This window comes from Camelus ferus, chromosome 13, assembly GCF_009834535.1.
Source record: "Camelus ferus isolate YT-003-E chromosome 13, BCGSAC_Cfer_1.0, whole genome shotgun sequence".
NCBI lineage: Eukaryota > Metazoa > Chordata > Mammalia > Artiodactyla > Camelidae > Camelus > Camelus ferus.
Window position 1 is genome coordinate 21,405,733 of NC_045708.1, and position 70,334 is coordinate 21,476,066.

Consider the following 70,334-nt stretch of genomic DNA (forward strand, 5'->3'; position numbering starts at 1 on the left):
GGGCTGGGCCCTGGCAAGGGAACACTGTGGTGGCTGCAGGCCCCACTGACCACAGTCCCACCCACCGTCTGTGGGGAAAGGAGCAAGACTGTGATGGCCCCAACGGGATGCCTGTGGGCATGCTCCCCACATCTGCTCCCCACCAGTCCTGGCTCCTGGAGGAAGTCCCAGGCTTGGGACAGAATTCCTGGCTCTGCGCCATCCACAGGAGAGAGGCTGGGAGGGACTGCTGTCTGTGGGCCGAGGGCTCCTGCCAGGAATGAAAGCAGAAAACTGCAAGGGAAAACCTGATACCTAGAAGAGGGGAAAATCCTCCCCCAGTGGGGCCACATGCCCAAATAGCGGCTGTGCCAACAGTGGGGGGATTTGGAGGGCGGCAGGCAGAGAGGCCTCTGAGTGGGAGTGGGCCCAGAGTCTGTTCCAGCCCGCACTGTAGCAAGTTTGTGGCCAAGCTAGACAGGGTCCAGAGGCCAAACCAGTGGGCTGGGACCCCAACCTGAAACCCCAAAGAGCACCTGGGGCAACAAATGGGTTTCCTCCTGGAGGAAGGAAGATTCAGGAACCATGGGGGTCAGACAGGCTTGAATCAAGTCCCAGAGAGTCTACTTGCTTCTGCAAGTAATTTTCTGCTCTCTGAGCCTCCCCTTACCCAACCTGTACAATGGGCATAGTCCTACCTCCCAAAGTGGTTGTGGGGAATAAATGAGGTTAGCACTCTGAGGACAAGGCTTAGCTCATAGTAAGCATGGATATATGCTAGCTACTTATAGATTTATATTTATAAATTACTATTTATAGTTATACATAAACTATAATAATATGTATTCACTTATATTTTATACTTATTATTTGTATGGTTATATTATTTATATTATTTATTACCACTGAAAGGCTATGGGAACAAGATACGTTCTGTGTGGCCTGGATGCTTTCATTCTTTCCCACATTCATTAATACTCATGTCTATCAAGGCCCCAGGAAGCCCAGTTGAGCTCATTCTGGAAGTTCATTCATAACTCACACCCCTTCTGGCGGGTACCTTAGAAAGGACGGAGATGACGTCGCTGTTAGGATGCTGGGGTCCCACGTGCAGTCCCCGTGGACAATGTGCCTCTGCGTGCCCAAGGTTCAGGGAGGGAAAGACTTGCCATCACATGGGGCCTGAGTGAGGAGCCTCACACCCAGGTCTGGGCACAGCAAGCGGCCACCCTCTAGACTGTCCCCCTGCAGACCCCACACACCCCGTCACTGAGTAGGGCAGCCGCTCACACCTCACACAGGGTGGGGACAGACAGAAAAGAGCCACTTCAGGCCCTGGAACCTGAGAGGAAGATGGGAGGGGACACATCCTGACCTGTTAGCAGGTTTTCGATGAGGGAGGAAAGGATCGTTCTTGATGTGGAGGAGATGCGGCTCCTGGACCCAAACGCCGATGACGATGCCTCTTGAGCTCTCGGGCAACCTCGCCCTGGGCTCGGCACTTACACCCGGTCTTGTTTCCACCTCCACGCCTCAGCGAGGTGGGAACTGTTCTCCCCATTTCCTGGGTGAGCACACTTGAGACCCAGGGGGGAAGTCATGTGTCTGAAGTCACACAGCACAAGGACTCACCCCAGCTTTTGGATTGCGGAGGTGACTTAGAGCCCCCGACCCTAGCACCTCTACTTCGGGATCTCTAATACCCACCCCTCAAGCTGCAGTTATTTTGAGATTGAAGACACTTATATCCTGATTTAGGGACAGAAGACTTGACCATTGCCCACAGGAACAAGAGAGGGTGGGAGAACAGGAAGATGCCTCCTGGGGGTGTTCCTACTCAGTCCCAACCCTTCCCTATCATCCAGGTCTGAGCTGCCACCCCTAGTCCAGCAAAGCCCCTGGACTGGCCCTGGGAGACCAGAGGTGGCTCCCGCCCAGGCCCTTTGCCGGGCATCTCGGAGCGAGTGATTCAAGTGGGAGGTAACAACCATCTCAGAGGAGACCCACATCCCCGGTCTCCCCTGGAGAGTGGTCGCTGCCTTTCTTGGGAGCCTCTGTGTGCAGGAGGGAGGGGGTGGTTTAAAGGGATTAGGTTAGGTGCTACTGAGTGTGACCAGTGACGGAACTAGCCCAGCTCACAGTAAGGGCTGCTGAACCCCATCCCCCTGAAACCACCAGCCTGGCCACCCCATTCCTGGGCCGATGGTGCCATCCTGTGGCCAGATTCCGCCATAGCAACCCCAGGGGATTTCCACTCTTCCACAATCGTTTACTAACTCCAAGGTCCAAGGCAGTCCTTGAGATTTTCTTGACCAGAGTCAGGGGGAAATGGAAACTGGGTCACCCAGGTGGTAACAAAAGGTGAGTGGGAATATTAGAAAATTAGTTTTCCAACAGGTCTGAGCAAAAACCAGACTGTACAGCACCTAGAATGTTCAACCACTTAGACTTTTATCTTGGAGCTAATAGGGAGCCAGAGAAGGTTCTTGAGTGGGGTTGTTACCTGATCATTGTGCACCATAGGACCATTACTCCAGTGTCAGTGTGCAGTAGACTAAAGAACAAAGCAGGAAAGCCAGTTAACCTGCTATGGTCCCAACCTGTGGAGAAAGGACTAAAACCCCCTTTCATCCTCGTGAGTCTGAACCTCAGAGATGAAGTTTTGGAAAAAGCCCTGACTTTGAAGCCAGAGATTCCAGGGTTCAAATCCCAGCCCTGCCACTTATGGGCTGGGTGACACTTTATATCTGGCAGCTTTGGTTTCTCCGTTTGTGAAGCAAATCTACTAAAAGGATCGCTAAGAAGTTTGAATTAGAAATTAGGTGTAGATGACCAAGCACCTAGTGGATGATCAAAAAAAGGTAACTCAGTCGGTGACCTAAATCTGATTCCGACCCCAAATACACAAAGGTTGCCAAGCCCCCAGTGAGCAGAGCTGTCCCCTCCCTAGGTCAACATACCCGGATTATGGCCGATCCCCGTCCCCCAGCGCAGCAGCTCAGAGGGGAGGGGGTCCACACTCAGGTAGCAGGAAGTCTCTGAGCAGCTCCTGCCTCTTCTTGTATTAACTGCATTTGCATCTGGAACAGATGGGGTGTTGGGACCCCCCCTCCCTGACATTTTTCACAGTGCATTGGTTCTGGAGAAAATCATGTAATTAAAACAGGAGAAATGCAAAACAATCCCCTGAGCCGACTTTGCCATCTTCCGTCCCTTGTAAATCCATTAATGAACTGTAATTACAAAGACAAACCCCTTATTGAAACCTGGTAACCAATTCACCGTGGGGGCCAGGAGACTCCCATTGTCCTCCAAGACCAGAGGAAAGAAAGAGAAAAAAATCCTAATTAGTTTACTCCTGTTTATCTCTACAAAAATCAGAAAAAACAAAAATATCCGTTACAAGGGAACTTGCCTTCTGCCAATAGACTGCAGCTGCCCTGGGGAGATGCTGCTTTTCCTTCTCTCTGGGACTCGTTTATAACCCTCTGTTAATGAAACTGAAAGCAGAGAGAGACGTGGGAATGACGTGGAGAGGGTGGGCCGCGTGAGGACCTGGAGTCGCTGTGGGCAGAACTGAGATGAGTTAGCGGCAGGAGTTGGGGTTTGAAAGACCCTGAGATGCCATCCCCTGCCTCCCTTGGAGCCTGACAACGTTGTCCTTTAAGAGCGAGTTCCCCACCCCCATGCCAGGAAAAATGATGGTGTCCCGGGGAACTGTCCCAGCAGGGTTTCCACGCCCTCCCTGCCCCTACCTGTGGAGGATAGGGGTCGGTTCTGCCCACCCTGCACCCAGGCCTGGCATCTAACAGCCCTTCCTTCTCCTTGAAGAATCACTGCTCAGTATTCTCAGTCCTGGGTGGTCTCGTGCAGCTGACTCCACCCACCATCCAGGGCAGAGCCCGCAAGCCCGGCCAGTTACAGCCTTGCATCACCGTGGCCACCGTGATCGGTCAAGGGTGAGCACAGGACCCATCAGAGCTCACGGGACTGAATTCAGGGAAAGTTCCTACACTTGGAGGTGGCAGGGTATCAGTCTGAAGTGTGGGACCTTCTGGAGGAAAGGGCCTGCCTGGGCCTGAGGGCATGGTGGTGGAGACCAGAGTCAAGAGTAAAGAGAGACGGAGGCCTGAAGGCATCGCTGAGCCCAGCCCCCTCCCCCAGCACCTTCAGTCCCAGGACCCCCTCAACTCCCTTCTTAGGCTTAAGCTGGTTGCTGTGGCGTTTCTGTCACTTGCAACCAGAAGCCCTAACTCCCCTCGTTCTGACCCTCGGTGTCTGTGGGCCAGTCTTCGGGGGACTGACCTCCCTGCTTCTCCCACCAGCTGTCCCACACTCTCCCTCCCGCCATGGAAGTCCTCAGGCAGGAACACTGGGCACAGGAAGCAGCCCTCCCCCTGCAAAACGGCTGCGTCCTGAGCACACACCCCTCCGCGTGTTGCTTTCATGCGAAGTCCTGAGGCCCAGCCCCAGAGGCCTCAGACCCCCAGCCCAGCGGGGCCTCGGGTCCAGCAGTTCTAAGTCTCTGAGCTGGGCCCTGCCGCAGCCTTCGCCCCGCGGGCCCCTCCCTCCCACTGGGCTCTGATCGTTCTCCACGTGCAGCACCTTCTCCAGCCCCAGCCGGCCTGGTGGGACGCTTACACCCTGCCTGGCTCCCACCAGCCCCCTCCTTTGGGGTCCAATTTGGCCCCCTCTGCCCACCGAGATCCCGCCCCAGGCTCCTCCAGGGCCAGGTCCACCACCTGCCATACTGTGAGCCTGCTGACTGCCCAGGCAGGTAACAGGGGGGACAGAGACCACTGGGATCTTCTAAGCGCCTACTGTGTGCCCTGGGCTTGACATTAATATCACAGGCAGCAGAACTAAGTACGGCCTGTTCCTAAGCAAGGCCTCAGCACTGGCTAAACCGAGGAGTCGGTTCCTCCACCGACTCGGACAAGTCCCATCACAGCGAAGACACATGACACTAATGCTGCCTCCTGGGGTCACTGGAAGTATTCGTCGGGACCTTCAGTGCCTCCAATGCTGGTAACTCCTTCTGTGATCAGACTCCTTTCCCAGGTACTAAGGATGTACTGACTCGCTGTGTACATGCTGGTCTGTTTATTTTGAAACCTTGAAGGAATGTACCCTGATTTGTTTAATGTTCTTTGTTCTGGCAAGACATACAGCTGTGCCGAAAATCATGCTTCTCCGGAGCAGTTCCTCAGTTAGCTGAGAGACTGTCTCCCGGGCTATAGACCTCAGTTTGGCTCAAAAAAATCTCTTTTCTACTCCTATGACAGATGGTTTATTGATTATTTCGTCAACACCCTAATTCCTCTGTCTGCTGTCACAGCCGGAGTCTCGGTGTACCTCTCTGTCTAATGTCTGTCTGCTCCACCAGACTGTCAGCACCATGACCAGCAGACATTTTCCATTTTGTCCCTAGTGCCTGGTGTATGCTTTGGCCTTTTGCGATGCTTAATAAATGTGGAAAGATGGAGGAAAGGGAGGAAAGAAGATAAGGAGAGAGGAAAGGAGGAGGGAAGGAGGGAGGAATAGACCAGAACTGTCCTTACAGCCCTGACTCTCAGCTCCCTTCCCTCCCCTCTAGCCATATGCCCCTTTTCAGCTCTCCCTCCCTTCCCACACACTCCACTTTCCAGATTTTCCCTGCAGGGCTTCCCCCACCACAAGTTTAGCCCTCTTGCTACTTGCAAATCCACCTCTTCCGCCTCCTCCAGGGAGCCCTTTGGGGCTGACCACACCCTTGCCACGCCCCCTGACTGTCCAGGCACCTCAGCATGATCACTGCCAGAAGGGCACTGTTTCCTGCTGAGGAAGCTGAGGTCAGAGGGTGAAAGAGTTTGTTCAAGGCAAGGGGGCCACGGGGAACTCACACCAGGGCTGTGTGACTCCAAAGACAGGGCTGCTCCCCCCCTCTGCTATCACCTCTCCGTGGACCTTTCCTGGAAACTCGAGGTCTGATGCTTGGTCCCTGCCAGGCCAGACAGTTGCTGCTGGGTCAAACAATCCCGTCTGACTTCATCAGAGAAGCGTCAACAGCTTCTGGTCTTTGAGGACACACCGTGTGCTTCTTGGGAGATTTCTCTCCATTGACTTCTTGTTTTTGGCCATCTCTCCAGCTAACAGATGAAGAACTAAGGCCCACAGGGAGGTGGGATGACCTGTCCAGGTTCACACAGAAATAAGTGAAGCTGGAATGTCAGCCCATGAACACACGGACCTCTGTCTATTTTGTTGTCCCCTCTATTGCCCAGAAGGACTGTGTGGTATGAACATTTGCAGCATGACTGAGTGATGGAGCCGGCTGCTGTCCCTGGAAGCCTGCAGACTCATATACCCTCCTCGCCTTGCCTCCTGAGCCCTGGCGATCAGGCTGGCACCACCCGAAGCAGAGAGAAGGCTGTCTAGTATTGGCCTCCTGGTGGGGCTGGGGGTGGGCACCTATTAACAAGTCACAGGAGCAGAAGGCTTGCAGAGAGCCATGGTGCACACTCTGGGGTGGCATCCCAGCAGGTAACAGGTGCCCCAGGTGGCACAGCCACTGGAGGCCAGGTGGCCACAGCATCTCGAAGGACATCAGTACCAGATGGGAGCCAGAGAAGTGTGTAGGAATCTGACAGGTTTGGGTGTACCCCTGCGGCCAGGAAACCACCCTGCAGTGGGCACCAGTGATGCACTAGCTCCACTTTGGATGTAAAATGTGGGTGGGTGATGTGCTGAGTGCTTTCCATTCATTACTCACTCACACCCTGCAACCCTCTGTGGGTCGGGGCTGGTAGTTCTCCTCCAAGGATGTAGCCTGGGGGATGCAGGTGGAAAGGCAAGCTCCCAGGCAGCTGAGGAGCTAGAAGTCAGGGTGGTCTGAAAGCTGAGAACCAGGACACAAAGGTCCCCACGTAGGTGGGAGGACACAGACATGAGAGGACAGCCAAGTCAGGGCTTTTGCCTTCCCTGAAATAGAAACTGACTGGACCGTGTTTAACTTTGCTGCAGTTTCCTGGGTGTCTCATGTGTGGCCAGGCAGGGAGTGTGGCCAGGCCCAAGCAGGCGGACCAGTGAATGACCCCATGTGGTAGATTAAAAACGGCCATGAATTCCTTGTCACTCTCCCTCCATGCAGAGGTGAAGTTTATCTCCTCATTGCTTGAATTTGAGCAGGCTGATAACCGCTTTGACAAACAAAATGTGCTGAAAGTCATGCAGTGCCAATTTGGGGTCTCAGACCCAAGAATCTTCTGGAAGCCCTGAGCTGCCATGTAAATAGTCCACTTCCTCCTGCTGGAGAGTGCATGTGGAGAAAGTAAGGCTCTGGTACTCCTTGGGTAAAGAGAGCGAGAGCGAAAAGCAAAGAGAGACAGAGACCCAAATAAATAAAATGCAAAAAAAAATAAAAAGAAAGAAAGAAAAGGAATATATGTACATATATGGAGACTGAAACATTATGCTGTGCACCAGAAATTGCAGCAACAGTGTAAATGGATGTAAATAAATAAAAAGCCAAAGACAGAGACCTCACCTGGCAGCTGTCTTTACCGAGGCTGCAGTCACGTGAGCGAGTGGTGCCAGATGTTTCAGCCTGACTGAGACCCAAACCACGGCAGCCCCAGCCAGTACCACATGGAGCAGAAGAAACACCCAACTGAGCCCAGTAAACCACAGAATCACACAAGAAGAGGTGGCTGTTTTAAGCCACTAAGTTTTGGGGTGATTTGTTACGCAGCAGTAGATAACTGAAACAGACTAGAAAGCCATCAGCAACCTAGCAAATGCTGCTTTTCTCTTTCCTGAGGACAGAAGCCCCCATCTCAGCCTTCCAGCACAGCCGGAATAAGAGAGAGACCACACAACTCTAGCACCTGCAGCCAGGTAACGAAGGTCTCCGTGTCCAAATTCCCAGAAGAGAGAGGCTGATTGGCCCAGCTTGGGTCACATGACCCCACTAACCAATCAGCTGAGTCCAGGAGGCAGGGTGACCCTGCACCAACAGGTATGTACTGCCACGCCGCCCCCGTGTGCTGGGGGAGGGGAGTGGGGATAATCTTAGAAGACAGGAAGTGTGGGCTGAGCCATGGCCACAGGGGCGGTGACAAGGAGCCTCCAGGGACAGCAGAAATAAATCCTTGCCCAGGGCCGTAACAGACAAAGGACTCGGCAAAAGGTGTGTGTGGTGATGGCGGGGTCCCAGGTGGTAGTGTGACGTTCACATTACTCTTATGAGGTTGAGCTGTTGTACTGATGTGGCTCCGGTGCTGCTGGTGGTGTTATTTACCTCCTTGAACTGCCTCTAAGGGAGATCTTTCAGGATGATCTGAGCTTCTTATAAAAACCTTTTACATGCCTTCAAGTGTGAATTGAGTACTAATGCTAAAAATGCCCCATTAAACAAGAATGGGTTCAGAAAATCACCCAAGCTCCCCTTCTGGGAGGTGAGGGATTGAGACTCCAGAGGGGCCCAGGACAGGGTCCGGGGGTCATGGAGGCCAAAGACTTCCCTTGTGCTGTTCCCAAGGCGGGGGCTGCAGCTGTCTGTGTTGGGGGCTGAGGCTCCCTACACAGAAGGAAGCAACAGAGAGGACTCCAAGGGGGTGTGGGGACGGGCAGGGGAAGGAGGGCCAGCCCAGGCTCAGGCCAGGACCCTGAGTCTCACAGGCACATGCACACACACACACACACACACACACTCACCCCAGGGGCTTCTGGTACAAACTAAACTCTTTCTCTCTTCCTCCAGCTGGGATGAGGGTGAAAGAGCGTTCTGCTCAACTGAGGTCCCTTAAAGGACAGGACTGTGTCTGTCCCATCGGCCACCATCTCCCCACTGCCTGACGCAGGGCACATCCTCTGTTTGTTGTCTGCATGGATGGATGGATGGATGGATGGATGGATGGATGGATGGATGAGGGGATGGTTCTATCTGGTGTCTTCGCCCTTCTTCTCTGAAGCCTTTTTCTTTTGATGTCTTGCCGTCTTAGATTCAAGCCTTGTCTCTCCAACAAGTTCTCTCATCACTCAAATGCTCGGCTTTCCCATCTGTAAAATGGGGATGACTCAAGACTGTTCTGGGTAAGGTCACTGGGAGGATGAAATGAGGCGGCGTCAGTGAATTTGTCATTGAAAAAGCAGGACAAATGGGAGCCGGTTTGGAAGTCGTGGCTGTCACCCCTGTTACCACCACTGTGGCTGTCCTGCAATCGGTCCCTTCACCTGCCACCCCCACCAATCCATCTTCCTGCTCCCTAAATAATCACGCTGCCTCTGGCCTCTTTTAGTGCTTAATCACATTTAATTGTTTTTCAAAAGGGAACAGAGAAACAAGAAAAGTGATTCACAGCACTCGCAGTCAAGAAAGGGTGGACTAAAAAAATAGGAATATATTAAGCTTTTGATTAAAAAAAAAAGCAAACGCCATCCCTCTCACTCTCACCCCCGTGTTCTCCCTCATGCACACGCGTCCCTGCTCCCAGACACACGCCTGCCCTCAGGCACACACACACATGCTCCCAAACACACACACACTCCCAGCACACGCACTCAAACACACACTCCCCCCAGGCTCGCAGGACGGTGGGTGAGGGAGGGGCCTGGTGCCATCCCAGGCCCCCACCTCCCAACCCACCATTGCTGAAATGGCAAAGCTAGACTAAACTCGGGCTCTCGGGGACACAGGCAGGACTCTGTAACCTGCGCTTGGGGCGAGGAGATGGAGAGGCCGTGGGGGACAGGTGGCCTTAGACAATTCTGTTCTCCAGGATGGCCAGCCGCTTACTCACAGCTTCCAGTGGACCAGGAGTTAAGGAGAGGGGCAGGTTGACCAGAGCAGAGCAGTGATGGGGGTGGCACCTGCAGTTGGGACCCCCCAAGACTTTCTCTCACTCCCCTCTATAGCGTGTGTTCACCCCAACATCAAAATTTATCCATCCACAGCCCTCACAATGGTGACCTCCAAAAATAAGCAGGCAGTCACAGCGAGCCCAGAAAGCCCAGCCCCACCCAGTTGCAGGTTCAAGCCTGCTGGGTCCCCCACCTGGTCCCGCCTGAGCCAGGGTAGCTGTTTGGGACCTAGCCCCATTTGAGTGGAGACTGGTGGGGTTCATGTCACCGAGAGCCTGGGAAATGGGGAACCCATGGGCGCCATGTCCTGAGCACATCCGGGACTCTGTGTGTATCCCGTGTCTAGGTCTTGGCTTCTGCCTCAGTTTCTCTGTTTACGCCCGAGGAGCCTCTGCTTTAGCAGGGGCAGTACCAAAGCTGGTGCCAGCCTGCCGGGCCAGGCTCCAGCCTGTCTTCAGCAGGAGGCAGGCAAAGAGGAACCCACCCCAACCCCACCAGCCAGGGGCGCACAGCTCTGTCCTCTCCCCACAGTGCCCTCCCCCAGCCCATCCTCCTGCCCCTCCCCCCACCCCGCAGCGTCCTCTGGGAAAGGATATGCTTCCTGGTCAGGGCCTGCAGCAGCCCCTCCACTTTGGTCTGGAATTTCACGAGGGACTCGCAGGCACACGGGTCTTCCTCTGGGGTGGACAGAAGTGGGAGAAGAGAAAGGTGATGGTGAGTGGTTGCCTGGGAGGTGGGAGAGGCTGGGTAGTCACTGCCGAGGGCCAGGACTAGGGAGTCTTGGGGAAGGATGGGGCCTGGGAGATGTAAGAAGGCAGAGAGACACATAGAGTTTTTGAGACAGAGCTCCCAGGAGTGATGGAGGGGGCAACCCCTGAACGTCTTTCTGCCTCAAAGCCCTGACAAAGAACACCAACAGCAGCATCCCCACGCTGACCACCTACCACGTGCAGGACACTGTTCCCGGGGGCCTCTGTGTCATCTTGGTGACTCCTCACCCCGACTCTTTGGGTTTTAAGTCATTAACCCCACTTTACAAATGAAGACCTCGAGAAGTAACAGAACCTGCCCATGGTTCACAGCTAGTTAGTGTCAGAGCAAACATGCAAACTCTGGAATTCATGCTCTTTATCACTGGGGACCAGTAATGAGGTCACCAGCGAGGATCAGGGGAGGTAGCAAGTTTCAAATCCTGGCTCCTCCCATTATTAAGTTATTCCATCTCTTTGGCCTTGGTTTTCCTGTCTGTAAAATGGGGATAATAACATTCCTACCAAATAGGACGGAATGATTTAATATTTGGAGAGCTCTGAGAACAGTGCCGCTTGTGTAAGAGCATCCAATATATGCTCGCTGGTCATGAAAGTCGGACCGGCCAGCCCTCCTCCAGGTTCTGCCCACTCTTGGTGCCGCCCCAGCTCCTGTTTTCCCCACCCACATCCAGTTCCAGGATGGCTCCCCACACGCACACACCCAACCCAGAGCCCCACCTGCCCTCCCATCAACACCCTTTCTGGCCTCACTCACCCACACAGATCTTCTTCTGCAACTTCTTGCCAATCTGGTTGATGGTCTTGAAGTCAGCCGTATAGAAATAGTGCTCGGCCACGGGTTCCGAGGCGATTTCCCTCAGCTCGTCCTCCACGGCATTGCCCACACCCACGGCAAACATCTTAAAGCCTGCCAAGAGGAACAAGCTGAGTAACGGTAGCCATGGAGACAGGCTGCCAGGCTGAGCCTCCTGGAGAACACCCAGGCAATCCACACCAGACACCTCCTGGTGGCAGATGCTAGAATTGCAGGCACAATGACTGGGGGGAAAAGACATCAAGGAAATCAACGTTTACTGAGGTTCTACTGTATGTCAGACCTGTCCTAACCCCCTGCACCGGGAACTTTGTGATCTCATGTAACCCACATAACCATCCCTCTGGTGGTTATTATTATCCTCATTTAATAGGTGATAAAACTGAGACTCAGGCTTGTCCCAAAGTGGGGCTGCCTGCCAACAGTTGCTGTGTTCTTGGGAACATTTAACTGGAAAAGTTCCAAGCCTCACCTACTAAAGGGCCATCAGAACAAGCCACTTACTTTTCTGGGGCCTCAGTGTTCTCATCAATACAAGAAAGAGTTGGACAAACCAACCACTCCTCATTCACACTGAACCTGGGCTTAGGGCACTAATCAGGACAGACACTAAGATAAACTATAGTTGAGCTGTTCTACGTGTACCCCTGGCCATCGGTGGTGTTCAGGGTCCAGGCAGTACCTACCGAGATCCTTGGCTTTCTTGGCAGCATCATTAATGTAGTCCTGGCTCCGGCCGTCAGTGAAGACGATGCCCACCTTCTGGGCACCAGGCCTGGCCCCGCTGGACACGGTGAAGGAATTGTCAATGAGGTACTTGAGGGCAGCCCCAGTCATGGTGCCCTTCTCCATGTAGGACATGTTCCGCACCGCTGCCTTGATGTCCTTCTTGGTGTGGAAGCGGCCCAGCGGGAACTCCTGGCGCACGGAGCTCGAGTACTGCACCAGCCCCACCTGGGCCAGCTTGTCCGACACGTCCAGCGTGTCCACGATCTGGTTGATGAACTTCTTCACCAGCTCAAAGTTCTCCGGCCGCACACTCTTGGATCCATCAATGAGGAAGACCAGGTCCGTAGCGGAACTGCCACCGCCACTGCCACCGCTGCAGACTGGGGAGGGCGGGGAGGCGGGGAGACAACGTGGAAGGACGTGATCACCCATCCCAGCCACTGGCTAGGTACCCACCTCACCCAAGATCTGTACGGAGGATCATCCCCAAAACTCCCTCCATGAAGCCCCGTTTTACAGCATTGAAATCTGAAGCTCTAAAAGCTGCTCAATCACACAGCTCAGAGGTAGTGGCACCAAGTTTTGAACTCAGGATTACGTCACTCCTTCCACCATACTAAACCCACCACCCTCTGGGACAAAAAGAGGAACAGTAGTCAGGAGAGAACTTTGTGCAGACACCAAACTCTAGAAAGCCTCTATCTATCGCCATTGCAGATTGGTCCAGAGGCAAAGTGCAGGGAGGCTCCCGTGGGCTTCCTGGGTCCTGGCCAAGGCCCTACCCCCTTCCCCACCCTCCCTGAGCTGGACTGTTTCTAACCCACTGACCATTGCAGGTCTTGCCATCACTGTTCAGGGTGAAGCCCTCGCGGCAGGCGCAGGTGTAGGAGCCTGGGGAGCTGAGACACACCTGCTCGCAGTCGTGGTCCCCCGTGGCACACAGGTCTGACACCACTGTGGGGACAAGGGGAGACTCAGAATCTCACGGTCACAGGATCTCGGGCATCTCAGCCAGGATGGCCCCTCCCATGTTCAGGGCAACTGAGGCCCCCAACAGGGTGGGGTCCAGGCCCCAGACGCTCAGCCTAGGGCCAGAATCACTGCAGCAGGGCTCACACCCCTGGAGAAGTTGCTGATAATAAACTAAAACTTCCTGCTAAAGGGGTCTAGGCCACGGGGGCGGGACCTTTCATCCCCTGTCCTCACTGCTGTATTCCAAGTGTCCAGAGCGGTGCATGAAGCAGTGAACACAGCACAGGGAAGGCGCTCAGCAGGTATTTGTAAAATACCACTGGGCATTATTTCCTTGAATCCTCACAATTAGATTCATGCTCGTCTTAGACCCATTTTATAAATGCGGAAAGGTCCGTACCCTGCCCCTGCCCCTGTTCTTCTGGAGACTGCAACTTCTGACTAGTCCCGTCCCAAAGACCTCCCACAGGCCCACCTCTTATTTGTAAAAGGCTCTGAACTTTCTCCTGCTCAATGCCCAGGCCTCTCGGACCCTCCCACACCGCTTAAGGCTCCGGCACCCCAGCTCCTCACCCTCCCTCCACATCCAAATAGCATAGGCTTTTTTAGGCCCTCCCCTTACTGGTTTCCTTCCTACCAGGACATTACCACAAAAAGGGCCCTAGGTGTCGCCTCTCCCCGACTCCCTTAACTCCGGGCTGGGACTCGCCCGCAGATCAGGCCGCGCCGAACCCTGGCCCCGCCCCGGGCGCTGGTTCTACCTCAATCTGGCCAAGGCTCCACCTCCAACCTTGCCGCAAACACACTTAGGCCCTGCCACCAGCCGTGGCCCCGCCCCCGGTGTTGGCTCCATCTCAGTCCCCACCCTGTATAGGCCACAGCCCCGCCCAGGCCCTGCCCCGCTGACACTCTAAGCCCCGCCCCCAGCTCTGCCAAGCCCCGTCCCTGCCCTGGCCCCTCCCAGACGCCGGAGGGTACCCACTGTCCTCCACCCGCCTTCCGCCATCGCCACCCCCAGCCTGATCCATCCCCCGCCCCGCGCACAGCAGAAGGCCTCCTGGAACTTCTTGGACAGCTTCTCGATGACGCTGTAGCTCTCCACGTAGTCGATGTGCTCGTCCTGAGGCTCGCTGGCGATCTGCTGCAGCGTGGCCTTGTCCACGCGGCCCACGCCGATGGCGAACAGCTCGATGCCGCTGGCCCGGGCCCGCGCAGACACGTCCCGCACGCTGTCCTGGGGCCTCCCGTCCGTCACGACGATGACCACCTGCGACACGCGGGGCGCATGTGAGGCCGGGGCCTCCCACCCCGCACTGGGTGGTGGGGGGCGCTTGGCCCTCCAGTAAGACCCCGGGACGGTTGGCAGAGGAGGAGTTTGCCCCGGAGAGACGGAGTGGCTTGTCCCAGTCTTACGGCTACCTGGTGTCAGGTGTATCTCCCCGCCAGGGTTTCGCCCCAGGGAGTAGAACCTGGGTAGCAGAAGAGGAGACAGAGCTCCTCTGACTGAGAGAGAGACGTGGCTGACTAGGGCCTCTGGATTTCTCCTCCCTCGGGCAGGCTGTTCTGTGACCATCTGAGGACAGGGCCTTGTCTCCCGCATCTGACTGGGACCCTTGACGGCAGGGCGAAACCTGTGCGCCCAACACCATGCAGTTCTACCCTTTGACCACCAGAGGGAGGCAGAGGCTAAGGAATGGCACTTCCTCCCATGAGGCAGGTGGTTCCCGCACAGCCACCCAAGGAGTGAAGAAAGATGTCACGTTTCCTCCCTCCATTCTTCCCTCCATACTACCTGCCCTTTTCTAAAAGCAAAACACTTCCCTTCCCACAAGGCTCCTGTGCTTTATACCCTGGATGGGGGGACAGGAGGGGATCCTGGCGTTGAGCCTGGCCCTCACCATCCTCTATCCTGAGCCTGCCCTGAAGTCAGGTCCTCGCAGCTCTGCTGGAGCCTGGAACTCCATCCAGCCCCCGCTGGCTGCTTTTCTGCTTCTGACCTGGGTCTGCTTCTGATTCCTGCTCCCCACGCCTGGCCTGGGTGCCTGACTCCCTGTCTCGGTTACCTGTAGTATAGTGGTTAAGGCAGGTCTGGGCTGGAAATACGGCTCCAAGAGTCGCAGCTCACCTTCCTGAGCCTCCCTTCCTTCATCTGGAGAAAGGGGTTGTGGCGAGGTCCGCGTGAGATGATGCATGGTAAGAAGCCCGGAAGGGGCAGCTATTATTTTTGTATCATTACTCTTGCCCCCTTAGGAGTGATCTTGCACAATCTCATGCCCTCCAGAGGCCTAGGCCCCTGGCACTGAAAACAGAGCCATGACTATTCACTGCCATGAGCTGCCATATTCCTGTGGTCCCCACTGTTCCTCTTCCATCCCTCCTTGGGACTTTCCATCCACCTTGCAGGAGCCTCCCACAGGTGAATGCCAGGCTGGACACCTAACGTCTGGTGCCAGCTCCCTCAGACCCTCTGTCTCACCAGCTGGAGGAACTCCCCTCATTTGCCCAGCCCAGGCCACTGGCCCGATCAGGAGTGAAATGGTTAACTCTGGAGATACCACAATTACAGATGTCACCACCATCCCTTCACTACCTCTCCATTAGGCTCACTGGGGACCACCACATCCTTTTATCACGACCAACCTCAGATCAGACCTTGTCAATGTTCCCCATCAAATGGGCCCTGCAGGCTGCCTGATACATCATTTCTTTGAGGGCTGTGATGGCTGAGATCATGTGCTATTATTGTCTGTGAGTCCTTCCATCACTTGTTAGTTGGGCAAGTTGCTTCAATACCTTATGCTTCAGTTTTCTCTTCTGTAAAATGGGAATCCCACCTCTGTGCAGGATCATATCATTCAACACTCAAGTGTCAGGCATGCACTGCCTGCCAAAGAGTTGGGTGTGGAGGGGGATAGGAAAGAGTACTGCCCTAGGCTGCGGGCCTGGGCAGGGAAATGGGAACTGCTCAGGCTGTGATGCAGAGGGGCAGGAGCTCAGTGTGAGGACTGCTGACCAGGACAGGGAGAGGGCACCTGAGCAGGCTCCAGGCCCTGGGCTGAATCCTGAAAAATTACCATGGGGGTACAAGACCTGTGGAAACTGCTCAGCACTCTGCCTGGAGGCCTCCCAGACTGTGCAACTTGGGGAGCATATCTTGGTTCTCCTGAGTCCTCGCCCTCCAAGGGTTATTAAATAAAGACATCACTAATGCCTACGTGGGCATTATGAGGTGCTAGGTGCTGTTCTGAGCCCTCTATGCCCGTGAACTCATTTGATCCTCGTAACAGACCTTGAGAAGGTGTAGTTACTCCCATTTTGTGGGTGGGGAAATTGAGGCACGTGAGATGAAGTTAACTGCCCAGGGTGGTACAGCTGGTGTGGTGAAGCAGGGGCCTTGACCCCAGACAAGCTGGTGGCAGTGTCCACACCCTTAACCATCACATAAGCATCTGGACTGTCTCTGCCTTAGGGGAGCTCAGGATGGCTGGGGAGCCAAGGTCAACTCAACTGAAAGAATCAAGGGCTACCCAGAGACCTTAGGCTCCTGGGTCAGAGGGTGGGGGACCATGAGTTCGAGTCCCAGCTCGGCCAGTCACCTTAGTTAGGTTGCTCCCCAACTATCAAATGGTCGCCTGGGAGGGGTGTCGTAAGAATTAACATGCAAGCAGGCAGAGCTCTTAGCCCACAATGGGAGCCTACAAACAGCGGATCCCAGCAGGGCGGGGCCCTACCTTGCTGATGTCAGGGGACCTGGGGCGACCGCCTTCAGCTTCGCTTAAGGCCTTGGTGATGGCGAACTGGATGGCCAGACCCGTCATGGTGCCAGTGGACAGCGGCTGGATGCGGCGCACGGCCTGCAGCAGCGCGGCCTTGGAGCTGTGGGCCCGCAGAGGGAACTCCTGCTTCACGGAGCTGGCGTAGTTGACCACGCCCACGCGGGTGGCATTGGGCCCCACATCCAGCGACTCGATGACCTGGGACAGGAACACCTTCACCTTCTCAAACTCCACAGGCCGCACGCTGCGTGAGCTGTCGACAACAAGCACCAGATCCGTGGGCCGGGTCCGGCAGAGGTGCCCTGGGAGGGGGCGGTGGGGGGGTGAAGGCAAAGAATAGAGGGCAAAGGTCAGGAGACTGGATGGAGGCAAGGGAGCAAAGCACCCAGGGCCACGCAGGTCTCGCCCCGAGGCCTCAGGCAGGGTAGGCGGGAAGTGAGCCAGGCTGGCTGGTCCTATTGTCAGTGCGGAAGATGCTTGGCCAAGCAACTTGCCAGAGGCCCCCCGGCTCAACCCCATGGGAAAGACAGAGGCTTGAATGGTGCCTTCACCTCTCTGAGCCTCAGTTTCCCATCTGTACAATGAGCAGATGATCACTTTTTTACTGGATCCTTTGAGGACAAGCAAAAGTGCTTTCAGGGTGTTAGCACAGAGCTGGGCACATGGGGTGTCAGGGCAGCAAAGGAGATGACATAGCCTCACTTCTCAGGTTTCAGCCCAGAGGGGCTGCCATAAATGAGGGGCAGCTCCTTCCCCTCGCTGAGCAGGAGGGCACTGAGTGTGGGCCCGAGGGCAGGCACAGCCTTGAAGGTCAATGCCGCACCCATCAACATGGCCTCTTTCATCTGAGCATCAAAGCGAATCACCAGAGTGAACCCAGCTGGCCCGGCAGAGCCTGCCAGCTGGTGTCCAAGAGCAGGAAAAAGGGCGGGGGTTCCTGGTGGCCACCTTGGCAGCCTGATTAAGTGGGCACCCTAGACACACCCGCAAGGAGAGATGTCTTTCCAGACAGCCGGGGAGCCAGCACCAAGTGCTGGGCAGTGCCTGGAGCTGGAGGGAGGCAAAGAGGGGTCTGAATCCCAGCTCAGCCACTCAACGGCCCTGGGCAGGTCATTGAATCTTTGAAGCTTCCCTGTTCTTTCTGGTCGGGAGAATAGGCTTAATGCTTGATGTTATCACTAACCCGGACCTGCAGCTGGGGGGAGGCTCAGTACAGAGGCCCACCCTCTCCGCCCAACACTGAGTCGCTCCCAAGTCGGGGATGCAGAAGGAATCAGGAGAGGCAAGGTGTGCGAGACTGCCCCAGCCCCCAGCCACAATGCCCTAGGCCCTGGCATCAGAGTTCCTCAGGGGACCTCAGAAACCAGCCTGCAACTGGTTCCCTGTCCCCACTAGCTGAGGTTACAAATGGGTAAACTGAGGCCCAGAGAGGGCAAGGGAAGTGGCCACACCATAGAGCAGTGGATTAGGAGCCAAGAGGCTCTAAGACTTTCTCATTCTGTGATCTTAGACAGGTCCTCCCCTCTGCAACCTCAGTTTCCCCATCTGTACAGGAGGACTTGGGCATTCTAGGCTGAAACTCTACGGGTGGTACAGCTTGTAGGGAGCCCAATCCGGGACGTGCTGGGAGGGCTAGCCAAAGAGGGGGATGTCATCTTGTCTCCCCCCTCCCAGATCTGCACTCATCAGAGAGCTGTGAGCTGAGCCCTGGGCCTGGTACTGCTCCAGACATCAGCGGGCTCCCCAGACAGCTTCTGCCCTCAGCCACCCAGAAGGCCATGGTCCCTGAGGGCAGCCCAGGAGCTGTGAAGCCACTCAGGCCCCAGACAGAACAGACTGAGGTTCACCCCTGCCCTGGCCCTTGTGAATGTCACAATCTCTGTCTGCTCCTGGGCCAGCCTGCAGACCACCCCTGCCTCCCAGTGCCTCTCCCCATCCTGGGTTCCATTAAGCCTCTGTCTGTCTCAGTGCCCAGGGTCCCCCAACTCACATGGGCCTCCTCACCTCTGGACAAGGGGGCGAGGCCAAGTACGCGTGGGGCCTGGAACAGCAGCAGCAGGAAGCCGCAGAGCACGAGGCTGGGGCCCCAGGTCACCCTCATGGTTCCAGCAGTGCGGGCGGCAGCAGCACAGTTGTAGGGGGCAGAGGGGTCCAGGTCTTATCAACCTCACTGCCCGCCCAGCCTCCCAGCCAAGCGGCACCCCACGGACATGGGGGCGGACCCCTTGGGGGCGGGGCCAGGCTGAATGGAGGTGTGTGTGCGGGAGAGGGAGGGAGCCGCCTGGCCTGGGCCCCGGAGGCCCCTCCAGCCACAAGGGCTCCTTTGCCTACAGAAGCTGCAGCCCGAATCCAGGAAATCTCAGGTGGGTGGAGGGTGGCTCCAATGGGGCCCCAAGCCTACACTAACCCGAAACCACCACTCCAAGCCCAGGGAAACCTGAGTCCAGCGGCCTGGCGCCCCAGCCCTGCCCCGCACCCTCATCCCACACTCAGACCCTTCTCACACCTCCGGTTCCAACCCCAGGTTCCTCAATGAACTCACTTCCCCGTGTCCAGCCTCGGCTGTCCGCTGCCTCTCCACATATACCCTTCTCCCCAGCCGCACCTGGGCCTCAGAGGCCCCCTCAAGCCCTTGCCCACAAAGAACCATCTGCCCCAAATGCCCGTTCCTCCCGCTTACCCTCCGCCTAACAATCTTTCAAGGTCACATTGGATCGAACATGTACACGAGCCCTCAGCAAGGGCAAGGCAGTGGAGCAGACGGTTGAAAGCGTAGACCCAGGACCCAGTGACGTGGGTTTGCTCTCTACGGCCTGTGTGACTATGGGCAGGTTACTCCACCTCTCTGTGCCTCAGACTGCCCAGGATTGATTGGAGGAGCCAACTTCTATGAACAATCTCGTTTAATTCCCTTGACAACCCTGTGAGGCAATGACTGGTATTACTCTCATCTCCCAGATGAGGAACTGAAAAACAGAATTGTGAAATAACTTGTCTAAAGTCACACAGCTAAGAAGTGTCAAGGCCAGGAGAGGGCCCCAGGCTGGTGCTCTCAGTCACCCTGCTTATGCGGGTGGAGGGGTCTTCTCCATGCTCTTCTCTCCCCCAGCTCCCCTGGGTTAGAACCCTCACCCTGTGCTTCTGAGCATTGTCTGACTCAACCACTAGTGGGTAAGCATCCAATTGATTCGCCTCTGCGACGGGGCCCAGCCCAGGGTCTGCACAGAGGAGGCAAAAACAAAGGCTTGTAAATAAAGAAACAGGAATGGTCCCCACCATTGCATCTGGGTCCAGTGGTTGATGGGATAGAGTGGAAAGTGTGTGGGGTTGGCCACCTGAGAGACCCAGGGGAGCCAGTTTCAAACCCACTTCTGCTGCTCACCAGCTATGTGACCTGGAGCTGGTGACTTAGCCTCCCTGAGCTTCGGCTTGTCACCATGCGAGATGGCAAGGGAACGGTAGCTCTTGGCTTGCCTGCCTCACTGTGAGGAGGCAATGAGAGGCTGGAAGTGAAGATGGAGGTCAGAGAATGATCACCATTCTGGGGGTATAACCATTAATAACTTAAGACCAGTGCACTTCACTCTGTATAAATAATACCTCAATAGAAGGAAATATATAGATATTTTTTAAAAAGTGATTGCCAGGCACAGGAGACCCATTGCTGAAGATTGTCACAATCTTCAGCGATGATGATGGTAACCATCCCTTCCACAAGGGACTCGGCAGTCTCTGGCTCCTTTGTTCCCCCAACTAACCTGTGATGTCAGCAGAGCCAACAATATTAGCCCATTTGTCAGATGAGGAAACTGAGGCCCAGAGAGGTTCATGACCTGCCTGAAGCCACCCAGCCAGCTGAGGGGCAGAGCCAAGCTCGGAACTCAAGTCTCATTCCCCTTTGCCCCTGTTTTAGAGAACAAGGAAGTTAAAAGCATTTCCTTCTGACTTTTCCAATTTTATTTTCATTTATTTATTCACAGCCCTCCCCAATTCCCAAAACCAGCTGAAGCTGCTGATTTATTTTCTCGCTACGACTTGTAAATCGAACTCTCTTCCCCAAGAGATGCCGCAGCGCATGGTCATTGTGGCCCTCCCATATCACTTCCCCAAATTGTGTTATGAATGTGTTACCTGCCCACCCCCACCACCCCCTGCCCCCTGCCCCAGAGGATGTCTGCTCCCTCCAAGCAGGGGTCTTGCCTGTCTCCATCACCAGTGAACCCCTCAGACCTGGTGTGGTGCCTGGCACAGGGTATCGGGGGAGCAAATGAAGAAATGAATGAAAAGAAGGAACTAATGACAAACTGGGTCTATTTCCATGGTAATTAACAAAGGTCAGACTAGGGTGGGCGATGGCGATGGGTGGCGAGAGAGGCACAGGGCTCCCCACCCCCGCCCCCAACCCCGCACTGAAGGTGGATGAGCAGAGCGTGAGCTGGAGTCTCCTCGCCCACCGCCCCCTCCCCGACAGACAGGGCTGTGCCAGAGCCCAGGGTACAGAGCCCTCTTGGCCGGGGCAGCAGGGGGGCCCGTGAAACAGCTCTTTCAGCTCCATCTCTGAATAGCAGTTCTATGGGCTCCTCAGAACACAAGTGCCTTTTCTGTGTCACTTCGCTCATTAGTGGAGCCACACAAATATGCTACAGGTAAGTTTGCAGGAACAGAGGTGGGCTCCCCCAGAAAGGGCAGCTTTCACATTCCATAGCGGGGCAAGGGCTTGGGGGAGTGCAGGGGGGGAGACCTGGAAGTTCAGTATATACATTGAGGAAAGAAAATAAATATTTGTGTTTTTAAAATGTGAAACATTTTTTCCCCAGGAATCAAAATCGGGAACAGTGTGGCCCGTTTTGGCCAAGGAGAAAAAAATGCATCAATGGGCCTTCATCGAGGCTGCTCCCTAGTTAGACAGGCAGCCGTGAAGGGCTCCCCCTGTTCCCTCTCCTTTTTTCACAAACCTCAGGTTTCCAGGAACTTAAGGCCTTTAGTGTTTTATCCAAGAGAGTTATGATCAAGTGAGAGGCCCCTGGGCAGAGTGCGGGTCGGGGGAAAGCTCACAGGACTTCCCCTCCTGTGCTCCAAGCTCAGTTCTTTTCCTAAAGAGCAAACCTGGGTACCTCTCAGTGCAGCGTGGTCCAGGGCCACCTGGCTCCTTCGTCCTTCCAATCATCATCCCAGTTTGCTGGATCCACATATACTTTTACTATCTTTTGATAAATCTTTCTCATTAATTAACTTTAAACCAACTCACTTTTGGAAAAAAAATTTTCCCCCTCTTAATAAATAACAGCCATGAAATCACTGGCTTGATGTACAGTTAACCTGTTTATTCCAATATGCTTTCAAATAGATTCAAAACTAGTTAAATTTAACTTTTTCATCCACACACACATCACCAAAAAATTACCTTGCATTTTGCCGTTGGCGCACATGCCAGACACAGGGTTCCTATGAAGTGAAACAATTTTGGAATCAAACAGAGCTGGGTTTGAGCCCCTGTTCTGTCTCCTGCCAGCTGTGTTGACATCAGGTGACTCCCTTTGTTTTTCTGTTCTTTGATTTCACGTCTGTAATGTTGCGATCTCAGTGCCAATGTCAGTGTTTACTATTTACACAGTGCCTTCTTGTATTAGTCAGTATGGAAAAGGCTACGTTACAGTAACAAGCAAGCCCTCAGATCACAGTGGCTCAACACAAGGGTTTGTTTCTCTCTTGTAACACAGTCCAGGGCTAGACGAGCCCTCCCCAAAGCTGCCTCCAACTTGCTAGCCCATAATTTCCAAGGTCTTTGTCTCCAGCTACATAGACAAAAGAGAGACAAGGAGCACCCATCACCTGACTCTGCCTAGGGATGGAGTGATTCAAGGAGGGGGATGTGGGTATTTAGTGAGCAGGACACACGCTGTCACCCTCCCCAAGCCAAAACAGCTTCTGCTGGCCTTATACTACCTCTACTTGAAAATTCAAAATTAGCTGAGCATATAAGGCCCTTGAGACCCTGTTTCTTGCCACCTTTTCCAGGCCACTGCTGGTCCCCCCTGCACTGTCATCCTCTCTTCTCTGCCGCCAGATGAGTCTCTCCCTCCTCAGCCTCCTTCAAGCACATTTTATCCCAGTCGCAGCAGGTTCCATTTCAGATTTTCCTCACTGGTCTTGGGTAGTCTGGCCCCACGAGACCATGAGAAGGCGGACTCCACCATCCATAGTAGCTCGTTACTGGTTTGTACTCAATAAACGGTGACTCGTTTTATCCAAACCGTGAACCTCAGGCTCTGAAGGAAACTCGAAGGTCTTCTAGATACCTAGATACAAGTGCACCCAGCCTGGCCACCCGTCATACTCACCTGGAGACGTTATTAAAAATGCAGAGGCCACCCATGGGGGATGCCTTCTTGGGGCCAGGGGTTCAGCCCACACCACTGTGGCCGCTGTTAGAGCTTTCCGTGTGGGGTGGCTCCTGCTGTCATTCACTCCGGAAGGAGGAATGAGCATTAGGAGGCAAGGGCTTAGATTAGCACCGGGAACGCTAGCAGACCCAGCTCATGTGCCAGGACCCTTCAGCCCATCGCTAAGTTCACCTACAGCTGCAGTGGCCGCTCTCCTGAACACTGGCAGTGAGGACCCCCCAGGGCAAGCCTCAGCCAGCGAAGGATGGGAACTGTGGATCAATACCCCAGGTTCCCCACTGCCCGCTGGACAGTCCTGACACGTGTGCCTCACAGTTCCTCGGGGGGTCCCCAGGAGGAGGGAGCCCCAGTTGCCCACTGAGGTGACCTGTTTATTGAAGCACTTTTTATTGGCTTTTAGCTCTTCCCCGCCTCATTTCCTCTCTTGCTGTACTTCCTGGGACCACCTTCCAAATAAATAAACTGTTCCCAAGTCCTCGTCTCAGGATCTGCTTTGGGGGGAAACTTAAGCAAAGCAAAGGCAAAGCTTTCTCAAGTGGGGTGTCCAAGATGAGGACGTGTTTGGGGCCCTCCTGGAGATGGGGGAGATCAGGCCCCTGACAGGCAGGACAGGTGAGGGCAAGGAAGGGAGGTGTCCATAGGGGACCCCTGGATCAGCTGCGATCTACAGGTCACTGAGCAGAATCCTCACACAGCTGCATTTGCAAGTTACTCTCTGTTTCATACATCCTTCAGTTACCCCCAAACTGTCAATATAGTTTGGTTAAGGTGTTTCAAAAAAAAAAAATACAAATTCCCAGGCTCCATCCAGACCCAAGGAATCTGCATTTCTAAGCTTTCCAGGTGGTTCTGATGTAACTAAACCACCCATCTCACCCAGCTTTCTCTATGAAACATAAATTCTCTCTCCGTCTCTGGAAAGCTGTTGTCTGACCTATGCTGAAACACCCCCTGGACCCGGAGCTTGCCCCTCCCCAGAGTATCCCATCCAAGCGCTGAGAGGGAGCCCTTCCCCCAGGGTGACCACACCCCCGCTGATTTGATGCCTCCTAATGAAAACCTCCTCATTTCCTACAAGCATCCTTTACAGCATGGGGATTTCAGCCCCTCACCAGCCTGCTGCCCGCTCCCAGGGGCATCTCAATGTGTCTCTTCCCCTTTCAAAAATTTGCACTCCGATTTTAGTACCATCCTCCGGCTAGCAGAGCCGAGCAGTTTTCTCCCCCATTTTCCAAGGTACCTAACCTCTCTTCGTGCTGCCTGAAACCCCTGCTGCTTTCCCCTCAGCCTCAAAGCAGAGCCCCTGGATTACCCGGGGCATGTGAGGATGTGCAGACAGCAGGTTTCTCACCTGTTCTTCCTTCAGTCTCAGAACTCTGGATCTGCACTGACCAAGACCTCAGACATGCAGGATCGTGGCTGCGGCACCACTCAGACATTGAAAGGGGACAAAATGAAACTTCCTCCAAATCAGAGAGGGGTGGTGCGTTTATTTGTTTTGTTTTGTTTTGTTTTGTTTTTTCCATTGCTTTGTGACAAGCTTAGGGGCTTAAAACAGCATAAATACAGTACCCCACAGGTCCTGTAAGTCAGAAATATGGGTTCTCTCCTCAGGGCCGCACAAGGCTGAAATCAAGCTGTCAGCTGGGCCTTGTTCTTTTCTGGAGCTGAGGACCCTCTTTCAAGCTCACACAGTGGTTGGCAGAATTCAGCTCCTGTGGCTGTCAGACTGAGCACCCTCTCCGGCCCTCGTTCTCTTGCTGGCTTTTACCAAGAGGCCCTTCAGCTCCCAGGACCACAGTTCCTTGTCATGTGATCTCCCCCAAGGCCTCTCATGCTTCAGATCTCTCCCATACAGAGTCCCCTCATCTGGAAGAGCCCAGTCCCTTTTAAGGGATCACCTGATCAGGTCAGGCTCACCCAGGATAATCTCCCATTCTTAAAGTCCACTTGCCAGGTAACATAACCCAATCCAAGGAATGACTATCCCATCCAATTCACAGGCTCCACCCATACTCAAGTGGAGAGAATTAGACAAGGTCATAGGTAATTGGTGGCTTCTAAGAATACTACCCACCTCAGGTGGTATATATGGGCACAAAACAGGGTGGGGGGAGGGCAGGGCGTTGACAAGGAAACACAGCACTTTTATAATACAAAGGAATCTATTTATAAAACAGAAACAGACTCACAGACATAGAAAACAGAATTATGGCTGCCAAAAGGGAGAGGGAGGAGGGATAAATTAGGAGTATGGGATTAACAGATACACACTACTATATATCAAATAGATAAGCAACAAGAACTTACTGTATAATATAGGGAAAAATATCAATATCTTATAATAACCCATAATGGAAAATAATCTGAAAAAATAATATGTATAACTGAGTCACTGTGCTGTACACCTGAAACTAACACAGTATTGTAAACCAACTATACTTTAAAAAAATCCAATTCAAAAATGGATAGAGGGAGTGAATACACATTTTTTCAAAGAAGACATCCAAATGGCCAACAGGAACATAAAAAGACACTCAGCCTCACTACTTATCAGAGAAAGGCAAATCAAACCATGTGATAGCCTCTCCCACACCTGGTAAAAGACAAGCTAAAACAAGCCCTGGTGAGAATGTGGAGAAAAGGGAATATTTGTTCACTGTTATTTCAGCGACTACGTAAAACAGGATGGCAGCTCCTCAAAAAATTAAAAATAGACTTGGAACCTTGTGTTCCAGCAATGCTCGAACAATACTTCTAGGCATATGTCTAAAAAAATCAAAACTAGGTCTCAAAAAGAATAAAAAAGAAAGAAAGTAAGAAGTACAGCACTTTTCAGTTTGGAGAAAGCTGCTTCAGGGTCAGTTCTGGAAGGACTGGGTCCTAACATGCACACCAAAACCACAGCCCCGTAGTTACTCTCCAGGCCTTTCCCCTGTGGCGCCTTCAGCAATGCAGGGTGATGGGAAAAATGCCCTTTGGAGTTTGACTACCTGAGAGCAAGGTCTGGACCCGTTGTTACTCACGAACTGCCTATGGCCCATCGAGGAAGGTTACATTGTCAAGGCTGTTTCACCTACAGACTTCGTAAGGACAATAAGGACATTCAATGCCAGAAACATTTAAATCTTTCCTTCCCACAGTCTCCCTACGACACCTGACGTTATCTCTCAGGCAGAGAGACGCTGGGAAAGGACACGGTGACATCGCTGGCAGGTTTCTATTCCTTCCATTGTCCCATCTGAAACGCCCTAGAAACCTTAACTTTTCCCAAAATCCTCTGACAGGAATTCAGTTCCATCAACATGTAAAATTTCAGCAACTTGGCCCTGGCAAGGTCAAGGCTGAAAGTACTGTGGTGTCATCAGTTGTAAGTTATCAGAGGGGAGACTCCCAGGCTGGAGTCACCCTCTGACCTGTAGTCATATCCCCAGACCTCTAGATCTGTCTCCCTGCCCGAGCTGTCCGCCCCAGCACGTGGAGCAGAGGCAGCTGTGAGGTCAGTGTCCTGTTCGACCACCTGGGCCAGGGAGGCAGCAGCAAACCTGTTTACCAGATGGACTCTGTTTGTTTAGGGCTGTGGCTCCCTTGTGTTGGCAACTGCCTGCCAAGCCCAATGCCTATTGAAACGCTCTTGGTGGCTAATGAGGCCGGCTTCCTCCTGGAGTCCCAGGAGAGAGGCTGGAATGTGACCGCTGGCATCCAGAGAGCCCAGCCAGGCCAGCAGTGGGCAGGGGGCTGTGGCCACAGAGCCCCAAAGTAGCTGCTTCTCACCCCCAAAGGTGGTGCTCCAACAACCCCCAGGCCCAGCTTCCTTTAACCTGGGAACTGCTTTTCTTGAGACTTGAAACTATTTCTTTACAAACTGGAGATTTCATTGCCTGATTGGACATGAACTGCTGGTCTCTTCAAAAGTTAGCAGAGACCTCTGGAGAACTTGCCCAGAAACACAGGACATGGCTTCTTCATCTGCAAAATGGGTACACTCATCCCCACCGCCCCGGGGTTCTCGCAGTGCAGCTGGGTTGCCCGGCCTGTTTACGGCCCCTTCAGGTTGCAGCCTCTGTGTGTGTGAACCACCCTCTCCCGCGGTTCGTCAGACCTCACACATGCTGTCTTGGTCTCAGGCCCTATAAGCAGTCGGGCCGGCTGGAAGCCAGAGGCTGGAAAGGGCAAGGAGGTGTGTGCTTTCATGTGAGGGTGTGTCCTGGGAGGCCACTAGTCAGCATCGCATCCCGCTAATAGGATAACACTTCCTTGAACCTTGGTGACACCCCACCCCCATGACGTCCCACCCACATGTCCATGGATGGCACTCACCTCCCTCCTTCCTCACTCTCCTGACTCCAGATCTATAGGCACAATTGCCTCCTGAGCACCTCCCATTACGTGGTCCCCAAGGTAGCACAAATACAAAGCTCAGTGCATCTTCTTTTGTCTCCTGTCCTGTATCCTCAGGTCAGAGCTAGGTACCACCACCCTAAATGCTCTCCAAACCTGGACCCTAGTCTGGTGACCCTCTTCCTCTCTCACTTCTATATCCAGGCCCTGCCTCATGAATCTACCCAGCCCCTTGGCCAGTGCCTGAGTTCATGCCCCCAACATACCCCACCTGGACCGTTTCCCACATCACCTTCTGTCGGGGCCCTGCACCCACAGCGGACTCCTGTCCTCTAGCACAAGCGCAGGGCTCTTGCGCCAGGCCTGTCCTCTGTGCCAGGCATACCTCAGTCCCCATCTTCAAGGGGCTTTCCTAGGTTCTGAACTCTGCTTGCCCTGCAAGGTGGCTGAAGGGGGCCAGGAATGACCAGAGGGAGAATCTCAGGTCCCATCAGGCCTGTCAAGTCAAAGCCCAGCTCTGCCCCTCAGCTGACGGTGACTTTGGGCCAGCGGCTTGTCTGCTTTGAGCCTCGGGAAGAATCACCCCACAGCACCGCATGTGGGGCAGGTGGGGAGTCGTGGAGATGACACACTGAAGAGCCCACTCAATGATGGGGACTGTCCCTGCTTCTATCACAGCCCTTGAGCATCACTGGGGTGCTCCCTCCTGTTCAGCCACAAGGGCTTGATTCTGTTGACTCTCCTTCCCGCCAAGAGACAATTCGTCTGTCCAGGCAGCCCTCACCTGCCTGGCCTGCACACAGCCTCTCTTTCCTGGGGCCAGCTCCTTTCTGGGCATCTGGCTCAAATAGGCCCTCTCAGTGGGTCCAACCGGCCCTGTCAAAGGACCCCTGTATGAGCCTCAAATGGGCCATTGATGGAGCCGCGGTGAGGGCTGCCCAGTGATGGCGGGCTGGCTTGGCTTGGCTGGGCCATGCGACTTCCCCAAACCCAGCTATTTCCTGTTCCTCGGGCCAGTCCCCTCCCGGCCTCCTGGCCACAAGGCACAATTCCACTACACATCTCAGCCTGTTCTTTGGCTTCGGGCCAGGGGTGGGGGTGGGAAGGAGGATGGGGTGTCACCCCAGCTGGTCCTCAGGACCACGGCCACAGCCCCTTGGCATCTTTTGGGTGAGGATGCAAGGCTGGAGGCAAGGCCAGTCCCCTCCTCTTACTACCTCTGCCCCCAACCCCCATTTGATGGGGCTTCTAGGGGACCTCTTCATATGGGTCTTCACAAGAACAAGAGCTCACACAGACTAGGACCCCAGCCCCCTTAGCCTCCACTTGAAGAGTAGGGAAGAAAAAAAAGGCACTTAGTCTAATCCCTGACTGCTGTGTGGCCTCAGGAACGTCACTTGATGTCTCTGGGCCTCAATTTCCTTATGTGTGAATAGGAGGTCGCTGTCCATCTCTATTAGAGCCTCACTGTATCAGTTGTTTGGGGATCTGGTAAAAATGCAGATAAAATCCGTGAAGAATTCTGCTAACCCCAAGAAAAACTGACAGCCCCAGAAGATTGACAGCACCTCTCAAATCCCCTTCTCCCCTTCCCCACAGGATGACTTCACCAGTCTCCTATGGGTCCCTGCATTTGGTCTCTTCCATCCTAAAACCCAAGCCTGACCCAGTACCTCCCCTGCCCAAAAACTCTCCAAAAACCCCCATTCCAGGATGTGCCCACGCCCCTGGGCACAGCATTCAAGGCTCTGTTAGGTCCCCTTTGGTACTGGGGACGGAGCCCAACTCAATCTGCTTTGTGTTTGCTGCTGGCTTCACTCTCAAACAGCTCAGCTGGGGAAGAGAAAAAGAAGGCAAGAGGGGAAAAAATTATTGAAGAATTTGATCCCTGGGTCCAACCATGCCTGAAAGCAGAATTCCCTGGATTTTTCATTTATGTGAGCCAAGACGCACCACGACTACCATTTTGTTGTTACTGTTTTAAATAAACTTGTTTCACTAAGGTTTCTGTTACTCGCAACCATCTTCCTGTAAATGCCCTTCTTGGCCGAGGTTAGCCAGGGTGGGCTTGCAGCCAGAGATCCCTAATGGACACAAAGGTTCTTCGTGATCAAGGCCTGGAGAGCCTGCCAGCCACCTTGCCCCCCTCTCCCCAGTTGCAGCCACATGGGACCACCTCCCCCAGCTCGTTTCCCACTCTGCGAGGTCTTCCACATCCTGCTACTCCTGCCTAGAACATCCTTCCCCACTTTGCTCCCTGCTGCCCATCAGTCCTTCAGACTCAGCCTGGTGACGCCTCCTCCAAGAAGCCTCCTCCAACTGCCTGAGGTCCCTCAGGCTCTCTCCATCATTTCCCTACGTCTTCCCCTTCCCCAGGCTGGGGCTAACTGGAGGCTAGTCTGACCCCTTGTGGTCACCCGAGTCCCCAGCACCAGTCCTGACCCCAGGGGGGTGTTGTCCAGGTGAGTGGAATTCATGCCTTATCTGGGAGACATCAGGGTGCCCATGATTTGTGATCAGAAACAGTGCCAGGTCATGACACTCCCTAGCTGGACATGGCCTCTGGGAGTTTCTGGATGAACAAACAGTTGCGTGTGCGTGTGTGTGTGTGTGTGTGTGTGTGTGTGTGTTGGGGTGATGGATGTTGCATTCCCAGCCTTGTCCACACACCGTATTTTAGGAATCATGTCAGCCAGAGAGAAGCGAGGTGCTGCTTTATTGAAACTTCTTCCCCATCACACAAAGCAATGACACAAGGGGTGTTGGTGGGGACCCCCTGGCACAGCCCTCTCCCTCTGTACCCCCTCACAGGCCCCAGAGAACCTGCCTCCATGCCCCTCTCTCCGCCCTTGGGTCAACCCCCTCAGGAACCCCGGCTCCGAGGGAAGCAGGCGAAAGCGTGCGGGGACCAAAACCTTCCCTACGGCCACCACCAGCACGAGTCCCTGAGGCCAGGTCTGTGCCCACAAAGGGTTTGCCTGTTTTGACTGAGCTAACCTGTGGATTTAGTCCAACAAATGGATTTGCCTGGTTTCAGGGCTGAATTTCTGTTTGACCACAAGCAGCTGGGAGAACAGAGTCGCCTACAACTGAATGGGCGATGGACAGGCCTGCCCGTGGGATGGGCTGACCGCTTGGTACTAGTGTTGACCGCGGTGGAGGCGACCCATTTCCAGAACCCATTGCTCTGTGACCACACTGGCCACGTGTGACTGGTTGAGGGTGACAACTCTTCAGCGAAACTATTGTACGTTTGAAAGGGTTGTTGGATGGCTGAGACAACTGTGATTTCCTGGGACAAGCCCTTGAATGACAGTTTGGCAACTGTCTGACTGAATTTTCATTGAATTAACAATTATTCAGGACTCAGAAGTACTGAACTGACCAGAGCGGGCAGCCGGTTATTGGATTAGATTGAACTGAACAGTTTGGGGGCTAATTTGATTTTTTTTATTATTGAATGTTATCACCATTCTAAATTAGCTGACAGCTGGCTGAATTAATAATTGTTTAAACAAGCTGTTGGAAGAAACTGGACCTATGTATTTGGTGAGGAGGACTAATATATTGGTGATTACTTGACTAAATTACTGTGTGAACTGACAACCATTTACAAACCAATGCAACGGACTGTTGTTGTTTGACCAAATGACTGTACAAATTACTTTCACTGGACCGACAAGGGTGTTTTTGATTTGTCAGCCACTTGGTAAAACTGGTTGAGAGTTGTTTAACCAAACTCACTGACTTCAGAATGACCAATCATTTAAACCCATGTCAGAGCTGATCAGAAGAAGCCGAGTGCTATTGGACTGAATTTTTGAGAGACCCAAGGAGTCATTCAGCCTAAAGGGGTTGACCCAATTGTGAGCATCTCCCAGGCCCCACAGGAAAAGCAGGCCAGCAAGGGGGACACAAGCAGATTGTCCTGAAGTCAGCCAGGTGGTTTACCCAGGCCACAGGGGCCACCAAAGCGAGGAAGCAGATCGCGAGGCAGCTCCACCCTTCCCAGCCCCAGGGCTGGGGCCTGGCGAGCGTCACACCTCTGAGTATGGAGGTGGTGCCAGGCCCCCCTCCGGAATCTTGTATGGCAGAGACACGGCTTCCTCGTAGGACGGCAGGACCACCTGGGAGGGATAGAGAGATGAGGGCTGAGAATTGATCAGATGGGACCGCCATCCCAACCTGGGGTCAAGGGGCTCCAGCCCCCACCTCTAGCAAAATGATGACAGTGATGATGACGAGTGTGCCTTGGGTGCTGACTCTGTATTAGGTATTGCAGGCACAGGGCAGGTGCAGTGTCTGCTCCTGTAATGGACAGACTTGCCTTTGCCTGTTCAGCATTAAGCCCCCTTGTTTTGATAACCACACACCATTTTCCTTGGGAGAACAGTTCTCAGTCCACGGGCTTTCAGAACTGGTCCTATCCCTCAGATCCCGGGGAGGATATGAGACTGGGGCATGGTTACTCAGAGTAGAATTTCATCCCCCCGACAATTGTAATTAGTTTGGGGATAGGCTTGTGACCCACATTGGCCCAATCAGACATGCTCCTGGGATGCCTTTCTTTCTGTAGGGGTTGCTGAAAGGGTGGGATATCAGCCTAGGGATTTTGGCAGCTATTTTGCCACCACGAGGAAAGGGCTGTCTGAAAATGGAGCAAACACTGAGAAAAGTCAAGTCAAGAGATGCAGAGGATGAGATCACGTCTGGATGTCAGGCTTTGGCCAGGCCTGAGCCAGACTTACATTGGACTTTCAAGTTCTACAAGCTAATAAATTCCATTTTTTTACATAAGTGAGATTGATTGGGTTTCTGACACTTGCAACCCAAAAAAGTCTTGACTAATACAAGCCCCATTCTACAGATAAGGAAAGTAAGCCTCCAGGAATTTAAACCAGCTGCACTTTTCCCATCACTTCCCCAGTTAGCTGCTTCTAAGTGCACCTCATCCCTCTGCCTGGAAAGCCCCTTCCCCTTTCCCAGCTAACTTGTACCAACTGACAGTCCAAGACTTGGTCAAGAGTCACCTCCTCCAGGAAGCCTTCCCTGACACCCCAGATGAGGCTAGTGGCTTCTTCTGTGCTCCCATTGCCCTGTGTGCTTCACACCGAGTTGTAATTAAATCTCTGCATCTGGGTTCACCCTTGACTATACTCTCCTCCAGAATGGGGTGGCATCTTAGTTTTCTCTGCACCCCCAGGGTTGGATATGAGGCCAAGAAAGAGTAAGAGGCAGAAAATGTTCAATGCATGCATTAATGAATAGAATCCTAGACAATCAGAGTAGAAATAGATATTCACATTTCTTCTGGTCCAATCCTCAAGTTACAAGTGGAGAAATTGAGGTTGAGCAAGGGAGAGAGAGAGATAGACCTGCCCTAAATGACACAGTGAGTGGCAGAGCTGGGACTTGACCACCCCTCCTCCAAAAGGCTCACCTTCGACAGCATCTTAGAGCCGCTCCTCCCCTCGGCCGAGTTCATGTACCTTATGAATCTGTAGCATTTCCACACACACTTGAACATGTAGACCTGGAAAAAAGGTCCAGGTCAGGCTATGCCCGGTGAGCCTCCTTCTCACTGCCCCAGCACGCCCCAGCAGATGCCGGGCACTTCCTGGGGGGGCCCTCACTCACCCCTGAAGGCAGCATTCTGTCGCTGCTGCTGCTCAGACCCCTCTTCTGGTGGGAGGAGCCTCACCTGCCAGTCCCAGGTATTCCAGGTTTTTCCCATTTCACTGCCCCACAGACTCAGCACAGGAAGAGGCTTTTTGGAGGCTCCGGGCCACCCTCCAGCCTCCCTGGCAATAGCCCTGCAGATCCTACTTCTCCACACCCACCGGGGACCAGAAGCTCACGACCTCCTGTGGGGGCCCCGCCCATCTTGAGACAGACCTGACTGTGGGAAAGATTTTCTTCAAAATTGTTTATGAGGTGTTTTTTCAAAGCCAATTACCAGTGTATGCAGTAGTATCCTGTTTATAAATGGAGAAAAATTATATGCACAGATGTATATATCTGTCACATGACATAAGCAACTGCTTTCTCTTGGCAACTGACGTCAGAATTGGGAGATTTCCAGGGCAGTGAAGTGATGTCCCCAAAGGTGTGTTCAAGGAACAATAGCCAATATTGTTCCTCTGCCCTCAAACTGCCTCCTAAGAAAGGAGAGCGGGTTCTGGCATCTAGAAGGTCTCTCGTTTTATGGAGCATCATGATGGGGATTTAAAGGAAGCAGAAATAAATACAATCCATTTTAGAGAATGAAGTATGAAGGGCCAGGGAAAAGCAAGTAGGTGGAAGGTGGCCAGTGAGGCAGAATGGGGGGCACAGAGACAACCAACCCCCACTCGATGAAGATAAAAAGTAGGAGAGGGACGGGGGGCACCGAGTTGTATGGTGGGTTCTGGGCACTTTTTCTCTAGCAGAGTGAATGATGTAAACCCCCACGTTGGTGCCCCCAAGCCTTCAGGGAAGTTCTCACTGTGCATCCCCAGTGCACTTGTGCTGGGTGAGTCCTTTGAGGGAAGATTACAAGGAGTAAAGCCATTCCCAGGTTGGCATCAGGTGAGGGCAGAGACTGCTCAGGCCCTCAGGTGAAAGGAGGCAGTGACCTCTGGTTACACCACCCGCGTGAAAAGACGGGGCAGAACTGCACCCAGATTTCAGCACTGCTGCTCTCTGAGTGGCGGTGGACGGTGGGCTGATTGTCTTCCTTCTGCTCATCTGTAGTTTCAAAATGTCTACAGTGATCATGTGTTACTTTCACAATCAGAGAAGAACACTTTTAAAAGCCCTTCCTTGTCTCGAGTCGACATCAGCCTCTCTGCGGCTTCCGGCCACAGGGCCCTGTTGTGGCCCCTAGAAGCCCCAGGAGAGAGCCCTTCGGGTTTTTGGAGACGGTGATCGTGTCCTCCTTGAGTCATTTCTTTCCCAGGCTGAATTGCCCTCCTTTCTGTGACTCCTTCAGGTGGCAGAGATTTCCTGCCTACTCACCCCACTATTGTGCAGCTATTAACACTCTTCTGTCTGTCACCATCTCTCCAAGAACTGGGACCTGAAACGGGACTCTATCCTCTGGGCCTGACTACGCCAGAGAAGAATAAAACCAATCCCCTCCCTCCTTCTCATCACCAAACTCTAGTACTATGACTTCAGGACTCATCTACATTTTGGTGTCTGAATCGCATAAAACTTTTGACACAGGCAAAGCAAGACTTACGATGTCTCTTTCACAGATGAGCCCCAAGGCCCAGAGAGAAGTGACCTGGAAACCAATCGCACAGCTACTGAAGGGAGAGCTGGGATTCAAACCCAGATCCTTCTGGATCTAATTCCAGACAGAATAGCTCCTCCTTCCCCCGGATCAGGGTCTCTCTGGGTTACTTATTAAGTCCCAAACACCTGAACGTATGTGGTCTTCGCAGATCTCCTTCCTCTAAATCGGGTGCCCCAAGGACCCCACGTGGGGTCAGAGGAGCTGGTGTGGGGAGGGCTGGAGTACGGAGCCAAAAGCAGGGAGGGCAGCAGTAAAAGACATGCTTCCCTGCCTCCTAACAGTCTGGCCTGGGTGGGCCCAGGACAGCACAGCCTCACCGCCGCTCCCGGAGCCGGGGCCCACTCACCTTTAGGACGAGGACAGTGATGAAGGCGACGGAGAAGATGATCATCATCTTGATGAACTGGTTATGAGCCATGCCCTCCTGGCTGGGGAGGTAATTCTGCAACAGATTTGGAGGCCACGTCAGTGCCTCTGGCCATAAGGGACTCTAACAGTGCTCCTACATTGATGAATAAAAGCCGGCCCTTCACACACAGGAACGCTGTGTGGAACAGCCATTATCTTGGCTGATTCCTGTGAGGGGAGCTACGTGCTGCCTACCTACCATCAGCCCCACCTGACAGGTGAGCAAAACAAGGGAGGCAGATGCAGCTGATACCCGACCAGAGGGCCTTTACCTGGCTGGTGCCCACGTCCCCCCGCTGGCGGTGGGCCACAGCATGCCCTTCTCTGGAGGACAGCCTTGGCTGATGGAACCGCCTCATGCTGAAATACCAGGGAGGTGCACCCCCTCCCCTGGGGGCCGCTTACAAGCAGGACTGGTTGGTGGAAGGTTCCTGCTCCAGTGGGACAAATCTGTGGCATTTGCAAATATGTGTGCACATCCTTTGACACTCCCCCCTTCAAAACACAGAGTTCATGTCCCCTCCCTCAAGCATGGGCCAGACTTAGAGGCTCCCTTCTCACGAACAATAGTGTGACCTCTGAGAGCACGTGGCTGTTTCCTCCATGGTCTGTCTCTGATGCTCACTCGGGGAAAGCCAGCAGCCACGACAGGAGGACACTCAAGCAGCCTTATCAAAGGCGCACGTGGTGGGGAGCTGAGGTGAAGGGCCCACCACCGCGCCAGGGAGTGACTCCTTCAGACCTAACCAAGCCCTCAGCGTCCCAGGCCCTGTCCCCATCTCGATGTGACCTCATGAGAGTCCCTGAGTCTGGCCAACCCAGTTAAGCTGCTTCCCAATTCCCAATCCTCAGAAACTGTGTAAGATAATAATTTTTTCTTGTTTTAAGTGACTGTTTGGGGATCAGCTGTCAGACAGCAATAAAAAATGAATACTATTTCTGCAGAGCAATTCACGCTCACACTGGAATCTGGCAGGGCTACTCCTAAAGTCACATGTCTGCCTGGCTTCTTCCCTTTGTCTGACCTGCTTCCCTCCCTCCTTTCAAGTTTCTTTCTGAGACCTCTTCCTCAGTAAATCTCTCACACAAGAATCCTCCTCCCAGCTCCACTTCTAGGGAACTCAGCCTAAGCACTGAGGCACAGAGAGGGGAAGCAACTTGTTCAAGGCCACACGGCCAGGTGACGGGAGTGGACCCTTGGCCTGGACTTACCATGTGGTTCATGGACTTGAAGTTGAGATAGGTGGGCACTTCCATGTAGGAGCTACAGAGGGTCAGGATGCTCAGGCAGAAGTCCAGCAGCTGCAGGGTCATCAGTGGGAGCTTGGAGGGGCTCTTTGGCAGAAGAAGACAGACCAACAGGTCAGCCCCAACCCAGAGGCCCCTGGTATTGTGGGGCACACAATGGGCCCCCAACCTGAGAGACTGTCAGCCAATCTCTGGTCCATGGTACCCAGAAAGAAATGGATGCCCATTTCTCAGACATTCACACCAGGCTATTACCAGGGTCCCCTGACTCCCAGAACAGGGGCCTCCAGTGATACAGTTCCTTGATCTCTTCAAGGACCACAGTCGGAGAAAGCAGCTCTGGGGGAGCTGTGCCAGTGATGGGCGCCAGCCTCGTGGGCACTCCCACTGCAGATGCAGTCACAGGCTTTAGCCATTTTTACCTTCCTTTCTTCAACTTGGTTATAAAGGAGGGACAAAGCAGGGGCTGGGGATGGAAATGGGACACGAGCCCTTTCCCATGGTGTAAATTCACGCATGGGAGGCATTTGCTCAGTGCTCACCACGTGCTGAGCACGCTGTGTATACGTTCCTCATTTAATGCTCATAAAGGCATATTGATGAGATGTGATCTCAGACACATTTATAGAAAGAAACGTAGGGTGTACGTGGGGCTCAGGGACTTGTGCAAGCTCGCCAACTAGAAGGGGGCTCTGGGGGCTCCCGCCCTCACCAACCTGAGCCCCACCACCTACCCCGCTGGCCGGTTGTGGGATGTGGGATGGGGCCAGGTACTCACCGCCCGCCTGGTGCTCCGGGAGGCAAACTTGAGGTAGGCAGGCAGCTCGATGTAGGAGCCCAGCAGGGTGAGCAGGCACAGGAGGAAGTCCATGATTTGCAGAGACAGGAAGGGCAGCAGGTACTTTTCTCGGTTCTGAAAAACAAGCCCAGTATGGTCAGGGGTCCCTTGTACAACTGTCCTGTGCAGACTGATGACCTCACGCGCCCCTGGCCGGCACCATCCCTCCTAGGGAACCCGGTGCTCTCACAAATCATCTGCCCGGCTTGGCTGAGGTCACCCTGCAGGGATCCACATGCTTTCCTCTGAGTGAGTTCCAGGGTGGGGGAGAAGGTAAGACCCAGGCCCTAAGGGTGAACCGTCCCTGTCTACAGAGATAAGTGCTCTGGGGGCTCCTGGACCAGGGTCTGATTCAACTCACTCTCAAGAACCCAATGAGGAAGGACTTTGTGTCCATTCTACAGATGAGAAGGGATCAGGGAAGACTTCCTGGAAATGGGGGCACCCGGGCTAGAGCTGGAGAGAAGCAGGAGGGAAAGGGGAGGGTATTGGAAGCAGAAAGGCCAGCATGAGCCAAGGCCCGGAGGTGGGAAACACTTGCGCCGCTTTAAAAATGAGTCCTGCCTCTGTGTAGGCCACACCCAGGGATGTTCAGTCACAGAGAGAGTCCCTAGGAGGCAGAGGCTGAAATCCCTCTCCTTCAACTGAAACCAAGTGACCACTGTGACCAGTATTATTAATGTGTAGGAACCCACAGTTGGGGACAAAATCACAGAAAGGGTGGTTTTGTGGTTTCTCATGTGGTTATCTAAAATCATTCAGGAGGCAGCCAAAATAGCCCAGACTGAATCTCAGAGCTGTCAGGGATGACCTGACCCATCTTCCTAGCTGAACCATTTGCTATTCGGCATGGCACCGGGGAACAGCCAGGAACCACGGTGATCCCACTCTCCCGAGACAGTGGCGTGAGCTAGGGAGTGAACGGCGGCGTTTCGGGCAAGGCGGAGACGTTCCAAACAAGCACCAAATCACCGCCCACCCTGCTGGCCCTGGGAGTGCCAGGCCACCCTCTCTCTGCCCAGGAGGGACTCTATTTCTGGGGCCTGCATCCGTGGCACTCTGTCGGGTCCGTGCTTCCTGACCCCCTGGGGGCCGAGGGCCAGATGGCTTCCTCTTTGCAGGAAGCTGAACCACAGCCCGTCTCTCTCTGTCTCTCTCTCTCTCTCATCCGCTACTGGATGGAACTAAGCAGGACGTGTCGGCACCTCCACTCTGCTTCAGCTCCTCTCACTGATGACAAAACCCACTGCTTTCTCCTGTCTCCCCACAACTGCAAATGACCCCTCCTTTTTTCTCTACCGAAATTCCCTCTTGCCATTTGCAGTTTTTCAAAAGGATGTGGGTCACCAGCTAGTTCAGCCCAAGTGTCTGTCATCTGTGGCAGCCACAGCCATCTGTGCCCACCTCGGCCCACGGAGGGTATATTTTATCAGGGAACGGAGGACTCCAGCCCAAGGAATAACTGTAACGATCTCTAGGGTGCAGGTGGGTTCTCCCAAAACACCCACCTCCCACCTCTCAGCATCCAGTGCTGCCCACGTAGTGGGTGTGAATGGGGTGGCGGGGAGAGTGGTGCAAGAGGACAGCTAGAGCTCCCCGCCAGCCCCCAGGTCCTGACTCCCCTTCCCTACCCAAGCCAGGCGCTCACCTTGACCACGCCCATCAGCAGGCTCAAGCTGATGAAGAAGAGCATGACGATGAGCAGGAAACTGGAGATCAGTTCGGCTGAAAGGCAAGGAGAGCAGTGAGCGGCCTGGAAGTGCCTCCCCTGGGAACCCCCACCCAGGGTTCCGAGGACCACACTTTGGAAACTGCCAGTATGGGAGCTACAGCAGGGAACGAGAAAGCCCAGGCCCTGTCCTCCTGCAATCCTCTGTCTTGAGAGGGGACCAAGGCAGCAAACAACATTTCAGGTAGCCCAGGACGGTGTAACCGCAGGATGGGAGGGCGGCCTGGGGTCTAATGTAGCCAGGGTGAGGTCGGGGAAGGTCTCTGAGGAGGTGGCCCGTGAGCCAAGTGACCAGGAGTCCAGGCAGGGGACCCAGGACAGGGCCGAGCTTGGCGTGGTCTGTGCAGCTGGAGCAGGGGAAAGCGGGGGAGCACGGAGGGAGTTGTGAGGGGTGGCCCGGCAGTAAGCAGGGGCTGGAGCCCACGGTGAGGAGCTTCGATTTTATTCTGACGGCAGCTGTTGACAGGGGTAAGCAGGCCAGCCCTGCTTCACCTTTCTAAGCTGGTTAGGTTTGCCAAGTGCCGTCCTATCTGCTCTCACACCTGGAGACTTTGGTGGCGACCGGGGGAATAGCTCCCTTTGCAGATGAAAGATCTGAAGCTCAAAAAGGACAAGTGACAGGGCGTCAACTCCAGCCTGTCTACCCCTGGCCAGTGCCCCTCCCCTTCCCCCTTCCCCTCCTCCACCTCGGCTTCCCCTGGACCTACCGATCCGGAGGTAGACCGTCTTCGAGAATTTGCAGGAGGCCTTGCCGTGGGCCACTTCCACTGAGTGCTCAATGAACAGCAGTATACTCATGATCTGGGGGCAGAAGAGAGCACTGGTCAGCCAGGGCCTGCCCAGCTCCACCACCAGCCCCTCCCACCCCGACGGCAAGCAGTCCAGGGGCCTGTGAGGACGAGGTCCTAGAGGAGATGGAAGCCGGGTCGAGCATCATGGATAAAGTGTGGCCTGTACAAATAGACAGCTGAAGCCCATAGTCCTCCTTCCTCTTTCCTGTTGTGTGAGCTCGGGCAAGTTACTTGACCTCTCTGTGCCTCAGTTTCCCCATCTGTAAAATGAGGCTAACACTGATAGCTACCTAAAGAGATTAATGTGAGGGGTACATGAGAGCGTCCCAGGAGAGCACTTAGAACCACACCCGGTTCTCAGTAAAGCGGTAACTGTGACTTTTGAAGGACAGGTTTGTGGAGTGGAGCGGGGGGGTGGGGGGACTGAGGGCTGCTGCCAGTGACTGGGCCCCCTCCTCTGTGCCCGCTTTTATAACGACAAGCTCTGTGTATCATGGGATCTTAGTCACAGCATCTGAGCATCTTGGAATCATCAACACAAGTCTGGGAGCATCTGACCCGTGAATCCCAGGGTGCCCTGGTCAACCCCATCCCCGAAGGCCCCTCAATTCCCCCATCTGCAAAATGGAGCTAATGATAGTACCTGCCTCTTAGGGTTGTAGTGTGGCCAGATGGTATAATTCACTTAAAGCACCTGACAAATCATAATCATTCAATCTATGCTGACTATTATTATTTTATTATCCCCTCTGGACTATAGGTTCCAAGCAGGGAAGGACTGTGTCTCTCTCATCCACTGGTCTAGCTGTTCCATTTGATGAATGAGTAGATGGATGTATGGATGAATGAACAAACCACACCCTCTAAGGGGACCCATGCTAAGAATGAGAGAGAAAAGGCAGATCTAATGGGCTTTGCTGCTTTGGCCCTGGCAATGGCTGGAGTCCAGCCACAAAACTGCAGCTTGAAAGGACCTTAGAGGTCACCTTGCCCATGTCCTCCATCTTCTAATGTAGGAATTCTATGCCTTGCAACCTCTCCTTAAGTGCTTCCAACCACGGGGAACTCACAATCTTCTGTGTGTCCACGTCCCTAGAGCAAGCCTTCTGCCCTTCCCCCACCACACACACTCACTTCTCCAGGCACCACCACACTGAGAACCAAGACTATCCCCTCCCTCGTTGTGGCCCTACCTCTACTAATATTGCCTAAGTTTACATTGGCTTTCTAGGCAGCCCTGCACTAGTAACTGATGCTCAGCTGACAAGCAACTAGACATCCACCATCTGTTTCCCCCTTGCTGATTGTGTGGGGTTTTTTAGCTCAGACATAGGTCTCAATTTGTCTTCCTGCCATGTTACATCCTGTTCAGGGGGCAGAAAGGGACAGCAGAGAAGACTGATGAGGAGCTGGGCTCCAGAGTCAGGCAGAGATGGATTTGAATCCAGGTCATTATGCGGCCTTGGGCAAGTCACATTACCTCTCTGAGTTCCCTCATCTGGAAACGTGATCTAAGAGGAATAAATTGCACCCTATTTGCAAAGCACTGGGCTTGGGGCCCAGCGGTGGGTGTTTAGCAAGCATCATCTGCTTTTGGATAATGTGAGCTTACAGCGGGTGGCGGAGCCATCCCAGGAGGAGGGTGCGAGGGTGACTGACAGTGCGCTTGCTCCAGTGGCCCCCTCTACCTGGGGCGGGGTGAACCAAAAAGGGTGGGAGGCAGCTCAGAGCGGAAGGTAGGTACGGTGGGGGCTGCAGCTGGTACCCACAGGAAACAGCTCTGAGAGAGAAAAGCTGCTTCCTCAACCCCTAAATGCTGGAGCTCCAGCCCCTCTCCTCCCAGTTTCTCCTGTAATGAGGGAAAGAGAAAGGGAGGCAGAGGACAGTTCGGTCGAGGATAGAACAGGGCACCTTGCAAGAAGGTGAGCTCTGGGCTCCCTGGAGTGTGCGAGCGGAATACAGATGAGTCGCATCCAAGCTTAGAAAGGCATGAGTACCTATCAGCCGTAGCACAAGGCTTTTGAAATCCAGAGAGTCCAGGGTTGTCTGAGATCTGGAACGAAGCTCAGAATCAGACAATCCCAACCTCCAGTTGCTGGAAAGCACCTCTGACCACTTATTGCATAAGCTCCTTCTGCTTGTTTTCTAAGCTCAGAGAGGTTAGGTGGCTTTCCCAAAGACACACAGCAAGTTGGGGACAAAGTGGAGACTGGAGTCGCAGTGTCCCAGGGTTGTCCTGATGCCTTTCCATGCACCCTACTCCCCAAGACACCTCAGAACCCTGCTAGCCACTCCCCCCAGGGAGCTCAGCTATTTTGATCATGCATCATTGTCAACAGAAACCTCTAAACCCACTCCTCTTTGTTTATTTATTTCTAAGTTACAGACATGTGCTAATGTCCTAGTTTATCATGAACATCATAAAACATACAAAGCAAAAAAATCCAGAGATTAATAAAAACATGATTGAAAATTTTAGAAATTCTAACATTGTCATCCTGAGACCCCAGTGATCACCTTGCGCATCACCCCACTTTGGAGATCAGTGCTAATACACAGACCACTCCCCAAATCCTCAATTCTGGCCCCAAACACCTCTCACAGCCCTGCCACCATGCCTGCAATCCTGCCATCAGCTTCCCAACTGCCCCCTCCGATCACCCCTCCTGAATATCCCATGACTCTGGAAGGGGAGGGAAGGGGAAGGACATTTGTTCAGCCCAACTCCATGCTAGGTGCATCACCCACACCGTCCCAGTGATCCTCCCGATCCAGTAACTTGTTCAAGGCCTCCTAGCTGGTCATCTGCAGGGCCAGGATTCAAACCCAAACCAACAGGCCCTGGATCTGATTCTCTTCCCTGCTCCACTGTCCTCCCAGCATCTCCCAGCCTTCTGGCTCCGCCTGCGCCTACTCCCCTCCCCAACTTCCAGGAGTGCCCCGCAGAATCAGAGGGGCAAGCACTTCCTCTTCCCTCCCCAGTCTCCTCCACCTCCTGCAGCTTGTGCAAGAAGCAACAGCAGACACTAGAACCATTTCCACTTTTGTAAAAACCACCTGGGTTTAAAACCAGGCTCATCCTTTATCCCACTGCACCTTCTCCATCATCCTGCAGTGGTGAAGGATAATTCTGTCCCCATTCGCCAGATAAGAACCCTGAAGCTCACAGAGGCAGGAACCAGCCCCAGGTCACAGAGCAGGACAACCTTAGAGCCTGACTCAGACCCTCTGCTGGCCCCTAGCCTTCAATGGGAGACATGGAGAAAAATAAGAATCTCACTCCCTAGGAGATGGGATGGAGAGGAATTGACATTTGTTGAGCACCTACTGTGTGCTCAGACCTCTACATACAGACTTGGACCCTGCAAGAGAGGAATCATTTTCCCCATTTTATAGATGAGGAATGGAGGCTCAAAGAGGAGAATTCGCATGTCCTGTGTCAAATGGCCCAGCTGGGATTTGAACCCTGTTGTCTGTGCTCCCAGGGTCTAGGCTCCACCCAGGGCTGAGTGGTTGCTCAGGCCCAGCGCCTAGTCTCACAGACCATCTGCCCACCTTCCCTCAGCAGCCAATTCCCTGCCCTGGGTGCCCACGGGTCAGGGGACGGCAGCTGGGGCATAAGAGGCCTCCCCCACTGCCTCACCACTGTGGAAACCTGGCCAGGTCCTGGCTCCTCCCTGGCCTCAGTTTACCCTCCTCCTGTCAATGAAGAGTCACTCCTATTTGCACTGGGATGACTGAACTCCTGCAAACCGTGGCATGACACACTTAGGCTGCCCAGAGTCTCCCACCCCACAGCCACACCCTGCTCCTCAGAAGGCCCTCACCGCTCCACCCAGTCCCCAGTCAAGAGTAGTTCGCAGAAAATACCTGGCTTACCTATAGCGTAATCTGGGAGAGGCCAGGAAATCCCAAGAGTCCAGTTTTTCAGGCCTCCTGGCCCTCACCTTCCCCTCACCCCCCTGGTTTCCACCTGGACACAGTGCCGCCCTCTCCCTGAGCTCTGAGAGCCTGCCTGGGCCGGGACTCATGCCCTCCTGGGACAGGAACAGGGCTCCTCTCCTCCCACAACACCCAGGCAGACGCCATTCACTCACCCACCTGTTCCTCCATCATAGCGTCTTCTCACTGCTCTTTAATTCTGCACGCTGAGACCATGCAGCTAAGAGCTGGGGTGCTGGAGTCACGTGGTCCTGGCCGCAACCCCAACTCTGTGCCCTTGAGCAAGCCACCGACCTCTCTGATCCTCCAGTCTCCACATGTCAGAAATGGGGGTGATAACTGGACCTGCCTGGTGGGGTTGCTATCCGGTCAAATGACATGCTAGCCCAGAGACAGGCGTATGGCAAGCGCTCCGTCCGTGCGCACCATTGGGCAGGTGTTCATTTGCTCCTTCATTTGCTCATCCAGTAAACGCTCTCTGAGCACAGTACGCCTCCTGGCCCTGTTTGGAAAGCCACCGACCCCAGCCTGCAGGTATCGCAGTCCCCCGGGACACGACACGGGACTTGAGAGGGCTCGGGGTCCCTGACTGGGGAGTGATCACTGCTGTCTGGAAGGCTCAGGGAGGGGTCACAAATGGGAAAGCTTAGCCGTGGCTTTGAAGGATAAGTAGGCGTTTTCCAACAGAGAGGAGGGAGAGGCATTCCAGGAAGAGGGAACATCGTGAGTCACGGCCCAGAGGCTGGCAGTACAGACCTAGGGAAACTCTGGGGCAGCAATACCTCTTCCCCGAGACAGCGAATGTCACCGGGTGGGGAAGTGAAACCCAGAGAGAGGCAGTGACTCGCCCAAGGCCACGCAGCAAGCCTGCTTCAGGGCCAGAATCCGACTCGGTCCTCCAGACACCACACCAGGCTCAAGCCGCGTGACCACATCAGTCCCGGCTGTGCTCAGCCCGCCCCACTGCCACCCCCGCTCTCCACTCCCCACCCCCGCTCTCCACTCCCCTTTCTCACCTCTTCCCTCTGCTTCTCCCTGGTTTCAGTTCCCATTTCCATCCCTGCCAGATCTCTGCTTTCTCAACAACAAATACAACTTCCCTAAGCTGAGTAATGGGGGAAGCGGCCAGGAGGCCAGGAGAGTTCCTTATTTTCCTGGTGGCTCTGAGGAGCAACCAACAGCTCGAGCTGAAATACAGGAGGCAGCAGTTGCAGGAGGAGAGGAAGACTCAAGGATGGTAAGGGGCGGTGGGGGGATGGGAGCACTGTTGAAAAAAGTCGTGGCTGAATAGAACAGAGGAGATGTTGGCAGGTAGGACTGACCATGGCGACAGTGCTGGGAGCTGGGGACTGGCTATCCTGTTCCTAGGTTTGGCCTGGTGGTAAGTTAGGATCATATGAGCAGTGACAATAGAAGTGACAGTGGCTATGGCGGGGGGTGGTGATGGAGGTAAGGCCAGTGGGCACGCTGGGAAGTGGTGATTAACTGTGACGACCCTACAGCCATGCTGCCACGGCTGATGTCGATGGGAGTGGTGGCAGCACGACATGATGGTGGTGGTGACACCAGATCCCCTGACTCTGGGCTCAAACACCAGTTCCCTGTCCAAGAATGTGGGCCCACCCTCTCAGAGCCCCTGCTGGGCTTAGGACCCACCCTCTCATAAGCAGGCAGGCAGAGACCCACGCTCTGAGCTTTCAGGGGGTAAAATTTACAGAGATCCAATGTTCAGCGAGCACCTACTATGTGCCAGCTGGTGCGTGGACACCTTGCTGTCTGTTAACTCCATGGACTCCTCCTTACAGGTCCCTGAGGCTCACATCTGAGGAGAGAGGAGGGCCGCTGTGTGACGGGGCATGAGGAGTCAGCCCCAGGCTTGCCCTCAACCCTCCCCAACAGTGATAATGTCCTTTACAACAATGGAAATGGGTCCAAAGTGCACACCCTTTCAGGCTGCCTCTTGCCTTCCAGGGCTGCTCCACCCTGACCCTGAATTCTCTGGCTCCCGTGGCCTGCAGACTCAAGGCTCCTGCACACTTAGACATTATTATTATCATCATTGTCATCCATCACCGTTATCACCCCTTCCTTGAAGCTCAGAGCCCTCTACCTCACCAGCCCACCCTGTTTTCCCTGGGGCCCCTTGGGGTTGTCTAGCAGGAGGACCAGAGAAAAGACGTCAGCGGCAGCAGGAAGCTCCCCTCCCCCCACCCCACCCGACACTTCCCGTCACAGCTTATCAGGGGGCAACTGGGTGGGGGCCGCTCCTGGGCCCTGCAGCACTATCTCCCCAGCCACCTCCCCAGACGGCCCCGATACCATCGTGATGTACCTTCCCTTCTCCCAGAGCCACGGTTCAGCTGCTGCCCCAGCCAGGCTGCCCCTCACCGCACCCCTGTGCCCCACCTCTCAGCCAAGGCTGCAGCCCTGCTGGCCTCCCTCCCATCCCGTCCCTCATACTGTCCCCACCACTCTGGCCACTGTATTGCTCTGAGCCTCAGTTTCCTCATCTGTAGAGCAGAGAAGGTCCCAACCACTCACAGAACGGATGAGGTGACATGTGTCTGCTACCAAAGATGATGCTTCAAAAAGATCGAGGGGCCAGCAGAAGTGCTTGTGTGTGGACACCAACCCATAGTCCCCATTTGTAATAGCCCTGCACTGGAAACAACCCTAATGTCCTTCCCCAGTGGAACAGGCAAAAACATTGTGATATACTCATGCAACAAAACACTACACAGCAAAGGGGAGGTGAGCTGGGTACACACAGCAACACCAAGGAAGCTCACGAACGCAATGCTGAGAGGAAGAGAGAGCACGTCCCTGGGTGGTTCTAGAACCTCGTGGGTTGGAAGAAGTCAGTGGCAGGGAGCATAGTAACGAGGAGAGGGCACCGGGGGCCCCTGGGGTCTGGTCCTGGCCCCTTTCTCCATCTGGGTGGAGGCGACGTGGGTGCTCAGTTTGAAGAAGATCATCAAGATTTACTTACATAAATTATACATCAATAAAAAGTTTACAAAAGTAAAATAAAATTGAGAGTGGCTGCCACCCACTCCGTGTCAGACCCTGGAGATTACAGAGATGAATCAGCCCAGGCCAAACCTGGAGAAGCCTCCAAAATGCACCCCAAGGCCCCAGCAGGTGGGGGTGGGAGCCACCCTGGGATGGGAGGGAAACACTGGGAGCTTGGGCCCCAGAAGGAGGAGCTCCAGGAAGGCTTCTGAGAGGCGGTAATTCTTAAAGAAGACTTCTTCCAAAGGGCAGTGGGAAGGGTGTTCCGGGCAGAGGGAACAGCAGGGGTGAAAGCAAAAGAGGGTGAGATACATTCAGAAAACTGCAAGAAGCTTCTCTTGGGGAACCGTGGCTTAGGCTCACCGTGGGCCAGGCATACAGGAGGCCACAAGGAAATGGTAGCTGCCAGGTGGCTGGGCCGGTGGAGGGATGCAGATGATGCTGGGGAGACACGTGGTTTTACAGGGATGGGAGAAAGAGCACTCCAGGTAGAAGGGACAGCTCGTGCAAAGACCAGGAGCTCACAGAGTACACGGTCCAGATGGCATTCACCAAGGTTCATCACACTGCAGTGTGGAAAGTGCCAGACGGGAGCACTGTGCAGGGAGCAGCTAGCTCTGGCCCAGTGCCCAGGAAAGCCAGTGTGTCATCCTCGGAGCCCCTCCCCTGCCTGTGCCTGGTGTGTGACAGCCCAGCAACACCTGCCCTCTGCCCTCTGCCCTTTGACCTTCCAGACCTGCCCCTATTAGAGAAGACAGGATAGCAAGCCTTCCCATGAAGGAACAGGCACTAAGGGTGAAATTTCCGGCCCAGTGAATTCCACTGGCCTCTGCCAGTCTTGGGGGTGGGGGGGGTGGTCATCTTTTATGGGCACCCATTTGAGGGCTCAGAGTCAGCCTTCAGGCTTGGCCCAAGCCCCCATCATCCTCCATTTCCTGAGTATCTGGAGAAGCACCCTGCATCCTCCAAACTAACCCCATAAAACATCAATTCCCTATTTACCTTCAGGGCAAAGGCTCCCACGTGTAACAGGTTCCTATCGCTCAAGCACTTGGGAGAGGCTGGGTCCTCGGAGTTATCAGCCCGCACTGTCATTCTGTCCCCACCTCAGCCTTACAAGGCAGCTTCGGCTATCATTCCCACTTTTCCCCCCATTTCTGCAGGTAAAATCAAGACTGCATCTTCGCATGTGGGTTCTGTTTCCAAGAACAAGGCTCCTCAAATATTACAATTGAACCCCACCCCATCGCTGCCAAGAAGACATGCCTCTCCCCTGACATGGTCTGGAGCAGCAGGCAGAGCCCGGGCCACCACGCTAGACACTGGGACTCCTGTTCTTTATTGCACAAGCTTCAAAGTCACTTGGCCTCTCTGAGCCTCAGTTTATTCTCCTGCCAAATGGGGGTTCCAGCAGTAGCTACCATCTGTGTGGAATTCTCCAGGTTCCAGGTGCTTCTCCCACCTGGTTTCCTTTGGGTCGTTGATCCTGCAGGTCGTGGTTATTGGCCCCCAGTTGAAAGGCGGGGACACTGAGGCTGGGGGATGGGGAGGCAAGCAAGCCCTGGGCCTGCAGCAGGGCTGAGGGCCGGAAGGCAGGGAGCCAGTGCCCTGCTCAGCTCTGCACAGCTCCCTGCTCAGCTTCCTGCCTCATCAGGGGTTCTGTGCCCCCCACTTCCCCCAATGAGGTGGGGTCCCCTGAGAGACCAATGCAGGCCTCATAATGAGCTCAGAGCAAAGTCCTGGTTCCAGGCCACTGCCTTGGGCTCAAAATAAAAGCCTCATTTCCTGAGGGGCTCTGGGCCCACCCAGGCTCTGCCCTCCAGGCATGGGGCCCATCTGAGCAGGGGCCCAGCCCCTGCACCAGGGAGGACTCTCCCCTGGGCTGTTGCCTCCCCGTGCTCTGGCCCTCTGACAGCAGGGGCTCCTCCAACCAAGGCAACCCCCAATGGCTAGAACCACCACCAACCTCCCGTTCCCCCAAACCCTCTGCTTCCCTTCCCTTGGGCATGAGAACCGGGCAGTGGGGAGAGGACAAGGCCCAGCCTGGCGTCTGGTCAGTGCTGGCCCACCTAGCACAGGTGACTGGCCACCCTCACCACCAGGCCTACTGCAGCAGGAAGAACCAACTTTACCCCCAGAATGCCCTGCATGCAGACCCCCATTGGCTGAGGGGGTCCAGTGCCCCCTTGAGGCTCCAACATTTTATAAGATAAAAGGGGGAGCACACTCAAGAGATGAGTACAACTCAGTTCTCACCAGGGCCCCTTGGCTATGGTGCTAGGGAGGGGCTACGATTCCCACCCTCCCCCCACTGGCCTCCCCTCCATCCAGAAAGGGCACAGAACAAGGCCTCTGCCCCAGATGGGGTCATCGGGCGTGAAGGTAGAGGTTCTAACAGAAGACTTAACAGTTGGGGCCTATTTTTAGGCCCCAAACAGATGAGCTCTCGAAAGAGGAGTGGCCCCTGTGTTCCTCTCCCCCAGCCCCACTCCAGGCATTCACTTGCCAACCCTCCTCTCCAGAGGGGCTACATCAGTGCCTCAGAACAACCACCCGTGAGACAGAGACCAGTGGCCCCATTTAACAAATGAAGAAACTGAGGCCCACACAGCAAAGGCACCTGCCTACTCAGAGTTACATCATGAGTGATGGAGATGGGCCTGGGATCTTTTCAATCCCAAAGAGGAGCAGAGAGAGAGAAGCCACTGGATTGCAGAGGAGGACAGAGCAGGAGGGCTTCCTGGAGGAGGAAGCTTCCTGTGAGCTAAACCATAAAGAAATGAAGACTGGATGAGGGAAGGGGCCTCTCAGACAGACAGGCCACCCCAGGACCATGGCGCCAGGGAAAGAATTCATTCGTTCACTCACTGGCTCATTCCACACACCTGTGTGCCGGTAGCAGAGGCCTAGAGCAAGCCCCTCCCTTGTGTCCTGTGTGACCTGGAGCAAGTCAGGGACCCTCCTGGACCTTTGTTTACTCGTCTGTAAAATGAGAGAATTGGGCCAAGCAGAGATCCATCCTTTTAGCCATGTCACCTGAAAGAAGCCAGGGACTTGGCCCAGTCTTACCCCTGCTGACCTCTCCAGCCTCCCCCATCGCACCTGCTGACCTTCCCTCCCTTGACCCCAGTTCTGTGAACTTCTCAGTGTTTCCAAAGCATCACCTGGCCTCTTCTACCTCCAGGCCTTTGCTGGTGCACAGCCACCACCTAGCATGCCCTTTGTTCCCCAACATTCCCAAGCAAAGTCCTGTTCATCCTCAGTACTCAGGCCTTCCCCCAGAAGCCTTTCCTGAATCCCAGCCTCCACCAAGGACTGGGCTAAGGCTCCTCGTCTGTGCCCTCGCACTGTTATCCATCAACACCATTACCACAGTTTGTCCCTGGCAGGTTGGAACCCCTAGAGGGCAGAGGCCATGAATGAGTCAGGCCCACACGCTGGCCTGGGGCCTTGCGCAGAAAAGAAAGACATGTTTGACAAATGTATGTATATATATGCATGACTGGGACATTGTGCTGTACACCAGAAATTGACATATTGTAACTGACTGTACTTCAATTTTAAAAATAAATAAATTTTTTGAAAAGACATATTTGAGAACAAATCTGCATCTGAGAGAAACTCCTTTAAATAATAGAAGTCGCTTTACTTTTTATTTTCCAATTTAATAAGTAGGACACAAGCACCCAAATAAATAGCATTGGATTATAACGCAAAGGATAAAATAAATTTCCACGAGTCCCTGCAGATACAAATAAATAAACCATTTATTTGTACAAGAAATGAGGAGCGTAGACAAATCTCCCGGGAGGAATTCCAAATATTCCAAACGTTGTGTAGCTACTCTGCCCTTAAGAGGGGGAGCAGAGCTCCTTAGGGGTGGGCTTCGCGTGGTGACTTTCTTCCAAAAAGGACAATATGGACAAGGGGTGAGAAACAGTCACGACAATGGAGAAACCTGACGTGCACGACCTCAGCCAGGCGAGCAAGGTCAACAGCAACAGTGACAAGATAAGCCAGAAGCACATACCCTTGGTGGGTTCTGCTGAGAAGGGCATGTTACCTGTGCCACCTTCCTCCCCAGACACATTGCCCAAGTCTAACCATGAGAAAACCACCAGTCAAGTCCCGTTTGATGGATATTTGACAAAATGCATGACCAGGACTCCAACACTGTCAAGATCATCAAGTACAAGGAAAATCTGAAAAACCATCATAGCCAAGAGATAACTCAGGAGGTTTGACGACTGAATGTAATGTGGAATCCTGAATGGGATCCTGGAACAGACGAAGGATGCTTGGAAAAAGCTGAGGAAAGGTGAACAAAGTACGGACTTGAGTTAATAATAGTGTATCATCAATAGTGACAAATGCACTACGTTAATGGAAGATGTTAACAGTCGGGGAACCCAGTTGTGGGGCATACAGGAATTCTGCACTATGTTTACAATTTTTCTGTAAATCCAAAACCGTTCTAAAATGAGAAGTTTATTTTAAAAAGTAGTACATGCTTGGAGGGAGGGCAGAGCTCAGTGGTAGAGTGCGTGCCTAGCCTGCCCGAGGTTCTGGGTCCAATCCCCAGCACCACCATTAAAATAAATAAATAAGCCTAACTACCTCCTCTGCAAAAAATTAATTAATTAATTAATTTTTAAAAAATAGTACATGCTCATTGTACCAAATATGGAGAATACAGAAAAGTAGAAAAAATTCACCATCCTATAACCCATAACCCAGAAACAAAGTCGCGGCCAGCATGAGCCTCATTTCCTCCTGGCCTTGTTGTGGTATCTCCTGTTGCTACAGCGCTGAAATCACTGTGGATATAAGATTTTTATCGGACAATGCATTTCTAATGGAATTCCAGGCACCTTGGAGAGGAGAGGTCCAGGAGGGAGCTATTTCTGGGCGAAAGGCTCTTCTAGGGTCCCCATCTCCTGCCATTAACTTAGAACAGGCGTGCTCTGTGCTGCCAGGCAAGCCAAGACCAAAGAGCCCGATTTAAGAAAGTCCTCTGACTACCCTAAGTGTGCAAGTTCGGGTCCGCAATCATTCGTGACCCAGGGAATCCTCAACACAAACCCAGTGAAATCTTGAGGACGGTCCTCCAGCCATTGGACGTGAAGGTCCTCCAGTAATAACGCCCAGATTACTCAATAAACTGTGGCCCTGTCTCAGGGTGCCCAGGGCTGGATTTAACCCTCCCCACAGGGGCTCAGTCCACAAATAGCTCTCCGTGTGCAGGGCCGTCGCCCATGACTGGCTCCAGATGACGACCAATCTGGGTGATCAACACATCTGGATGGCAACTTCTCTTTTTCCATCCAGATGTTCGAGGCCCTGACCACACACCTGCCATGCGACTGCCAGACCACAGAAAAAGCCCCCAGTCCCTGCCCTTTCTGGGAAGGAGCAGAGGCCTCTCATAGCAGGGGCAGGAGGACGATGGCCCGCTGGAATCAACCAAGGACCCCAGCCCAGGGATGACTGCCCAGGCCAGCAGTACAGCTTCCAAACTTCTCTTCTGTTCTCAATCCTTCTGGTCTAGAACATCCCACGGCTTCCCACGACTCATGCTGAAGATAGTGGTTCTCAACTGGGAGCGATTTTGCTCCCAGGAGACATTTGCAATGTCTGGAGATGTTTTTGGTTATCACAGCTGAAGGGATGCTATTGGCATCTTGTGGATAAAGGCCCAGGATACTGCTAAATGTCCTACAATGTCCTCTACAGTCCCCACAACAAAGAATTCTCCAGCCCCAAATATCACTAGTGCCCTATAGTGAAGGTCCAGACTCTTTAACTTGTCACTCCAAGCCCCTCCCACCCCCTGCTCCCCAACCTAAAGCCTCCACGTTGGTCTGTGTAGGGTACCCTGTACCAGCCACTGTCCTCAGCGTCCACACCTGCTCCTCCCCCAACCTTACTCCCTGCAACCAAACTCTACACCTCTACTAGCAGCACCTCCTCCAAGAAGCCTTCCCCGATCACCTGCCCACACATCCTCCAGCTCTGTGGACAGGAACTAATGGCACTTATCCATGTACAAGTGAGGACCTCAGACAGCACGATCAAGGAGAAACCTCGAGTCACAAAGTCTAGGATTTGCAGAGGAGCCTCCGGGCCCAGCAGCTTGCAAATGGATTTGACTTGGTCTGCCCAGGGATTTCTTTTTTACCTCAAATCAGTCACTAACATGGAAACAGCAGAAACGGTGACATAAAAGCCAGAGTTTCCTGTTTCTCCAAATGTCAGAGGAGCTGCTGCTGCTGGGGCCCACATTCTTCCACCACAACAATCAGCGGAAACAGAGAGCGGCCACCAGAATAGACCCGGCACGGGCTCCCTGGTCACCACAGGCCCACTTGCCCCACCACACTCAGTAGCACAAGCTGGCCGTCCCCTGGAGGCATGGGAGACCTCGGAGCCAGTCCACAGCCCCTTGCCCGTCACCTTGTAAAGGAAAACATGAGGCCTAAGGGAGCAGCTTGTCAAAGGTCACAGAGCCAGTTAGTGCAGAGCCGGGGTAGGGATCCAAGGGTCTGCTCCCCACCAGAACACCCCTGCTTACACACTGTACTTCCTAGAATGTTGTCCATTCTCTAAGGACTTGGTCTGGGGACAGGCAAGGTGCCATCCACTTCTCTCAGGATCACTCTTGCATGCGCAGAAACTAGGCAGAGCAACCTCTGAGCTCCACCCAAAACCAGGGTCCTGTCAGCTTTACTACAGATGTGTCGGCAGCAGCCTCCGTGCCTGAGGTGTTACTAATAATAAACTCAACGACCTGTCGGGCACTGCTACATGCCTTGTAGATATTTACTCCTTTGAGTCTCACAACAGCTCTATCAGAGAGGTATTATTATTCTCATGCCCATTTTTAGATGAAGAAGTTGACATTCAGAGAGGTTAAGTAAGTGGCCGAAGGCTGCACAGCCAGGAAGTGATGAGGCCAGGATTTGCACACCGGAGTCTGGATCCAGAGGCTGTGCACTGACCATTGAATAGCACTAGCCCTCCAAAGGCTGGGCTCTGGCCGCAGCCCTGCCTGCTCTGCCTGGGACAGGAAACAGATGCAGCCTTGTCTGAGCAGTTTACAGCAGCCCACCACAGCGGACCAGATTTGGGCTAATTTTGAGGAAGCCCTTCCAGGCTTATAAAAGAATTGTTAACCACAGGCCCTGAGTCACCCTGGGAGGAAGGTGTCCGGGTCTGGGGGAGCTGGGTGTGGCTCGGAGCTGTCAGTAGGGGGATGGGTCTGGACAGGGCAGAACAGAGATCCCAATCTTCAGCCACCAAGACAGAGAGAGAGCCTCCAGCCCAGGGGGCTGTAACTCGCCCAGAATCACTCTGAATTAACAGGAGACAAAGGCTCCACAACCGGCTGTGCACACTGGCCTCCAAAGGGGAACCGTTGGGCCCAGCCTGAGCCAGGCAAGTCACCCTGCTCATCCGCACAAGATCGCCTTTTCTCTGGTGGGGAGAAGGACTCAGCCCCCTTCCTCTCCCTGGAAGCACAGAAGGGGGAGTCCCGCTTCTCATCACCTCCAGCAGCCCAGGTCCCGAGGGAGGAGTCGATGCCGTGCCTGCAGCCTGACCCCACATCCTGGCAACATCCCGGCCTGTGTCTCTCCCAAGATTCCTGGCTTCCAAAGCACTTTCACATCGCTGCTCCGCTCGTACACGGATGACCTCATGGTTCCTAACTGTCCCGTTTCACAGAGTCAGAAATTGAGCCTCAGAAAGAATGTGAGCTACATTCACTTAGAACAAGCTCCTCTACTCCCCGCTGATGCTCCACTCCGGCCACTACTGAAGGGTCTCCTTCCTCATTTTTGACAGAAAGGAAAACAGAGGCCCAGAGCAGGGAAGAGACTTTTATCCAGGGTCGCACAAAATGGTGGCGAGCAGCAGTCCTCCCATTGGAGGGGTCTCATTACATCAGGGCCCTCTGTCACACTCAGAAGCGTACACACACACACACGCACACACACAACGTCCCCAGGCCCACCCGCACACTCACCACATGGTAGATGGCCAGGGCGGTGGTGGCGATGCGGACATTGAAGCAGCAGCAGGTCTGGCGGACGGCAGCCGTGCGGGGGGCCATGGTGCTGCCTCCCCTCCTCTGAGGCTCTGACAGGGAAGGAGCCAGGCGCCTGGAGCAGGGCAGAAAAGGGGAAGCTGCCGGCTGCCCTCTTCACTTCCTTCCTGCCCCTCAGACAGACAGGGGCATGGGCGTCACAGCGGGGGTGGGGCAGCTGGGACGGGCCCCAGCCGGCCTGGGAGCACAACAGCGGGTCCCTGCCATGCCCAGGAGAGGCTCCCCTGGAGAGAGCAGACCCTTACACCGTCGGTACCTGCCGTCTGCCAGGGCTGGAATTTGAGCGGTTTCACACACATGGCACACTGGATTCTCACCACCATCCTGGGAAGCAGGGACTCTTACCAACCCCATTTCCAGACAGAGACTCAGCGGTCCAGAGAGGTCAAGGCATTCACCCCAAATCACACAGTAGTTAGGGCCTGTGGCAGGATTCAAACCCAGGTCTGTCTGGCTACAAAAACAACTACATCTAGTCTTTCCTACATGTTCTAAGCATGCTCCTGGATTAAGTCCTCGAATCCTCACCTCAACCCTTGGATCCCTCAAAGGGAGGTACTATTATTATCCCTATTTCTCAGGTGAAGAAACTGGGGCACAGAGAGGGGAAGTGATTTGTCCAAGATCACACAGCTAGCCCATGGAGGAACGGGGATTTGAACCGAGGCTTAACGGGTTCTAGAAGCCACTCCCTTAGCACTGGTATTCTCTTCACTCTGCTCCCAGCATCAGAGAGAAGCGTATTCTTTCTGAACCCTGTCCAAAGCAGGACAAGAATAATTACTAAACAAATCCATCAACCATATGTCAGTCCCTGGGCTTGGTTCCTCGCACAGCTAGGTCATTAATTCCTCACAGCATCTGGGAGACCTGAAGCCAAGCCCTCCTTTGTGAGCCTCAGGGTCCCCTAATGCTGCCGTGCAATCAGAGATTTTTTTCCCCTCACTCTTGGGAAAAGTCAGAGTTAATCTACTGTGACTATTAAGCAAGCTACACTGGGATCTATACTCCCTTCCCAGATGATAAATTATCCATCTGTATTGCAGTAAAGGAAAGAACATGAGGCACTTGCAGAGTTCCTGTAAGAAGTCTGCTCTGTGCAGACACTGAGCTCACTCGCTACATGAAACTTCAGGTAGAAGACATTGTGGGACATGCCGTAAAGTCCCACCCTTATATGAGATCACAGTTAGGATTAGCCACTACAGCTCCCCATCATCTCTACACCAGGAAAGGTTATAAAAGGTCTCTAAGCTCCTCCCCCTTGACAGGGGCCTACAAAACTTGGCTAGTGGACTGGATCAAACCTTTCTCTGTTTGCCAATGAGACCAAGGAGGGCTCTAAGCTTGGGGCTCCTGGGTGACCCAGCCACGCCCTTCCCAACTTCATTTTCAAGCTTGTCTATTTTTTGGTCATAGGCCTTGCTGAGACCAGGCATCATGGAAAGGTGGTATAGTGTAGTGGTTAAGAGCTTGGATCCAAGGCTCACAGCCTGGGCTCAAATCCTGGCACCTCCTGGCTGGGTAGCCAATGCAACAAGAAAAGCCCTTCTTTGCCCAAGAGCAGCAGGGCCAGACTGGCTAGAGATGAGGAAAGCAGAGGCTAGTAGAGCCCCAAGGCCAGGCTGAAGAATCTGGATTTAATTGTGCTGGGAAGCCATTTGAAATTCAATACCATAATAAATGATAGCCATTAATAACATTATGATTTGGTGAAACCAGAGCAGGTGTGGAGCCAAATTTCAAAGACAGGGCCAAACACTCTAATGGAGATGAGAAATCATTTTACATGGTATATAGATGAATAATTTTCATTTTTATGATGATAAATTCATTTTAACCTACATTATAAAAATATACGTAACTAGCCCATGAATTCTGTGATTTTCCATTTATGGGAGTAATATAAAGTCTCAGTTTAAAACAGATGCATTTAAATAAAAAAACAATAAGTCAATTTAAAGGAAAATGTCAGGGCAGACACAGCCCAGAAGGCGGGCAGGTGTGGCAAACAGCCATAGAGGTGGTGGGGGCGTCACGACTTGGGAATCCTGGTGCATGGGAAATCCCACAGTAGCTGTGTGATCTCAGACGAGGTGCTTGATCTCTCTGAGCTGTTGTTTCCACATCTGCAAGACGGAGGCAGAAGCTCCACCTCGGTGAAGATGAAACGAGGTCACGTGGTGCAGACCCATCTTGTTTGTTTCTTCCCTTTTCGGCCCATCCTCCTCCCCGAACTTAACCACATCCAGGCTTCTGGGAGGAGGCAGAATGGGGATTTGAACCCTGATCAGTCTGCTGCTGAGTCCGGGGGCAGCCTCCATGAGGGGCCAGCGACCACAAGGGGCAGCTGCTTCGTGGGCAAGTGGCACCTCCCAGGCACTGTCTCCCTCCCAGAAGCACTGAGTTCTGATGCATCTTCTGCTCCTTGCGAGCTGACCAGCCTCCAGTGCACAATGGTCCCTGGGTGGAGACTCGGTCACTCCCCACGGGCTGGAAGCCTCATCCTCTTTATGTTCCTCCCCTCCGATCTCTTGAGGAAGGGAAGGCTGTTATTCCAAACGCTAGGTCCCTTTGGCCAAGACCACCGTGGTAGGCAGGATAAGGGCCCTCTGAGAGTACCTACATCCTAACCCCCAGAGACTTTGAATATATGTTACCTTATATGGCAAAGGGGATTTGCAGATATGATTAAGTTAGGGATTTTGAGATTATCTTGGATTGTCCAGGTGGGCCCAATGTGATCCAAAAAATCCTTATAAGTGAAAGAGGGAAAGATAAAAATATCAGAGTCAGACAGATATGGGAAGAGGCCAACCTGCTGGCTCTGAAGATGGAGGAAGGGGCCACAAGCCAAAGAATGCAGGCAGCTTCTAGGAGCTGGAAAAGGCGAGGGAACAGATTTCCCCTGTCCAAAAGGAATGCAGCTCTGCTGACACTTTGATTTTAGCCCAGTGAAACCCACTTCGGACTTCGGACCTCCAGAACTCTAGGGTCATAAATGTGTGTTGTTCTAAGCCACTGTGTTTACGGTACTTTCCTGTTACAGCAGCGACAGGAAACTCATACAGCTACTCAGCAGAGTCCACAGTGGAACCTAGGGAACTCTGACACTGGAGCCCAGTACACTCCATGGAAGCCACAGTCCCCATCTTCTCAAGTGCAGCCCTTGACCTCCTCGCTGTGTGACCTCGGACAAATCATGGGCTTCTCTGAGCTTCAGTTTCCTCCTGCATAGGTTGAGGATCATGATAACACCCATCTCATTGTCTGTGAGGATTAAGTAAGAAATTGCACACACAGGTGGCAAAGTCGCATATGCCCCGACTCCTATTCTGCCCTTCTCAGTTACAGATTTTGAGCTCCTCCAGACTACCCTTTAAACTGTCTTTATTAACTGGTGGAACCCTTGAAAACTTCAGACCTTCCAAACTCCTCAAAATAAAGAGGAAGGAAAGTTCCACAGCTCCGCAGAGGTGAATCTGCTGGCGAACTGTCCGCCTAATTTCCACTTCTTTCCAAAGAGTCTTCTAAGACCCCCTGACTACAGGGATGATTCCCGTAACTTAGAAAGTCATCTTTAATCCCAATGAAGTCTATGATTCTGGCTGGTTGTCTTGCTTAATAATTTGCTGCAGTGGGATTTTAATATTTCAACAGACATGTCTGTTTCCTCAAAGGCAGGGTTAAACGTGAGTTTTCTTTGTTAAGCCAGAAGAACGTAATTGGAACTTCCCTCTTCACCCACGTGCCTAGAGGTAAAAATAAAGCCCACGACTCTCCCAGGTTTCATATTTAAGCACAGAGCTGGGGAGTCTTGTGTTCTTTCAATGAATCAGGTAAAGCACTTCAGAGGGTCTGGCTCACAGCAAGGACCTGACGCAGCTCTTTTGATTATGAACGTTGCTGTGATTATTTCTGTTACTGGCTAAGCCCTGTCCCAGCTCACAGCTCAGCTGAGCCTCCCCCAGCCCCAGCCTGGAGAGGAAGGCAGCAAAAAGGGTTGACGCGGACCCAGCAGGCCCGAGGGGGCAGCGGCCTGCCACAGCACACACGGCCGGTTCGTGCCGGAACCAGAACTCGAGTCCCGCTCAGGGACAGCGGCTCAGGAAGCAAGTGAGTGGTGCCCCCGAGGGTAGCCCAGGGCTCTCTTTCCTCACCGGGCCTAGGGTCAAGCTTCCTGCCAGACCACTGGCCTGCAGTTCCCTCCTGGCGGCCCTCACCACCTCACTCCCACCTTTGAGATTTGGAGCTGGGACCTGCAAGGCCAAGGCCAGCGGCCTGGAAAATACAAGAAACCACATAGCCCTCCTCCTTCCCCTTCTCCTGCCCCCGCAATGCTCACCTGGGGCTGGGGCCTGCAGATGCAATGTGGGGGACCCTCCCCGACTCCCTGTCCTGCCGAAGGGAGCCAGGCCTTGACCTCAGAGTGTCAACCTGGCAAGGACAGCCAAAGGCCTAGGCTTGGGGAGAGCAGACCTCTAATAACCAGGCAGTCCCACAGGAAGGCAGGGGCCTCTGAGGCTGTCTGTCTAACACCATCAAGGAAGCTGCCTCCCAGCCAGAGAGTCCAGAGGTCACTGGCTGCACCCAGGGACACGGTCACACCATATACTGGTCTGTCGATGCTGCCATGGGCTGTGCAGGCAGAAAGCTCCCAGGCAGAAGGCTCTAGGGTGATGGCGCTGCAGTCGGAAAGGGTGCTGGCTAGAAGGAGCATGAGAGCCATGCCAGTGCCCTCTGGCAACATCTCAGCAGGGGGCATTGCCCAAAGTCTAGCATCTCGGACCATGGACACAGCTGGTGCTGTCTGCAGGGAAAAGAACACTGATCCCGGAGCTGAGAACCCAACTCCCCTCCTGGCTCTGATCTCCACCAAGCCCCTTTCTCACTCTGAGCACAATGGGTGGGAATTATCACACTATGTTCTGGGGCTGCTGCAAGGATGGGAGGGTAATCTTGTGAAGCATCAGTCTCCAGCAGCACCGCCGTTCTCCCAGCTGTGTACCCCACCCTTGGAAAGAACCTCAAAGATCCAAGTCCCTGAAAAGTTGCACACCTGCCATTAACCCCACAATAAGAATGACCTCATTAGGGCATTTCCCCCAGATAGGGGATTTTTACTTAATCAAATAAAAACAACAAAACAACAACAGTGATAGGCCTTGCTGAGAGCCAGGTCCCTGGAAAAGATTTCTTTTTTTTTTTAAAGATAAACTGAGAACTAATGTTTATGATTCTGGCCAATGCACTATTTAGGAACCTCTAAGAAAGCTATGGTTATCCTGATTAAAAAGGGACAGACTCTATAAGTACCTGCCTTCTACTCTTTGTCCTAATTCTCCTGTTCCTGCCAGGAATGCAGGCACAATGCCCGGAGGAGCAGCAGCTATTTTGGAAGCATGAGGACAAAAGCCATACCCTAAGGATGTGGAAGGAAAGAGACAGAAAGAGCCTGGAACCCTGATGGCATCTGTATCAGCTCTGAACCCCCTTTCTCTGGACATTTTGTAATGTGAGAAAAAGAAACCCTACCTAGTTTTTTCAACTTCATTCATCTATTCAACAAGAGGCTTGTGTTAGGTGTTTGAGAGACAGCAGTGGACAAGACAGATAAGGTCCCTGCTCTCATGGGGTGAACATTCTAGCAGGAGAGACAGTAAGTAAACAAGGGCCCTCATGAATAAGATCATTTCAGTAATTGATCATCTGTACCACTCTGCTGCCTCTGCCGGCCTGGCTTCTGGTCTTGACTAGAGAACAGACTTGCTGTGGGACTTTGGGATGATCACTCCCCCATTCTAATCTCTGTCCCTGTCTGTAACATCAGGGAGTGGTCCAAAGCCATCCTCTCTGAGACTTGGCCCCCTGGACCAGGCCAGGGTTCCTGGCAGGTTACTTACTCCGAGAAGCCAGGACACCTTCCAGAATGACTGGGCTGCTGCTGCCCTCAAATTTCCCAGCGTTGGGTAAACAGCAGGGAGGCCCCCAGTCAGCCAGCCAGGGCCTCCTGACTGCAACCCTTTCAGAGCCGCCAATAAATCTCCAGCAACTGCTGAAAGATCTGTCCCCGGCCGGCTGCGGCTGAAGAGCCCAATTGTGGCCAAAGCCTCTCCCTGCCAGCACTGGGCATGGCCCTGGGCAGGTTGGGAAACAGAGCCAGAGGTGGCCAGACTACTCTGCAGCCACCACTGCTGCTGCCCAAGGCCACCATCCCTGCTCTGGGTACCCCAGCTGCTGCTAACCCCCTGCCCAGGTCAGCCTCTGAACCTCAGCCCTGCCTATACACCCCTACATCCACCTTGTCCTTGGCACACCTTGAACCAAGCCCTCCGGGTGTGGACCCTCCAGCCTCCCCATCACCCTCTCTTCTCACCCTCACCTTCACTTCCTCCCAGTCACCAAGCCTGGTGGATTCAGCATTCTTCTCACCTCCCAAATCTTCTGCCTTTCTCCATCCTTACTTCCAAGGCCCAATCACCACCACCACATCCTGCTGGACTTAGCTGGGGAGAGAGGCTGGGGACAGAAGGAGAAGGGTCCTCCCAGCACAGCAGGCTCTGGGGGCTACTGCCCAGGCCCAGCCCCCATGTTCTCCCAGCAGGAAAGGTGATTCTTCGGCCCGGGGGCTTGGAGGGCTGGATCTGCTATCAGACCGGGGCCTCGGGGCATTTCCGTCCTCCTAAAAGTGTCTGAAGAGGAAGTGGTCTGAGCCACCAATTCAGAATCAAGGAATACATATATTTATGTGTATATATATACACACAATGTATATATATACACATACATATATAGCATCACAGGGACAGGTAACAATACCACCTCTTAGTAAAAGGCATAATTAAGAAGCAATTTAAAACACTGGACAAATGAGGAGCTCACCTGGGACACATACCTAATTCGAAGGCCACACCCTCTCCCACAGAATCTGCCCAGGTGCCTATAGTCCAGCTCTGTGCTTATGAAGATGCCCTGTTCAGACCCTGCAGCCCAGTCCACACTGGCCTTATGGTCGAGGGAACCTGGTTCTGTGCCGATTCCTCCTCCAGGGTGACAATGTGGAGATGCTAATCTGACAGGTGACAGCATCACCCATGTAATCATCTGACAAGCATTTACCGTGAGCCTACTGTGTGCCAGGCACCATGCTAGGCCTTGGGGACAGAGCAGTGAGCAAGACAAAGGCCCCGGCTGCAAGGGGCTGCCAGTTGAACCATTTGAGCAGGACACCTGCTAGTTCCTGGTCCCTACTCGTAAAAGTCAGAGTAGGGGCCTCCTGCCAGTTGGGGCTGCCTCTCAAGCCTGGGGCCACAGGTGGCAGCCCTGCTGACTCCAGCCAAAACCCAACTGGGGAAAGCAGAGGCCAGTAATAGTCACAGCATTATTAATAGCATCACAGGGATGGGTAACAATACCACCTCTTAGTAAAAGGCATAATCGAGATGACACCAGTGGTCTAAAAATAGCTGGACCCTCAGTTCGAGAGGTATCATGTATAGGGGAAACCCACAGACCCTGGAGGGATACAAACCTGGTCACAACCCACCTTTGCCCCAGTAAGCTGTGTGACCTACGGCTAGTCTCACTGCCTCTCTGTTTTCTCATCCGTAAAATGAGTATAAATGTAAAATAGGCCAGCTTTTCTGGCAGAATTACTATGAAGATTAAGATAATGATAAGGATGTCGGACTAGACAAGTGGCCTCTGAGGCATCTGTCCCTCCCCTCAACCTGTCACCTTTCCCCCTGCCAAGCATACTTCCTAAAGGTTTTCCTAAAGGCTGATTCTGAATAAACCCTATCTGGCTCAAGAGTTTTCAGTGGCTCCTATGGCCTGCAAGGTCCATTCTTTCCAGATCCCACAGAGCGGGACAACCACGAGGCCCAGAGCCCCCGCAGAGGCACGCCCCACCTCCCCCCACCAAGGTTACCTTGGCGAGAGGGCTTGGGGCACAAAGCCTGAAGGTGTCATTGGTATCACCAGCCTCAGCCCCACCCCATTCCCCCAAAACCCCCTACAAGGGAGGGAAACGTGGGGGTGTTTGTGGTTGGAGAAGTGTGCTATTTCCCAGCAGGGCTAATCTGATGCTGTCATTTTCCACCCCAGCCCCCAGCCACTTTGCTAAGCAAAGCCGTCCCCTGCCCCTGCCTGGGGAGGGGAGGGGGCCGAGCCCTGCCCCCGAGGGGGTTCCCAGGGACAACAAAGGGCAGAGATGAGGTCCAGGGAGATGGAAGGAGGCATCCCAGGGCACCTGCGGAGGGCTGGCCTGCCACTTGTCTCATTTTAACTCTGGGAAGGTGCTGTGTTTGCCCTCACTTCACAGACTGAGCGACAGAGGACTCCTGAGGCGAGTGGAGCTGCTGGGGGCACGTTTAGGATTGAGGTTCAGGCTTAAAACCTTTTACACTTTCCAGCACTCCACAGGACCTCCTGATGCTCCTCAGGACTAAAACCAAAAGCTGCGCGGGGGGCAGGCCTTCTCCACCTCCTCGCTTCCTGCTTAGTGATGCCTGAGGTCTCCCATCAGCCCTTCTCCATGTGGCTGAAGTTATATCTTACCATCCACTTTTTTTTTTTTTTTTTACTTTTTTTGTTTGTTTGTTTTGGCTTTTTGGAGGGGGAGAGGGTGGTTAGGTTTGTTTGTTTGTTTGTTTGTTTATTAATGGAGGTTCCAGGACCTTGTGTTTGCTAAGCACGTACTCCACCCCTGAGCTGTACCCGTCCCCCCACCACTTACTTTATAATTTTTTTTCTGAACCAATAACATGCACATAGTATAAAATTTTAAATATATAAAAAGATATAAATTGAAAAAAGAAGTCTCCCTCCCTCCCACCCCTGTCCAACAGCTCCCACATTACCCTCCCCTGGGACAACATGATTACCTGTTTTCTGGTGTCTCCTCCCAGAGATTTCTACACATGTACTGGCACATCCATATATACCCCTTCAGCAAAAGGGGTGCCTTACATTCTGCACTTCTAGGTCACTGAAGGACAGGTTCAGAGTGTGTTGCACTAAGTGCATAAGGAGTGTTCCTGTTCTTTATTATGGCTGCATAGCATTCCTTTGAGTGGCTATCTCACAATTAAACAAACTTTAACTAATGGGTATTAGATTGTCTCCAATCTCTTGCAATTACAAACACTGCAGCAATAGGTATCATTCTATATCATCAGTTTCACACAGAGTGCATGTGTAAGATACATTCTGAAAAGTGGGATTATTGGGTTAGAGGGCACAAAAACGGCCATTTTGATCAATACTGACAAATCGCTCTTCATAAAGGTCATACCAACATATACTACCCCCAGCAATGTGAGAGTGCCTGTTTCCCACATCCTCATCAACAGTGAGTTATCAAACTTTTTGATCTTTACCAATGTGATAGATGAAAAATGGCTTGTGCTGCAGTTCAATTCATTTTATACGTAAGGTTAAGAAAATTTTCATATGTTCAGGAGCCATTTGTATTTTTTCTCTATAAACTGTCCAGATCCTTTGCCCATTTTTTCTCTTGGTTGATGATCTATTCCTTATTGATTTGGAGGTGCTCTTTATATGTTAAAGTTCATCTTTTGTCAGTGATGTAAGTTGTAAGCATTTTTACACAGATTATCTTTCATTTGCTTGTGGATTGCTCAAGGAAACTTGAATTTGTTAATATTTTAAGTTGTAGTACTTATTAAAGTGTCTGATTATGAAAATAGCTCTCCATTTTTTCTTCTAATACTTCTATGCTGTTGTTTCTATAGCATCCCCTCTTCCGAGTTACTCATGTATCCTGGTTTGCACCATTTTTCAGGCCCTGATTATACCATCTCTTCATCTGGTTTTTGTGTTAGTCTGGAGTGGAGGCTCAACCAGGCAGGGGTGAGGCTGGCACAGAGCGGGTGTCATAAGTGTTGGCCCACAGGCCACCCTGGATTACTGGAAGGGAAGGGGTGCAGATCACAGGAGGCCAGCATCATGCGGGGAAGGGCATCACACTGGAAGCCATTTCTGTTTTACTTGCTTTGGGTCCAGGCTTACTTTTCTATGCCTCAGTTTACTTGTTTATCAAGTAAGAGGAGCTCCTCTCATGGATACGCAGTGGTTATATCACTTGGAAGGACATTAAACGGGAAGAGCAGGGAGATTACAGAAGAAGGAACAGGGGGACTTCTAGATCCAGCTCTGTCCCTCAGTCACTGTGCCACCTTAGCCAAGTCCCTTCTCTTCCCTGAACTTCAGAACAAGGAGATTGTCCTGGGAGCTCACTCAGGCCCCTTCCTGCTCCCAGTCCCTCTCCCACTGCTGAGCTATTTATTCTTTGAGTCTGGAGTTCAGCTTAGGCTGTGGCAATCAGGAAAGGCTTCCAGGAGAAGGTGGGCCTCCAGCCAGGCCCTGATGTGCTATGACCTGAGTCTTGGATCCAGGGGATGACGGGAAGAGCATGTACCCAGGCCCCACTTCGTACCACACTCTCTTACCTTATCTGCATTCAGGCCTCACAACCCAGTGACCCAGCGGCGAGACTGGATTCCCTCATTCTTCCCATTTCACAGATGATATAACCAAGGCTTTGAGAAGTTGAGTGACTTGCCCAGGATCCTATAGTCAGTCCACACAGTAGAGCTGGGACTCAGATGCTGGCCTGGGTTCAGCAAAAACTGGTTCTCAGCTTCTTGGAGAGTTGAAGGGGGTTGGAGAGGCTGAGTCAGGGTGTGGAGGGTGGTTGGCGGCCTGTGGCTCTCCTTCGTGCTCAGAGGGAGGGTGGGGAAGCAGTTGGAGAAGGGCGATAGAAGGCCCAGGGCCCACAGATAAGGCAGGAGGTGGGCGAGCAGGGTGAGCATCCCGGCCTCTGGAGCTTAGACGAAATCCCCACTAGCCCAACACAAGGGCTAGAATAAGGACCACATCGCTCCCAGGTCCCGGCAAGCCCACTCCCAGCTTCTCGGGGCCACATCCCATGGCTGAGCTTTGCAGCGCCTCCTGGGACGTTTCCCTGGGCCTGGATGCTACAGCCCCAGCCAGGCCTCCCTGTCAACCCAGTCATGTGTGGTGGAACACCAGGGCAACGAGAGGGGGCGGGTAGTTTGTCTTTCTGCCTCGCGCCAGCTACACATAAAAACAGTCAGCAGGACTCGCAAACCCTCAGTGCCTCCCGTGACCATCCAGTAGGTTCGTCTTGCTTTACTGTGAGCGCCTTCGTGCAGGGCCAGCCAGCCCTCTCTCCAGCTCTCCCCGTCTCTTCACAGCTGTCTGAGTTGGGGCATGTGAATTAGTGGAGCAGAAGCACTGGAGGGCAGAGATGATAGTTTGCAAGGAGAGGGGATCTTTTTTTTTTAATTGAAGTACAGTCGATTTACAATGTTGTGTTCCTTCCCGGTGTACAGCATAGTGATTCAACTATACATAGATATATATTCCTTTTCATCTTCCTTTTCAATATAGAGATCTTTGAGATAAAGGGAGAAGGAGGCCCAGAGGGACACAGTAACTTCCCAGGGTCCCATAGTGGAACCCAGATGTGCCGGAAGTAAAATCCAGGATTCCCAGCTCCCAGTCCAGTGCTCACTGACTTGCCTTCTGCTGCCTCTCAGAAGCCACAGTGGGGAAAGCAGAAACACCCAAAGGAAAAGAATGGAGAACACAAATGAATGCCCCGCTGATGTCTGGTCCTGCCACTCTCGCTGCAGCCCAAGGCAAGTCCTTGCCATTTCTGGGCCTCGGTGTCCCCATCCACGCAGAAGGAGGACCTGTGACATCTAGGGCTCCCGTGAGCTCCTGAGCCCACCACCCCCCTCCCTCCCCGAGGCCGCAGGCCACACACCACACGCGCGGGCCTCAGGCCTGCTCCACACGAGCTAATATTGACCGAGGGCTGTTTCCTTTGGGCTGTGCGGGGGCTGTGTTTGCTCTGGCGGGACCCCCAGCCTCGCCTGTGCCCCTCCTGGGCTCCAGCCGTGCCGGCCAAGACAGTGGGGGCCCAGACGTGCGCCTCAGAGGCTGGGGGCAGAGCAGAAACCACAAGAAGCCCAGAGCATAATCCCATGACCCCCACTCCCCGCCCAGCTTTTAAAGCTTCTAGTGTATTTCTTTATGAATCAGGCCTGGCCAAGCATGGCTACAAAACGTCTCGGGTTTTTTTCCCTCTAATGCAGCATTTTATAAGCATACTCTTTTAACATACATCTAATGCTCCTCCATACACGCACTTAGGGTACAATAACTGTTTTGTTCTACCTCACTTGGGAATCACATGGAAGGCTTAAAATGAGGCCCTTCCTTGGAGAAACAGCTAATTCCAGGGCCGGACCTGGGACAGACTGAGATAAGCCCAGAACATCTTTTTGTGCCAGGAAGTTAAGGAAGTACTGAAAGAGTGATGAGGCCACCGTTGGAGACACAAAAGCCAGCAAAAAGGCTCCAGCCCCTTTTTCAGCACCAAGATACAAGACAGGGGGACAGTACAGCTCAGTGGTAAAGTGCATGCCTAGCAGGCATGAGTCCTGGGTTCAATCCCCAGTATCTTTGTTAAATAAATAAATAAACAAACAAACAAATAAACAAACCTAATTACTTGCCTCCCATAAAAAAATGTTTTTAATTTTTTAAAAAATTTTTAAAAGAAGGATCATCACACGTTATCACCCACTGAATAAAACAGGAAGCTGCAAGGCCACGCTACTTTGAATAAATGAACAAATGAATGAGAAGTGCGATGCGGAACCGGCTATTTACATTGTCTCAAAGTACCTTCCCGAAAACGCTTTTTCGGGATGAAGGGGAAAGTGTAACTGGACTGTGCAGAAGCCCGCAGGCCGAGTCCAGACAAGGGTCCTGGTGGGCTTCATCAGTCATGGGGCGAATCACAAGAGCCGCCACCTGCTGGGACCCAGCGGGAACCCCAGCATCGCTTCAGATGAAGAGGCCCAAACTGAATCTAAACAAGAGGAAACAAACCCCAAACAAGGCACATGCTGCAAAGCACCTGGCCTGTAACCTTCAGCAGAGTCAAAGCCGTGAAAGTTAAGAAGGGAGGAGGAAATGAGGAACTAGCTGTTCAGGGCCAGACAGGACTGGGGAGTCAGGACCACTCAATGCAAGGACGGTCCTGGGACCGCAGGCGACCTCGGATGGAGCTCAAGGATGACGCGTCAACAGCGGTGTCCTGATTTCCAGGTCGCCTTGTGTCTGTGGGGAGACAGTCCCTACTGGTAGGAAACTAACACTAAAATATTCAGAGGGATGGGTCACCACAGCAGCAACTTACTTTTAATGGGGAGGAGCTGGGGGGATGGGTTTCTGCACCAGACTTGCAACTTTTCTATAATGTTTGAGATCATTAGAAAATTCAAGAGAGGAGGGGAGCTTCATGAACTGAAGGTCCAGAGTCATGATCTAAGATGCCCAGGAGAGGCCAGGAGGAGAAAGAGGCCACCTTGAAGGAGGCCGACTCCTCCCTCCTCCTTCATAGCACTCCCAGCAAATGAGATGAATGGATGCCCAGAGAGGGCACAGCCCTACCTGAGGCCACACAGCGAGTTGGGCAGCAGAACCAGCAACTCCCTTCTTCTTGTGTTTCTCTCTCCCCAACCCCATTAGGCTTTCTGAGGCCTCCTGGGATTCTGGGCAGCAACTGGTCCCATGGGGCCAACTCCAGACAGAGACAGGAGCCCTGGTTCTGTCCTCTATCTGCCTCGACTTGCCCACCCACTTAGTTAAGTTTCTTCCCCCCTCTAGGCCTTCACCCCTGAGCCAGTCCAAGTGGACAGCAAGCTGGTGGCTTTCTATGCGGCTGGAATTTGGGGACTTGGGTTCAGTCAGTTCAGTCTCTGACCTACTGGACGACCTCAGCCAGGGGACTGAACCTCTCTGCACTTCTTTCTTTATCAGGCATGGGAGGATAACATGTTGAAATATTCCTCAACGCCTCCTTCCCCAGAATTTCCTGTGTCCCATCCCCCTCTTGCCCCCTCCCCGGTCCCTAGTCCCCACCCAGGACCAGCCTGACATGCTGCTGCCCTCAGGAATAACACAGAAGAGTGCAGATAACAGAGGAGTCAAATGCACTGGCTTTTGAATTTCAAAAATCCAGACTCTGACAGAGAAACTGTGGAAGCCCTGGTGATGAACCAGAGACGTCCTCCCGCCCTCGAGACCAGATAGATCTGGGGGCTTTGGGAGGATGGAAACAAGGAGCAGTCGGAGAATGGAGGGGTGGGGTCCCTTAGCCACCGCTACAGTGGGAGTTCTCCAGACTCTCTGGAGACCCAGGACAGAGGGACAGACCCGGGATGTACTGAGGGCAGAGTTCCCACCTCACGCAGGAGCCAGGGACCCGGCTAAGGCCCCACCCCAGGAAGCTCCCCCCTCAGAGGTGCAGATGCACTGACGTCCTCCCCTGTACCTATGGAGGCACGGGCATGGCACCAACATGGCCCCAGGGAGCTGGTGGCTCTGAAGGGACCTAGTGATGAGAAATAAGAAAGGACTCGGCAGTGCCCTCGAGGGCTAGACAGGAACAGGGACCACGCAGGGGAAGCCAGGAGGTGACGATGCTAGGGTCTAATGTGCCCCTCCCACGGGTGTCCCAGCCCTACCTAGATCCCCAGACCTTCAACAACCCTGGGGCAGGGGCCAGGGGGACCCAAAACAACTAGAAGATAATGCTTCCACAACTTAATGCGGTGAAGGCATCACATAGAAATTAAGGTCAGTTCAGAATTTAGAAAGAAAGCTGCTTTGCAAATTGCAAATTGCGATTGCTCCCTCCGGTGTGTTAAGCGACACGCTTAGAGCAGGCTCCCCCCGGCTTGTGAGTTAACTGCGCACATGCCTTCCTGACTCTTTGTTCAGTAACCTTATTAGCCGCAGTGGAAGTATCCACACCACGGAAACTGGCCAGTACTACCAGTCGGTGAGAACTGTGGTTTGCTCTGTTTTGTTTTTCAGAGAGCCTGTTTACCAGCGCATCCCTGAATAGACTCACCTGTGCAGGGTGGCTGGGGGCATTCAGCGAGGCTGTCTAGAGTGCTTGGCACTGTATCTGGCACAGACTAGACGCTCAGTAAGTGGCGCTGCTGCTGCCCCAAAAGGAAGACTAGGAGATCAGGCCCTGCCTTTGAGCTTGTCCCCTCCCTGTCTCACTGCTGGGGTCTAGGGCAAGGGGTGAGGGGGGATTTTTTAGCCCTGTGAGTCACCAAAGCTGTCTGATGTGAGGACCCCACCCCCGCCCCACCCCCAGGGCCTGGGAAAGCCTTTTCTCAAGGGTCCTAGAAGATTTGCAAAGACCCAGGTCTGCTCAGGGGAGGACTGTGGGGCCTTCTCTGGCCCTCCCAAGTGAGCTGGGAGCACCAGCCTCTGGGCA

The 70,334-nt window shown here is 53.4% G+C and overlaps 2 protein-coding genes across 2 annotated transcripts; both read right to left on the minus strand.

Moving 5' to 3' along the window:
* Positions 1-9,251: 9,251 nt before the first annotated feature.
* Positions 9,252-18,984, minus strand: MATN1 (matrilin 1). The gene is made up of 8 exons (XM_032494803.1): positions 18,888-18,984; positions 16,839-17,185; positions 14,152-14,374; positions 12,964-13,089; positions 12,093-12,515; positions 11,347-11,499; positions 10,416-10,496; positions 9,252-9,766 (listed from the first exon to the last, which is right to left on the minus strand). Exons 1-8 carry the CDS (start codon positions 18,982-18,984, stop codon positions 9,717-9,719), a joined length of 1,500 nt encoding a protein of 499 aa, XP_032350694.1. The 3' UTR covers positions 9,252-9,716.
* Positions 18,985-30,321: 11,337 nt separating this feature from the next.
* LAPTM5 (lysosomal protein transmembrane 5) lies at positions 30,322-55,065 on the minus strand. The gene is made up of 8 exons (XM_006176167.3): positions 54,899-55,065; positions 39,838-39,931; positions 39,050-39,126; positions 37,342-37,476; positions 36,528-36,650; positions 35,254-35,349; positions 33,069-33,161; positions 30,322-31,755 (listed from the first exon to the last, which is right to left on the minus strand). The coding sequence occupies exons 1-8, from the start codon at positions 54,983-54,985 to the stop codon at positions 31,666-31,668; spliced, it is 795 nt and encodes a 264-aa protein (XP_006176229.1). The 5' UTR covers positions 54,986-55,065; the 3' UTR covers positions 30,322-31,665.
* Positions 55,066-70,334: the final 15,269 nt, after the last annotated feature.

Coding starts and splice junctions, on each gene's coding strand:
- LAPTM5 (XM_006176167.3), bottom strand. CDS start 54,985: ATGGCCCCCCGCACGGCTGCCGTCCGCCAGACCTGCTGCTGCTTCAAT. Junction 36,651..37,341: donor CCCGGAGCACCAGGCGGGCG/GTGAGTACCTGG, acceptor CTTCTGCCAAAG/AGCCCCTCCAAGCTCCCACT. Junction 33,162..35,253: donor TCACTGTCCTCGTCCTAAAG/GTGAGTGGGCCC, acceptor CCTTTTTTCCAG/GTCTACATGTTCAAGTGTGT.
- MATN1 (XM_032494803.1), bottom strand. CDS start 18,984: ATGAGGGTGACCTGGGGCCCCAGCCTCGTGCTCTGCGGCTTCCTGCTG. Junction 14,375..16,838: donor GGTCCCCTGACATCAGCAAG/GTAGGGCCCCGC, acceptor CGCGTGTCGCAG/GTGGTCATCGTCGTGACGGA. Junction 13,090..14,151: donor GTTCCAGGAGGCCTTCTGCT/GTGCGCGGGGCG, acceptor TTGTCCCCACAG/TGGTGTCAGACCTGTGTGCC.